The 66,323-nt window shown below is 36.9% G+C and overlaps 6 protein-coding genes across 6 annotated transcripts; 1 reads left to right on the forward strand and 5 right to left on the reverse strand.

Annotated features, from left to right (window-relative positions):
- Positions 1–1,751: 1,751 nt before the first annotated feature.
- LOC115412771 (trace amine-associated receptor 13c-like) lies at positions 1,752–3,171 on the reverse strand. Its single transcript, XM_030125426.1, has 2 exons — positions 3,002–3,171; positions 1,752–2,568 (listed from the first exon to the last, which is right to left on the reverse strand). Exons 1-2 carry the CDS (start codon positions 3,169–3,171, stop codon positions 1,752–1,754), a joined length of 987 nt encoding a protein of 328 aa, XP_029981286.1.
- Positions 3,172–6,303: 3,132 nt separating this feature from the next.
- Positions 6,304–7,715, reverse strand: LOC115412431 (trace amine-associated receptor 13c-like). Its single transcript, XM_030124954.1, has 2 exons — positions 7,540–7,715; positions 6,304–7,120 (listed from the first exon to the last, which is right to left on the reverse strand). The coding sequence occupies exons 1-2, from the start codon at positions 7,713–7,715 to the stop codon at positions 6,304–6,306; spliced, it is 993 nt and encodes a 330-aa protein (XP_029980814.1).
- A 2,741-nt stretch (positions 7,716–10,456) lies between these two features.
- LOC115412432 (trace amine-associated receptor 13c-like) lies at positions 10,457–11,882 on the reverse strand. The gene is made up of 2 exons (XM_030124955.1): positions 11,713–11,882; positions 10,457–11,273 (listed from the first exon to the last, which is right to left on the reverse strand). The coding sequence occupies exons 1-2, from the start codon at positions 11,880–11,882 to the stop codon at positions 10,457–10,459; spliced, it is 987 nt and encodes a 328-aa protein (XP_029980815.1).
- Positions 11,883–15,224: 3,342 nt separating this feature from the next.
- On the reverse strand, positions 15,225–16,296 carry LOC115412433 (trace amine-associated receptor 13c-like). The gene is made up of 2 exons (XM_030124956.1): positions 16,136–16,296; positions 15,225–16,041 (listed from the first exon to the last, which is right to left on the reverse strand). The coding sequence occupies exons 1-2, from the start codon at positions 16,294–16,296 to the stop codon at positions 15,225–15,227; spliced, it is 978 nt and encodes a 325-aa protein (XP_029980816.1).
- Positions 16,297–30,828: 14,532 nt separating this feature from the next.
- Positions 30,829–55,593, reverse strand: LOC115411859 (alpha-tectorin-like). Its single transcript, XM_030124085.1, has 19 exons — positions 55,482–55,593; positions 53,337–53,398; positions 53,102–53,199; positions 50,666–50,893; positions 50,476–50,559; positions 46,926–47,031; positions 46,726–46,855; positions 45,420–45,657; positions 43,675–43,831; positions 42,246–42,333; positions 42,078–42,140; positions 41,156–41,355; positions 39,560–39,697; positions 38,926–39,113; positions 37,823–37,977; positions 36,827–37,072; positions 34,536–34,698; positions 33,835–33,927; positions 30,829–32,468 (listed from the first exon to the last, which is right to left on the reverse strand). Exons 2-18 carry the CDS (start codon positions 53,380–53,382, stop codon positions 33,835–33,837), a joined length of 2,421 nt encoding a protein of 806 aa, XP_029979945.1. The 5' UTR covers positions 53,383–53,398; positions 55,482–55,593; the 3' UTR covers positions 30,829–32,468.
- Positions 55,594–61,168: 5,575 nt separating this feature from the next.
- Positions 61,169–62,265, forward strand: LOC115412672 (trace amine-associated receptor 8a-like). Its single transcript, XM_030125286.1, has 2 exons — positions 61,169–61,341; positions 61,449–62,265. The coding sequence occupies exons 1-2, from the start codon at positions 61,169–61,171 to the stop codon at positions 62,263–62,265; spliced, it is 990 nt and encodes a 329-aa protein (XP_029981146.1).
- The last annotated feature ends 4,058 nt before the right edge of the window (positions 62,266–66,323 follow it).

Consider the following 66,323-nt stretch of genomic DNA (forward strand, 5'->3'; position numbering starts at 1 on the left):
ACTGAAAACATATAATGAACAAATTATGGTGAATTATGTTTATAAAACCCACTACAGTTCACTGCTTGGAAATATTTCAAGCAGGCCTTTAGTAATATAATTTATGAAAGGATTAAATTAAAGATAGAACTAATTTGTCATAGCATGATTGTTGTGCTTCACTCATCTTGTGACAATTCTGAGTCCTTTTATTGGATGCATCACTACAAAAGATGTATCCACTGGTCCGTCTCATTTGTATCTAAAATGGGAAGTCACTGGAAGAGTTAACAGAATCACATAATATATTATATAATTTGGTAGGATATTCACCAGGATACAAGGAAGAACTGTAAAGATCTTGGTTTCCAGAGATCAAGAATGAAATATATCAGGACCATCTTGACTGTTTTTTTTTTTTCTTTTCTTTTTTCTAACAGATTTTACCTGTTAGAACAGGGATGTCAAACTCATGTTAGCTCTGGGGCCACATACAGTCAAATATAATTTCAAGTGAGTCGAACCAGTAAAATAAAAACATAATAACCTTTAAGCAATGTCAACTCCAAATGTTTCTCTTTTTTTTAGAGTGAAAAAAATACATCATGAACATGTTTAGGCCTACATGCTTAAACAATCCTTTTAAAAATGTGAATAACATGAACAACTTGAAATTTCCAAAGAAAAATCTGTGCAATTTTATCAACATTATGTCTCAGCTTCTCATTTACACATGTACATTACAACTTACAGATCACAGTGGGCCTACAAAAGTACAAAACATGTAGTAACAGACAGAATACTATTAAAATTATGTTAAGACAAGATTGTGTTAAGACATGTCAGGGTGTTTATATTTGTTTAGGTTATTCACATTTTTATAGTAAAGATAGTTTTAAATGTAAATATTTTCATGTATTTTTTTTTCTATTTTACATTAAAACAAAAAGTTTGGAGTTGTCATTATTTATAGGTTATTACGATAATATTTGAGATCACATTGATCTGTATGGGGCCCCTGAACTAGAAGTAGTTAGGGTTAGGGTTAGGTAGGTTTGACACCACTGTGTTAGAAGTATTTGATTAGACGTTAATCACCAAAATAGAGCCTGTTGTGATGTCCTATGTCACATTTTGGGCCATAGCTGCTTGTAACAGACAGAACAAATAATGATGAAAGGCTAATAGGTGCATCAGTTTGAACTTAGTATTTTTTTTTCAACTTTAAGTAAGAAATAGAACTTCTAATTTTCAACCTGTAACCTCTCAATCTTAATTGATGAACACCATTTAACTAAGTCTCATCTGATGTGATGAAAAGGTTGTTGATGTGGTGAAGTGAGGCCTCAGCCTCCACATGTAGCTGATGTACTTCAGTTGTAAATACTATGGGGAGACCATTACGAAGGAAATTCATGCTCTTTGAACCTGAACATAACAGCAGAAAAGGATGCATGTTTTATTTATTTATTTATTGGTCTGGTATTTATTGGTATCCCAGCATAACAAAATCCTTCATTATTTGTGAAATAATGAAGTGAATATGTATGGGAGCTCAGTTTAATTCAAGACAGAGTTGGTATCATGATAAGATGCAGTTACGATGTAATAAAAAATTACGTTTTTTAAGGTTTTTAAAGGTTTATTGTTATACATGTAGTGTAACTGTAAACTCTTTTAAAGTCTTTTTAATTTCAACAGACATACAACTAATTAATTCAGTGTGTTACACAAAGAATGGCTTCCAATTATAGAGACTGAATGATGTCTCTCTATAGTATATTGGCCTCACGGGAGTCAGGCTGCAGTATCTGAAGTGTCACAATCAGTTTTACAGACTTTCTGAACCAGGGATAACAAAAAGCATAGATGACAGGATTTAGACAAGAGTTAAAATACATCAGCCAAATTTCAACAATTCCAGATGAAGAGGTCAGTGAGTTGCTTTCAGCTGCAACAGTGAAACAATAATATGGACAAGAAGATAAAATAAACACAACCACAAGAATACCAAGTGTCTTGGCTGCTTTTATCTCAGATTTCTGTGCAGTTACAGTTGGATGCTGCTGTGTGACTGATGTAACATGGGATCTCATGGCACGAGCCTGAGACACAGCCACCACAAATACTCTCATGTATAAAACTGTGATGATAATAAAGGGGGCAAAAAATGTGGCAATAAGGTCGACAAGTCCTTCAGCAAAATTAATGATAACAAGACATTCTCCATAACAGGAACTATACCTGCCTGGTTGTTTGAGTAAATCTCTCAGTATCCAACTGGCATGAAGAGCAGAAAATATCCAACACAGATAAATGCTGAACTGAACTCTTTTCATAGTGACTTTTGTAGGATACAACAGGGGGTCACAAATAGCCACATAGCGGTCAATTGATATGAGAACCATGTTTCCTACTGACACACTGACAACAAGAAAACCCCAAAAATAATACATCGCACACACAATGTCACCCAGAATCCAACATCCACTGGTTTGAAAAATCTGGAAGAGCATCTGAGGAAAACCCATAAGTAAGTCTGCAACAGCCAGAGAGAGGAGGAGGAGGTTGGTGGTGGTGTGGAGCTGCCTGAAATGGGAAAACAGTAGCATTCAACCCAATGTTAGACAACAGCATTGATAACATGAGTAACAAGTATTATTAACTAGGACCAGAAATGGTCAGACACTACATAAAAACATGACATGTAATGTAAACACAATGAAAAGACATTCACAAATAAGTGATATGCAGAGATTGAAGCCCTGTGAAAACACACATTATCCATGAGCTGTATGTATCTACTGAAGAAATGATGAAAACATGAAGAGGAAAAGATCACGAGTTCTCAGTATCTTAGTTATCTTAATTCATCATACAGGTATGAAACGAATTAAACTGAAAGTCTGACTGTCTAGTACTGTCATCAGAAATATTAACTGTTACTTTGTCCTAAAACTTTTCTTTTCTTTGTTTTTTCAATAATACATTGTATAGGCCATACAGAGAAGTTTATCTCTGCCTGAAATGGTAGATAGAGATGATGACCAGCAGGTTCAGAACCACAGTGATCAGAGCAATGGAGGAGAGCAGGGTGTAGATGATCGCAGCCTCCAACTGAGAGCGACTCATCTTCCTACAGGAGTTGTTTAATGATGGAAAGCAGAGCTCGGGTTCATCTAAGGCTTCCATCATCAGAGAGAGACGAGAGGAGAATAACCTCTTCAAAGCATTGGTTGGATCTTTTGTCTCCACCCAAAATAAAATTCTAAGAAATTCATGCGTCATATCCTGGTTCAGTGTCCAGAAGCCACTCCCAGGGATAGTCTACATACTGTTCACATACTGATGTGATTAATCAACTGTTGAAAAAGCGAAAAAAAAAAAATAAAAAAAAAATGAATGTATGTAAAATTTTCTGTTTACTAAATCTGTCTACTGTGAATAGAAATTTAACAATTTGTGGACAATTTCTAAGTAAGTCTTATCTCACTAAATTGGGCACATGGACACGCAGCGACTAGTAGTGAGTGAGAGCTTGGTGTCCTGTGTTTGTCTTTTTTAAGTGTTTTTATGTGTTCTTATGGTTTACTTTTTTGGTTGAGTGATGCTTTTAAAGTGCTCTAAGTTCCACTAATGGAGAGATATGGCCATCGATTCCTTTTATTTTGTCATGTTTGGACTTTTACTTTGCTGGCTTGTTACCCATGAGGTGAGAGGGGCTGTGAGCCAGCTGAGGACTGCTTACACCTGTGAGGAGCTGACTCAACTGAACTTATCAGATGGTGGTACAGACCTCACCCCACAGTTACTGGATTTCATATGGAGAGATTTTAACAGAACGAGGGCCAAGAGGAAGAGAAAAAGAGGGAAACGCAGAGGAGTCGAACTACGTCTGAGGAGACAGCAGCTCAGCCGGACCAACTCCAGGGGAACGCCAGGTTCCAGAAGGACTTCAGGGACTGTTGTGTGATGGCCTTCACCGAGACGTGGCTGATGGAGCAGGACCAAGACACCAACCTATCAGTCGACGGATTTGGAGCTCCATTTCATTTGAATCGGGACTTGGAAGTAACGGGGAAAACCCAGGGAGGTGGAGTGTGTTTGTATGTGAAAAAATGTTACTGTAGCGCTGTGACTGTCAGAGCGGATCTGCACGCCAGACGTAGAACTTTTATCCATGTCACTGCACCCGTTCTACCTCCCCCATGAGTTTCCCAAACTTTTTATTACTACAGTCTACATTCACCCCAGGGCTCACCCCCCCCTCTGCCTGCAGCACCATCGCAGAGGCAGCGCAGAGGCTGCAGTCCCTCTCCCGACGCCCCGAACTTTATAATGGGGGATTTTAACCACGTCTCTCTTAAACAACCCTGAAAAACTTTTACCAGTATGCATCCTGTTCAACCAGACAGGATAAAATATTGGACCTTTGTTATGGGTCAGTGAGGGATGCTCATAAATCCCTCCCTCTTCCTCCTTTGGGATCTGCTGACCATAACTGTGTGCATCTCCTGCCCACCTGTAAGACTGTTTTAAAACGAGAGAACGAGAACAATGGCTGAGGCCACATCGAAGTGTCACTGCTGTGTGGCTCAATGTACATCAAATAAACAAAGGCAACTTTTTTCCAGCTTTCATGGTTTTCCTTCAGATTTAGTTGAGAAGAAGAAATGGGTCATCACAATTCATTGAGATGAGGGGCCGAACTTCAGAATCCAATCAGGAAGTATGTTTGTTTGTAGCCAGCGTTTCTGGGAAACATCAGCGGTGTTGTGAAGGGAATCAAGAGGTTAAAAGTAGGGAAAACACCAGAATCCTGCACCGGGTACCCGATGGGTAACCTGGAAAAACATTCGATGTACATTGAGGCACACAGCAGTGACACTTTGATGTGACCTCAGCCATTGTTGACAAGTAAACTGGCAGAAGCGATGCACAAACTGAGGCGTTTCAAACCGTTTCTGGGCCATGTGTGAAAAACCCCCATTGTACTTTATAGTTGACTGTAGTCATGGTTTAACATTTGTGCAGTAATAGCCTACTCAGTGAGAGTGGGACATGGCGTAAATAAGTCTTTGTAGAGGTGAACAGTGGTGAACAGGAAGGTTGCAACAGTACAGATTATCCACAGTTGGGTACGTATTGTGGTTCTTGGGTCCCAGTTCGGGCTCGAGGGCCAGCTGGGGCCGAACGCGGTGCCCGAGCTGTGCGCCAAGCCCCAGGGCTCAAACGGGGCTGGGTGTGGTGTGCGGTTCCACTGAGTCTGAGTCCAGGCATTGCCGTGGTTTCATTATTAATGGCTTAGTAACATATAAACAATGTGTTAATTAATGCTGAGTAGTGCATATGTACTGATAACTCATTACATTATTTAACTTTTATTAATGCTTAATAATTTATTAACTAATTTTGCATAGTAAACATTAATTAACAGTTTATTAATACATTAACAAAAATATTACCTAAGGCTAAGTAATACATAATAATGATTGATAATGTATGATTAAACAGTTAATTAATGCTTAATAATGGACTAACATGAATTAAGGGATGCTTATTGTAAAGTGTTACAATAGTGTCTACTAATTGAATGCATCTTTTAAACAAAGAATAAGTGTTACTGTGGTTCACTGCACATCTATTCCCCTCTCCTTGTAACCCTTCCATTGTTGCCATCTGATGGCATTGGGAGGAATCTCCCCCATGCTTTCTCTCTGTGCTCTATCTGGCTTATATCTTTCTGATCACATTATTTTTTTTACTGTTAAATGACACAAAGGTGTAACACTGAACATAATATCTGCTCTCTGAAGCTGAATATAGCAGGAGCACAACATGTGTTTTTCATCTTATTTGGTTAAATGTCAGGACATTTACAATAAACCTGTAAATATGAGCAAATCCACATCACACGCATTAATTTTGCTATGTATGTCTTTATTTTCAACAAACATGGAGAAAATCCATCTGCAGTTACTTTTACAATATATACCTTTAATATTTGTTCACAAAGTTGTACAAAGAATGAATTCCCAGTTACAGTGATGGAACAATCTATGTCTACAGTATGTTGGCCTCATGGGAACCAGGCACCAGTATCTGAAGTGTAACAATGAATTTAATAGACTTTCTGACGCTGGGATAACGAGACAGGAGTTAAAATATATCAGCCAAAGTTAAACAACTGCAGATGATGACCTCTTCATCTGGAGCTGTTGAACTTTCTTTTAAAGTATTTTTTAATTTCAACAGACGTGCAACAAATCTATTCACCATGATATACAAAGAATAGCTTCCAGTACCAGAGAATGAATGATGTCTCTATAGTATACTGACCTCACGGGAGTCAGGCTGCAGTATCTGAAGTGTCACAATCAGTTTCACAGACTTTCTGAACCAGGGATAACAAAAAGCATAGATGATGGGGTTTAGACAAGAGTTAAAAGATAGAAGCCAAATTTCAACAACTCCAGAAGATGAGTCAAATAAGTTGCTTTCAGCTGCAATAGTGAAACAATAATATGGACTGGAGAACAGCAGAAAAACAACCACAAGAATACCAAGTGTCTTGGCTGCTTTTATCTCAGATTTCTGTGCAGTTACAGTTGGATGCTGCTGTGTGACTGATGTAACATGGGATCTTATGGCACGAGCCTGAGACACAGCCACCACAAATACTCTCATGTATAAAACTGTGATGATAATAAAGGGGGCAAAAAATGTGGCAATAAGGTCAACAACTCCTTCAGCAAAATTAATGATAACTAGACAGTCTCCATAACAGGAACTATGCCTGCCTGGTTGTTTGAGTATATCCCTCAGTATCCAACTGGCATGAAGAGCAGAAAATATCCAACACAGATAAATGCTGAACTGAACTCTTTTCATAGTGACTTTTGTAGGATACAACATGGGGTCACAAATAGCCACATAGCGGTCAATTGATATGAGAACCATGTTTCCTACTGACACACTGACAACAATAAAACCACAAAAGTAATATATCACACACACAATGTCACCCAGAATCCAACATCCACTGGTTTGGAAAATCTGGAAGAGCATCTGAGGAAATCCCATAAGGAAGTCTGCAACAGCCAGAGAGAGGAGGAGGAGGTTGGTGGTGGTGTGGAGCTGCCTGAAATGGGAAAACAGTAGCATTCAACCCAATGTTAAACAACAGCATTTTTAACATGAGTATTAGGTATTATTAACTAGGACCAGAAATGTTCAGACACTACATAAAAACATTACATGTAATGTAAACACATTCGCAGGTAACCGATACGCTTTGATTGAAACCCTATGAAAACATGTTTTGCCCTTGAGTCCTGTGTATCTACTGAAGAAATGGTAAGAACATGACGAGGAAAATATGAATTGTAAGCTTTCTCAATATCCATCATCGTAATTCAGAATGCTGGTGTTAAAGAAGTTAAAACATTGCCTAACATTGACCGTTTAATGCTGTCAGCACAGATAGTAACTGGTGTTTTGCCCTAAACGTTTTTTTCTTTTAATAATGAAAACACATATTACAGAGACGTTTATCTTTACCTGAAATGGGAGATGGAGATGATGACCACCAGGTTCAGAATCACAGTCATCAGAGCAGTGGAGGAGAGCAGGGTGTAGATGACTGCAGCCTCCAACTGAGAGCGACTCATTGTCCTACAGGAGTTGTTTAATGATGGAAAGCAGAGCTTAGAGGAAGCCACCTCTAAGGCTTCCATCATCAGAGAGAGAAACAAAGAGAATAAACAACAAGGAGCATTGGTTGTTTATTTTATATCCCCCCAAAATAATATTCAAAGTAATTCTTACATCATATTCTGGTTCAGTGTTCAGAAGCCACTCCCTGGATTCGACATGGTCTACACACTGATCACATACTGATTTGATTGGACTCTATTTTTCTTTCAAAATTGTTTATCTACTATCTATGTACCATAAAAAGACATTAGTTATGAAAAAATAATTTTGGCTAAAACTAGAAATGATAGACTTAATTCTTTTAACTATTGATTCTGAACAGCTCATGTTTCAGTACCTTTTTAGCTTTTTCTTGACTATTGTACTACATGAATAGAGTCACTTCATGTCTGTACTTGAATCTATGAAAAACCTGTCAGTAATGCTTATCTCATGGTATTTCTTACCTCCTATGGCATCTGTCTTTAGTTTATAGACCGCTGTGTTGAAGCCTTGAGATTGGCATTTTTTCCATCACGACAATGGCTGTAATTCCTGAAGTGTATACACAATACTTTTGTTAAACCCCATGAATTTAAGCTTAAAATCCACACTTCAACCACATCTGGACTGTTTCATCTCACATCCACTGTGGCAGTGTCAGAAGAGAAAATACCAAATTTGTGCTACCGTCCAAGTACTTATGGACCTGACTTACAGGGTTAACAAAAGTCAGTGACATTGGGAATGCAGAGGTGGTGGGGGTCTCCATGTTAAATTCTGTTTAGAGCCCTATAAAGGACCCAGAGAGCCCTGATGAAACCATTAGAATATATTAATAATGGTGTGTCATTTATAGAAGCAGAAGGAAAATACAATCCTCAATTTAGTGTTAGCAAACTAAACATTAACATAACATCACTCCTTTATGAAGAAGAAGCTACTGTTTAAAGGAACCATGCCATCCTCTGGACTGAAGGTATACAATACAGCACAGTCCAACTGAACACACACAATGAACAGACTTTGGTGAATTATGTTCATAAAATCCACTACAGTTCACTGCTTGGAAATATTTCATGCTAGCCTTTGATAAGATAATTTCTGAAAGGATTAAATTAAAGACAGACTAATTTGTCATAGCATGGTTATCACACTTCACTCATATTGTGACAATTCTGAGTCCTCTTATTGAATGCATCACTACAAGAAGATATACCCACTGGTCAGTCCCAACTAGGGCATTAATGACTTAAGATTTTTTCAGATCGATTTGTCAAGAAGAAAACCACTCAGAGAGCACAGACCTCCACCAAGACAGATCCCCCCCCCCCCCCATCACCACCAAAATTTAATTATTTCTTCCTTGTGCCAGTATCAACATTTCCTGAAAATTTCATGAAAATCCGTCCATAACTTCTTGAGTTATCTTGCTAACTAACCAACAAACACACACGCATGCAAACACACAAAGCAAAGTGATCACAGTACCTCCTGGCGGAGGTAATAAAGTCGTTGTCGAGTCGACTAGTCGTATGATGACATCATCACATTGACATTGGAGGAACAACACAGACACACAGCTGTTCAACAATGAGCAACTTGTACTATTGTTCACTGTAACATTAATGTACAGTAAAGTGCAGAATAAAAAACTTGCAAGACATGAGCAATAGCAGTCCTTCTCAGACATTTAACCAAACCATTGGTTGTGCTTGTATGGTTCACAGAACATTACTTAGACCATAGTTTTTCTAGATCACAGTCACAGTTTTTAGTAATTCTACTCTGAGTTGTCTTCTTCCTTCAGTCTTGCTCTTGCACTAGTGACACGTGGGTCAGGGTTTTTGTTTTTGTTTTCAACCCGCTTTTGTGGAATTATTTGACCTGCCCTACAAATAAAGTGACATTTTTTGGACCAGCACCAACCCTACCTGGGTCCGCTGATCCTCACATCACTACCTTGCGCTCCATGTTTTCATGTAGAAAGATGAGAGTATCAACAGGCACTGAATGAAGGCTCATGCTCTGTCGGGTGATATAAGGGAGAGAGTGAATAACACACGAATAGTCGACTCCTCCAAAGTAATGTTGACTTGTGCCACAGACATTGACACATCAACAAACCGACTTTTCTGTTGATGCCCTAGTCCCAACTGTATCTAAAATGGAAAAATCACCGGAAGAGTTAACAGAATCACATAAGATGTCACATAATTTGGTAAGATATAGAATTGGGAAATATTGATTTTTGCATTTTTTATGAAGTTTTGAAATTTTAAAGACCCCTGTTGGTTTATAATGGGACACAGTTCAAAGTGCTATAACTTCAAATCAGTTGAAGATATTGATATAATTACCATTTGCAATAGATAGCAAGTCACATATGGGCTTTCATTTGGTGCCATGACCCCTGACCTTGAAAGGTCAAACGAATGCCAATAAGTGTCTTTAAATATACCGTTGGACTACAGGACCCTTGGTCCTACTTTTTTTTGGTAATGTATCCCAGCATAACAATATCTTTCACTACTTGTAAAATGATGAAGTGAATATCTGTGGAGTCCCAGTTTATTTCAGGACGGAGTTGGTATCATGATAAGATACAGTTTTGATTTAATAAAAATACATAGATACATAATAAAAATACAAGGTTTATTGTTTTACACGTAGAGTAACTAAACTCTTTTAAAGTCTTTTTAAATTTCAACAGACATACAACAAATTAATTCAGTGTGTTACACAAAGAATGACTTCCAGTTATAGAGACTGAATGATGTCTCTATAGTATATTGGCCTCACGGGAGTCAGGCTGCAGTATCTGAAGTGTCACAATAAGTTTTACAGACTTTCTGAACCAGGGATAACAAAAAGCATAGATGACAGGGTTCAGACAAGAGTTAAAATATACAAGCCAAATTTCAACAACTCCAGATGAAGAGTCAAATAAGTTGCTTTCAGCTGCAACAGTGAAACAATAATAAGGACAAGAACACAAAATAAACACAACCACAAGAATACCAAGTGTCTTGGCTGCTTTTATCTCAGATTTCTGTGCAGTTACAGTTGGATGCTGCTGTGCGACTGATGTAACATGGGATCTCATGGCACGAGCCTGAGACACAGCCACCACAAATACTCTCATGTATAAAACTGTGATGATAATAAAGGGGGCAAAAAATGTGGCAATAAGGTCGACAAGTCCTTCAGCAAAATTAATGATAACTAGACAGTCTCCATAACAGGAACTATACCTGCCTGGTTGTTTGAGTAAATCTCTCAGTATCCAACTGGCATGAAGAGCAGAAAATATCCAACACAGATAAATGCTGAACTGAACTCTTTTCATAGTGACTTTTGTAGGATACAACAGGGGGTCACAAATAGCCACATAGCGGTCAATTGATATGAGAACCATGTTTCCTACTGACACACTGACAACAAGAAAACCACAAAAGTAATACATAGTACATGTGATGTCACCAAGGATCCAACATCCACTGGTTTGGAAAATCTGGAAAAGCATCTGAGGAAAACCCACAAGAAGGTCTGCAACAGCCAGAGAGAGGAGGAGGAGGTTGGTGGTGGTGTGGAGCTGCCTGAAATGGGAAAACAGTAGCATTCAACCCAATGTTAGACAACAGCATTTATAACATGAGTAACAAGTATTATTAACTAGGACCAGAAATGGTCAGACACTACATAAAAACATGACATGTAATGTAAACACCATGAAAACACATTCACAAATAAGTGATATGCAGAGATTGTAGCCCTGTGAAAACACACATTATCCATGAGCTGTATGTATCTACTGAAGAAATGATAAAAACACAAAGAGGAAAAGATCATGAATCATAAAAGTTCTCAATATCTTAGTTATCTTAATTCATCATACAGGTATGAAACGAATTAAACTGTAAGTCTGACTGTCTAGTACTGTCATCAGAAATATTAACTGTTACTTTGCCCTAAACCTTTTCTTTGTTTTTTCAATAATACATATTGTATAGGCCATACAGAGAAGTTTATCTCTGCCTGAAATGGGAGATAGAGATGATGACCAGCAGATTCAGAACCACAGTGATCAGAGCAATGGAGGAGAGCAGGGTGTAGATGATTGCGGCCTCCAGCTGAGAGCGACTCATCTTCCTACAGGAGTTGTTTAATGATGGAAAGCAGAGCTCGGGTTCGTCTAAAGCTTCCATCATCAGAGAGACGAGAGGAGAATAAACTCCTAGGAGCGTTGGTTGGATCTTTTATCTCCACCCAAAATAATATTCAAAGCCACAAATTCATTTGTCATATTCTGGTTCAGTGTCCAGAAGCCACTCCCAGGACTGAACATGGTCTACATACTGATCACAAATAGTCGCATATTGGACCGGACACTGTTTTCCTTTCCAAATTGTTTCCAAGATAAACTGTTGAAAAAGTAAACAAAACCACCAGTATCACTATTGCCTGTTTAATTTTACATCTATCTACTGTAAAAAAATAAAAATAAAAAAAAAATTACCAATGAAAAAGAAGAACTAGAACAAAATATGATAGATTAAATTCTTGTAACTATTGATTCTGGTGCTTTTCCTTGACCATTGTGCTACATGACTAGAGTAACTTCATCTCTGTACTTCAATTCAGTAATTCTGACTTCATGATTGAAGTATAAAGCTTTGTTGACGTTCAGACTTCAACCACATTTTACTATTTTAATCCCAATCCACCATGGTAGTGTTCAGAAGAAAAAATGTAAAATGTGTGTTACTGTGCAAATACTCATGGACCTGGCTTGTATAGTTGGTAATGGTCAGTATTACTGTCTGTGCAGAGGCGGTTGGGGTCTCAGTGTTAAATTCTGCTTAGGGCCCCAAAGAGGAAGAGGAAGAACATCTAAATTTGAACCAGACCAGTCTCTGAAGCTTAACCACGATTTAAGAAGGTCTCATTGAGAATGAGATGAGGCCTAGATCTCAAAAACTAAAAACTCTTTTAAAGTCTTTTTTAATTAATCTACCATATTACACAAAGAAACACTTCCAGTTACTGAGATTGAATGATGTCTTTCTACAGAATGTTGTTCTCACAGGAGTCAGGCTGCAGTATCTGAATTTTTTTTATTTTGATATGTCAATTTCAGAGATCAGCACATTATGATGTATCACAATCAATATAACACATTGCACACTAACACTCTAGACACAGTTTGACCCATCCATCCATCCATCCATCCATCCATCCATCCATCCATCCATCCATCCATTCATTCCAGTGAAGCTGACCTTTGACCCTTTTGTCATAAAACTTTATCTCATCATAATTTAATCTTATTCCACATGCATAAGTATGAAACCATGACCTAATCTAAGTGAATGCTTGCATTATAGAGGCATATGTAATAAATATTTGATCTGACTGCCCAGTCATTTCATACTGACATCAGGTGTGTTGAATAGGTGCACTGTTCAGGTGAACTCTGTCTATTTGATCTTGTATGATGACTGAGCACAGCAATATCTGTCAGCAACACGAGGGAGTCATGTGTCACTATGCCCCGAATGACCCCAGACAGACAGGGGGATGAGGTGAGTGCACAGTGAGAGTTTAGGTCAGTGGGGTGTGAGGAGATAAATAGTAGACGGACATGGTAGAAAGCAAATGCGAACATGGACTCTCACCTTATGGCCTGGTTTCTGATAAGCTATTAAAATATGATGCACACTGACAATTTTTATTTCTAAAGATCTCTTAAATACAATCAACATATTCAGTAAAATATTTGATGCATCTGCCGAATGTCCCAATCCTGGTATGAAGTCAATTCAGTAATTTAAGTTATGGTATATGCTCTGGCACCCCTACAACTCCCTTGAAAAATATGCAGTTCAGATACAAAATTAAATAATATAATATAATATAATATAATATAATATAATATAATATAATAGTTTATTTGTAAATAAAACAGAAGAATGATAACTTACAGGGCATGTCAGTCTTTATTCATTAAATAATTTTCCACTTATATGATAAATATTGCATATATTAGCATCAGGCATCCTGTCTGTTTATTAAAGTGACCCTTGGACAAAACAGTTTCATTTGAGGAGTATGGCCTTATCAGTCCTCCTCCCCAGCACCAGGATCAGCTCAATCGGTCATGTATCAGTTTTGTTTTCCTATTGTGTATTTCACATCAGAACACCATGGACACCAACACAATTTCATTCAAACTGGGATTTGTTGATTAATGCAAATTGTCTATTTTATAAAATGTAATCTTCAAAGAAAATAGGCTATAGCTAAGGCACATGTTTCTGCACAAAATAACACATATACAGTTGTGTGCAAAAGTCCTAGGCTGATATTAGGTTTGCTGGTTTAGTAAAGAAAAAACAGCTTCTATAGTGTGACCTCCCTTTTGTATTAACATGTCTTTAACCCTTTTATTCAGACAATATGAAATTTCTTTCATTATTTTTCTGATGTTTTATACCAGGTTTCATTCAACACGTTAGATGTTTCTAACTGTTTGTGCTGCTTCTAGTCATGGGGTCAGGGGTCACACTCAATAGTGACTTTAACCTTTAGAACACATTTAGTTCAGTTTTTCTGTGTCTTTTAAGGCTGTGTACTGTACATATTTCCTGTATTTTCTTGTCGTATCTGAAGAAAAGAGAAAGAGAAATAACTATGTATGTTCATTTAAACCCTGCAAAAACAACAAAGCTAAAGGCAGCCTGAGACATTTGCACAGTACTGTATATTTATTCATTGATGTATGCCTTATTCATTAATAATACCAGCCCACTCTTTTGATTTCATTAGATTTTTGTCGCTTGTGATATGTTTGTATGATGACAATAGATTTAATAAAGGTACTTTCATTGTGTGCAGTATATGGTTTCAGATGAGCATTTTGGACGCACTAGGTTTAACAAACAGTAGAAGAGAGGTAAGCTTTTAAAAGGAAAAGACACTTTATATAAGCATTAACATATAGCATATAATTATTATTATTATTATTTTTTTTTTTTTTGCACAGGCTACATAATAGAGTATAGCTGCTGTTCCATGACAGAAAAATACAAAATATTAGTATGAAAGGAAAGCAGTGCTGTCCTTGAATTTGATATGATAAAATATACTATATTTACTGTATGTACAATATATTTTTTGTGTTAATTAATGGTTTGAAATATAGCCTTCCTGATCTATGAGAAAACATTTCAGAAAAAGAAAGCAGATACATACCACAAAACTTGCATAGCACCTGGAAGAATTATTCTGGACAAATATTTTACAGAGGCCCGAGTTAAGTACAGGTTACTTTCAGGTTAATTAGATTGACATATACTCCCTGGGAATATGAAGTTATATTATTATACTCTGTAAGGAATCTGTATTTGGTTAAAACAATGGACAGGAGCATGAAATCCAAATTTTATATCTAAAGTATTATACAAAATACACAGGGTTTGTGAGTGGATTAATACTACAATAAAAGTTGGTTTAATGTACATATACGCAGTAAGGCTTCCACCTGTCATCTACAGTATATTGGCATTACTGGAGCCAGGCTTCAATATCTGAAGAGTAAGAATGAGTTTCATAGATTTCCTGAACCAGGGGTAAAAAAAGGCATAGATCACAGGGTTTAGACATGAGTTAAAGTGGGCCAACCAGATCTCAACATCTATAGATGAAGCATCAATAGATGTGTCTTCACCTGTCAGAGAGGGGTAGTAATATGGACAGAAACAACACAAAAACACAATTACAACAATACCAAGAGTCCTGGCCGCTTTCAACTCTGTTTTCTTCACTGTGGGAGCCTGATCATGGTTTCGGACAGATGCAATCTGAGACCGCATCGCATGAGCCTGAGTCACCGCTACCACAAATACTCTTAAATACAGAACTATGATGATTAAAATAGGAAGAATAAAGGTGCATACTAGATCAATTGCTCCTGATATGTAATTAATTACAACAACACACTCTCCAGAGCAGGAGTTAGACATGCCTGGATTTTCAAGGTGGTCATATAAAATAGCAATCCTATATAAAATTGCAGCAATCCAACACAGTAAAATACAGACCTCCACTCTTTTCTGAGTGACTTTAGTGTGATAGGTCATCGGGTTACATATGGCCATGTAACGGTCAATTGATATGAGCACCATGTTTGCTACTGAAGCAGAAGTAATAACATAGTCAATAACATAATAAAAACTGCATACAATATCACCAAGAAACCAACAACTCTCTATGTAGATTATTTCAACTGGCATCAGTAGAAGACCCACCAAAAGATCTGAGACAGCCAGAGAGAGGAGCAGCAGGTTTGTGGGAGTATGAAGCTTCCTAGAAAAAAAAAGTACAACATCAGTACATATCTCGCTGTACATACAAATATACATTTCCACAGTTTTGGTGAAGTATCAGAAGGTGTAAATGCCTGAAATGGGAGATGGAAATGATGACCAGCGTATTAAGAGTCACAGTGATGATAGAAATGGCTGACAACAGAACATAAATCAGCATGGCCTCAGTGTGAGGATGGGTAGGTTTCTTGCAGGAGGAGTTTAGATTTGGATAGCAGAGTACATCTCCTTCCATCATGACAGAGGAGGAGTCTGAGAGCTTCTACAGCTTTGGGCTAAAGAACTCTACCACCCCTCTTATATCCACTCTTCTTCTTCCTCCTCCCCTCAAATGTATTGTATTTTTCATGTTTTTTTTTTTCAGTGTCTTACACCCCCACAGGCGTGAGCTAGCTTCCCCTTTTTCTTTGAGTGGAATTTTTGACCCATTCACTAGAATAAAACATTGCAGTGGGAAGTTTCTGCACATAATGTGTAATGTCATCATTTTGATTTTTTTTACATAAAATTCTCGATTGTTTTTTTTATCTCAAATAAAATGGAATCCCAATCAAAGCAAGTACATTATTCACATAATAGTCAGAGAACCAAGTATAATTGCACATGGCACGCTAAGGGCCGGATCTACTGAGATCCCAATTTGCATGTACTAATTTGCTTGCGCAAGTTAGAATTTTGCGTATGGGGTGGAACCCCGGTTTGTAGGTGATTTACCAAGATTGCTTGCGCAAATTACAAGAGGTGCAAAGTCTCAGAGACCGCCCTATTTAAATGAGGGTTTTGTGTGTGCTACTGGAGACAATACGCTGGAAAAACCGCTATGGGATCCACCAGCACTAATGGTAACAGTGCGCTGAATGACCCAGACGCACCAAGTGTAACATTGAGTTGAGTGGAGTTATAGAAGGTATTGCATGACTAATTCCTTCATTCATTTTTAGTTTACCGGCCGACAGGCCGTAAGCTACTGTCATCATGCAGTGTCCGTCATCATCGTCTGTCGTCCGTTACAAAAATTTCAATCGTCTTCTTCTCCGAAACTACAATTCCGATTGACTTCAAACTTGGCATACAGCTTGTTTATGATGATGTCAACAAAAGTTAGTGAAATTATTTGGATCCAGATCTGATTCTGGATTTGGTGTGACTTTGAAAAATGTCCCCATTATAAGCGATAGGAAGTGGATCGATGCAATAACTCAGTAAATATAAATGATACCAAGTGTAAATTTCTCCAGTCCAGCCCTGATGGGGAGATGACCAAAACTTAATGTCCACATGCTGATCAGGATCTTCTTCTGGATCCGGGAACTTACGGAAAATTTAACATGGGCTTTTAAGGGGAAAAAATTTCAATCGTCTTCTTCTCCAAAACTCCAGTTCTGATTGACTTCAAACTTGGTATACAGCTTCTGTATGATGATGTCAACACAAGGTATTGAAATTATTTCAATCCAGATCTGATTCTGGATTTGGTGCGACTTTGAAAAATTTTCCCATTATAAGAGTTAGGAAGTGGATTGATCCAGTAAATCAGTAAGTATCAATGATATCAAGTTGGAATTTGAATTTTTTACAGATCTGATTGGAATATGACGAAAACATGGGTTGTTTCTGTAATATAATAAATACACAGAACTGGGTGATACTAAATGGCATCTGGATACATTTCCCAAAGCTTTTAATTTGGCCGGTAAGCTACAGGGCCATTGGTCCTATTTTTCATTTTAAAGGTGTGTGTGTATGTCTGTGTGTGTGTGTGTATGGGGGGGGGGGGGGGGGGGGGGGGGGGTAGTTGAATTGAATGACTGTCAGTCGCACATAATTTTGTCACACTGTAGCCTAATGTCGGTGTGTATTTTTAATTACAATCATCAGGAGTGGAAAAGAGTTCCGTAAAGTGTGTGTGTGTGTGGGTCGGGGGGGATGGGCGCATACTAGGGATGGGAAGATTATCCGATACGTATTGATACACCAACACGCGTGCACGATCCGAGTGCACTGGTAGAGAAGCTGCGAGTGAATGAAAAGTTTGGAATGATATCACGATGCATTGGTTATTGAATGTTTGTATCGATAAAATTCGATCCGTTCAATAGAATGTATTTTTTACTAGCATTTAAAAGTGTTACTATTTATTTGGGTAAAGTTTTTCTTTCCTTCAGACCCACATTAATGTGCACCGTGGATTCGTGGATATGTACACTGCACACTAACATTCTGAGCTCCATGGACGGACTGTGGCACAAGCGCCGCAGATGAATACTGTAAAGACTGTAACTGAATCTGACAAACATAGAAAGAAGGGGACGACATGTGGTTTCTGAACGTGTACTTCTTACTATATCAACTGTATTGAATACTGCTGTACATACCGGAGATATTTCCTTAAACAGTTACATACATATCCAACAGCGCATCCCAGAATACCTTGTGCAGGTGTCTCTTAAAGTGACAGAAACTTTTTCTGTTTTACCTACACTACAAATACATTACATTACAAATTGATTTGGCGAGGGAGCAAGAAGTTGAGTGTTAGAAACATACAGAGAAACAACTTTGGAAACAAAGTCCTAACTTTTTCACCTGAGTGAATGTGAGGCACGTGTTCTGAAACTGAACTAAAGCCACTTTGTAAAAAGTCATGGTCTTATTTGATGAATAAATAATCAAGCTCATTGAATTGCACTGCATATATATATATATATATGTATATATATATATATATATGTATAAGATTATTATTATTATTGTTTTTTTTTACCAGAATGAATGTGTTCAATTAGAATGTGCTTAATTGCTCTGTATCATGATTTGGGTGTGAATCGCATCGCATTGCATCACATCGTGAGATGCCATACACATATCTTTAATATATTGGATCAGAGACACTGTATCGAGATGTGTATAATATCGGCCTTACAACTAAGATTCCCAACCCTAGCGCATACATCTCAAGTATTTTTTCTTCCGTCACTCCAAAAATGTTCACATGAGGGTGAAAAATGCATTCTCTGCATCTTGTTTCATCATTTCGATGTCTCTTAACCACTTCCATGTGTGCGCAATTACACATCCAACCCGTTTGCACCTCCTTTTGAGATGTGGTAAATATAGACGCAATTTCTATGAGCAAAATTGCTTTTGGGTTGGATAAATCACTTTGCGTGTGCTAAATTAATATATTTACATTTTCACCTCCCAGCACACACACAACTGTGTGTAAATGCCCCATATTGCATATTCATTGTTTCAAACGTACTAACTGGATGCAGACGCGCTATTTTGCACCTTTGAAAGACGCAGCCCTTAGTACACACTATTAGTAAATCAGTTTGTACATTTTTTTGCGTGTGCAGTGAGTTTGCACACATTTTAATACATGCAAACCTTTAGTAGATCCGGCCCTAGGTGTATAGTCTCTATGGTTAGACTGAGGCACTGGAGGCAACTGGCTAGAAAGAGATAAAAAACATGTACTTAAATCAGGCATCTTTCTGTATGTGAACACCAATGCTACCAAAATATGATATACCATGTGTTTAAAAGTAGCCAAAATCAATGACATCTTTAAAAATAATAGTATTTACAAGAGAGTATGGTGGCTCGACATAGTGACAGCACTGGCCCTCATTTATACATTTGTGGAACAGATTATTAGAACACCCTTTTTTTTTTCAATTTCTTGTTCATTTTAATGCCTGGTACAGCTAAAGGTACATTTGTTTGGACAAATATAATGACAACAACAATAATAGCTCATAAGAGTTTAATTTCAGAGCTGATATCTGTCCATTTTCCATGGTTTTCTTGATAACCAAAATCACTTCAGTTCTTACATCAATAGCTATGGCATTGTACTGACAAAAACAGTGCTTTTAGGCATTCCATGTTTTCTTTTCTGTCTGTTCTAGTCACATGATACACACAGGAGTTAGTACTTGATTGCATAACCATTGTTTTTGATGACTTTTGATGGTCTAATAATTTTTTTCCGTGACTGTATGTGCATATGAGCAAACATACAACCAAAATTGGGTATGGTTATTTAGATGCAAATTTTGGCATGTATGAGTCGTCGTGTGGAGGCTATGCTCAAATATCACAACAGGTCTCAGCTCATCTACAAAAGATTGGAATCAGTGTGGATATGGGATGCAGCAGAGTCAACTGAAGTCTTAGATGTGCATGGTATGCAGAGGTATCAAAAGTATTCACATTCATTCCTCAGGTCGAAGTATAGGTACTAGGGTTTAAACAGACTTCTGTAGAAGTTAAAGTATCAACTCAAGCTTTTTATTCAAATAAAAGTGTAAAAGTACTGGTTACAAAACTACTACTAAAGTATAAAAGTAAATGTAAGGGGGAAAAAATGCCATTATGACAAAAGCTTAGGGGCCTATAGTGCACTACCCCACCTTCCCAAAAAACATTTTTCTAAAGGCCATAATGACTATAATATATTATAAAATATTAATGTTGAAACATTTAGGATGCACTAGGCTACCTGTTTCAGCCGCATGTATGCCCATTGAAAATGATTGCATTTTATTACAATGCAAATGTATTAAAGAACCATATATGTGAACTACTGAGTATTAACATGTGTTTCATTGAGCGGAAGATACGAGGACTAGTTGCCTATAAGTACCGTAATGGTGTAAAAACTCAAACTTCAGAGGCATGTTATCAATAACCTTTATTGGAATGGAAATGTACATTCAAACTTAGCTGCAGGAATCTGTGAGGGCAACAGATGGAAGATAACATGAAAACTTGACAAGAAAATTAACGTACCCAGGGCAGGCTTAGTAACAGTGACCCTTGTATGGTTGTCTATATGCAGTAAAGTGGTTGGGATATTTCACTTGAGTTCTCTCGAGTCTCTGCCACGGACATCTTTATACTAGGTTACATATATACATTATACTGCCAAAATTATTGGCTCACCCATCCAAATAATCAGAATCAGGTGTTCCAATCACTTCCATGGTCACAGGTGTATAAAATCAAGCACCTAGGCATGCAGACTGCTTTACAAACATTTGTGAAAGAATGGGTCGCTCTCAGGAGCTCAGTGAATTCCAGCGTGGAACTGTGATAGGATGCCACCTGTGCAACAAATCCAGTCGTGAAATTTCCTGGCTCCTAAATATTCCACAGTCAACTGTCAGCTGTATTATAAGAAAGTGGAAGTGTTTGGGAATGAAAGCAACTCAGCCACGAAGTGGTAGGCCAAGTAAACTGACGGAGCGGGGTCAGCGGATGCTGAGGCGCATAGTGCGAAGAGGTCGCCAACTTTCTGCAGAGTCAATCGCTACAGACCTCCAAACTTCATGTGGCCTTCAGATTAGCTCCAGAACAGTGTGCAGAGAGCTTCATGGAATGGGTTTCCGTGGCCGAGCAGCTGCATCCAAGCCATACATCACCAAGTGCAATGCAAAGCACCGGATACAGTGGTGTAAAGCACGCCGCCACTGGACTCTAGAGCAGTGGAGGCGCCTTCTCTGGAGTGACCAATTGCGCTTCTCCATCTGGCAATCTGATGGACGGGTCTGGGTTTGACGGTTGCCAGGAGAACGATACTTGTCGGACCGCATTGTGCCAAGTGTAAAGTTTGGTGGAGGGGGGATTATGGTGTGGGGTTGTTTTTCAGGAGCTGGGCTTGGCCCCTTAGTTCCAGTGAAAGGAACTGGGAATGCTTCAGCAGACCAAGACATTTTGGACAATTCCATGCTCCCAACTTTGTGGGAACAGTTTGGAGCTGGCCCCTTCCTCTTCCAACATGACTGTGCACCAGTGCACAAAGCAAGGTCCATAAAGACATGGATGACAGAGTCTGGTGTGGATGAACTGGACTGGCCTGCACAGAGTCCTGACCTCAACCCCATAGAACACCTTTGGGATGAATTAGAGCGGAGACTGAGAGCCAGGCCTTCTGTCCAACATCAGTGTGTGACCTCACAAATGCGCTTCTGGAAGAATGGTCAAAAATTCCCATGAACACACTCCTAAACCTTGTGGACAGCCTTCCCAGAAGAGTTGAAGCTGTTAGAGCTGCAAAGGGTGGACCCACGTCATATTGAACCCCATAGAGTAGGAATGGGATGTCACTTAAATTCATATGCGAGTCAAGGCAGGTGAGCAAATACTTTTGGCAATATAGTGTACATATGTGCAGGTATGATGGATCACATACAAACCAATAGGGTGTTGGAATGATATATGTTTGTACTTCTCATCCAACCACAATCAAATTCACAAATTCAAATTCTGGATGATGCGATTTATCTGTGTGTGTGTGTGTATATATATATATATATATATATATATATATATATATACAGGGTGGGGAAGCAAAATTTACAATGAACATTTAGTTGTTTTTTTCTCAGCAGGCACTACGTCAATTGTTTTGAAACCAAACATATATTGATGTCATAATCATACCTAACACTATTATCCATACCTTTTCAGAAACTTTTGCCCATATGAGTAATCAGGAAAGCAAACGTCAAAGAGTGTGTGATTTGCTGAATGCACTCGTCACACCAAAGGAGGTTTCAAAAATAGTTGGAGTGTCCATAAAGACTGTTTATAATGGAAAGAAGAGAATGACTATGAGCAAAACTATTACGAGAAAGTCTGGAAGATACTATTAAAGAAGAATGGGAGAAGTTGTCATCCGAATATTTGAGGAACACTTGCGCAAGTTTTAGGAAGCGTGTGAAGGCAGTTATTGAGAAAGAAGGAGGACACATAGAATAAAAACATTTTCTATTATGTCAATTTTCTTGTGGCAAATAAATTCTCATGACTTTCAATAAACTCATTGGTCATACACTGTCTTTCAATCCCTGCCTCAAAATATTGTAAATTTTTCTTCCCCACCCTGTGTGTGTATATATATATATATATATATATATGTATTTTTTTTTTATCTGAAATGACAATGAATGATGGTATGAAAACAAGCCCAAATGAAATAGGAATAACAAGGCTGTTTTTAAAATGTAAGGAGTAGTAAGTACAGATAATTGCGTGAAAATGTAAGGACTAGAAATAAAAAGTTGGCTGAAAAATAATTTCTGCAGTATAGTTTAGATAACCAAACTTTCTACTGAAGTAAGGTAACAAAGTATTTGTACTTTTTTACCTTACCATTGACGCATCTGATAGTCTGTAGTATACGAAGTCATGTGACCATCACCTAACAGTATGTTTATGATAAAGTATTGTATCATGAGAATATACAGACCTTTTGCAAAATTCTAAACGTTTGAAAAGTGTGACCAAGAACTAAGCAGGGTTACTAGTTTTTTAAGATAAGCAGACTTTTTTCTAAACAACCAGGGGAAGTGTGTGACACAATTTAGGCCTGTTGGGTTAAAGGGTACCTGTAGTGAATTTTCATTGTTATCTGTCTCAGAAGATCAGGTATCATGCTAGTGGTTCTATCCAGTAACTTTTGTCATAGCCTGTTGTCAAGTATGCACGAGTACTAAGTCACTGCTTCGTCAGTCAGGCATGGTCAGCGACACGTTGATTCATTCACGGGCCGTTCCAGCACCGGTAGTGACGAAAACTCATTGTTTTGTCCGATTACCTGGACTGAACCATTCGACTGCTTTGAACTGAAACACGTACACAATGTGCTGTTTGTAATGCACGCCTTTACTGACATACAAGTGAATATACCCACATAAATAATAGAGCTTGTGTTCTCCCTTGTTGTAAAATATTTGGCAGAGTTATAAATCTGTAGAGTTTCTTCTGGGCAGCAAACTGGTTTAGGAAGCAGAGCATGCCATCCACAACCTGCAGGGTCAGTGCTTCGATCCACGATTCCTCCTTTTAATACCAAATATTAAATAAAACTATTAAAAACTACTAAAAAAAAAATGCAGTCGGTTTAACATAAAACTGGACAAAGAGGGACTAGCAGCTGTTGTCATAGTTGAAATAAAGTTTTCATTAGATTTGTAAAAATGCCACGTAAAAATTTCACATTTTATTGTTTCAGAAAAGTGAAAATTCATGTAGATTAGGGTCAGTTTTTGCTCTCATCAGCGGAATGGAAGGCTTTTAAATTTCCTACCACAGAAAATAATGGGTTATTCTTTTTTTTTCTTTTTTTTTTACTATTAGGGTCAATATTCATGATGTATGTGCTTAAGGTAAGTGCTAGATAGACAGAAAAACAGATAGATAGATAGATAGATAGATAGATAGATAGATAGATAGATAGATAGATAGATAGATAGATAGATAGATAGATAGATAGATAGATAGATAGATAGATAGATAGATAGATAGATAGATAGATAGATAGATAGATAGATGTGTGGTATTTTACAAAGACCACAACAGTCATGATAATATCTGGGGAAAAAAGAGCTATTTGTTGACAACGATTGCATCATTTGATCTTGGGATGCTGCATCATGTCAGAGCTTGTTTTTCAACACCTCTGATTGCAGTGAGGTCATCTTCTGACACGACAGCAGGAAGGTGTGAAAGTAGTGACAACACAGTCATTGGAAGCAGCTAATAGGCAACACTGTCAAGAGCTGTTCAGAGCCCTGAGACAAATTAAATGTGTTAGGTCTCAGTGTGTGTCGCTGCGTGCTTGGTTGTGTTGTGTGTTGGCTGTGAAATAATGAACAGTACACAAATGTTTCCAAAGATGACGAAAAGGTGCGATGTCTACTTAGCAGTGTAATCATACCAAGCAGGTATTAGTCTCCTCATCACCCCCCCACCACTGAGCCCTCTCATGAACTGTGTGTAGTGTTTGTTTGTAGTTGTTGTTACAAAAAAGAAGATGCCACATCAAATAATATTTTGATGTGGCATTTTTAGTGAACTAATGAATACTTCTCATCAGTGAAAAATCCTTCATACCACTAGATTTTCATCCTTCTTCTGAACACACAATTCAACTCCGACCCAACACTGTCAAAGTCTGTTCAGACATCAATATATGTGGATGAAATGGACAAAATCTAAAACACATCATTTAATCAGTGAAACACAACCTCTCCAATCTTCCATTTTATTGAAATCCCCATTTCAGCGAGAAAATAAAGCCCAAATAAAAAGGCTAAATATAAAGCTAGTGAACCCTGATATCATTCTATGCTGTTACACAGAAGTGAAGCCACTTTTCGAAGCTTCCAAGCTGTTGGTAAAGGGGTCCATCTGAAATCCCATCCTGTGCTACCTTTACAATATCACTAGTCGCTTTTCCATTGACCCTCAAACTGCGCAAATATAACTTGCATATAAAAGTTTACTTAAAGGAAAAATGACAATTTTGCCAAAACTTTCATTTTTCAATTAAACATTTTTTCCACTGGCAAGTGGTGGTTTTTCGGGCATAGCGAAAGTGGTATATCACACAAAACTGCAATGGAAAGACCTTTTTCCGCAACTAGTCATGTGAATACAAAAAACCCCAAATGTTGATGGATGTTATAACAAGCGAAGAGGAAGAGTTTTAAAAGAAACATGGTCCGATATGTGTGGACACACCAGGAAGCTCAATCATTGTTAAATTTAGTACCTTAGTCAAGGGCATTGACAGTTAAAATGTGCACCTATTTTTGGGGGAAACCATTTGGACCCCAGGGCAGACAGAACAGGCAAACTCAAAATGAAACCACATCCATATTATGTGACCAGTGGGGTGGTATCACTCATGGAAATTTTTGCAAATCCTTCCAATAACAGCCTGTTTGTTGTGGATGTAGTTAACAGTAGCAGGACATAGACAGATCTTGAACGTCGTATTTCAAGAAGTCTTACCAAGATCATTTTCACTTGTTTGAAATAAGAAAAAAAAAATCTGCCAATGGAACAAGTGAAAATGATCTTGGTAAGATTTCTTGAAACAAGATTTTCAAGATGTATTGTCTAAAAATAAGTTCTTATATCTCACTGAAAAGTTACTCTTTAAGTGATTATGTCTTATTTTAAGTGCGATGAGATCTGCTGACTAGAAATGAGAAAAATACACTTGGTAAGATTTTGATTTTTTTGCAGTGTGGGATGTGACAGAGAAGACTTCACACAGCAGGCATCCCCATCATCAATACAACATCTTGGCCTAAAATGTAACCTGGATGAGGTACCCTGGTGGTGGGTTTGATGCTGACCTGAGGCCCTTGGCTGTGTTTCATTCCCATAGTGTCTCTTCCATCTCACTTCCTCCACTTACTCTATCAAATAAAAGAAAAATACTCTAAAACAATGAACCATTAAAAAAACCAAAACCCTGGCCTTTCACTCCATCGGCAGTTAAAATGTGTTCAATTTATCAACTATCAATATTCACATAATAGCAGTGGACAGAAGTGCATAATATTATAATATTTGCATTTTGCTAATTGCTGAATGGAACTACCTGTAGAGAGGGAACAACTTTAGTAAATATTTCAGTGCTGTTGAAGCAAACATGAACTCTAGTATTATTTTTGCACTATAAGTAAAAAAATAAAAATAAAAAATCAGCTGAAAAGGACTAATGCTTGAAAAAGTGATTACCTCTGCCAGGAGGTATTGTGATCACTTTGCTTTGTGTATTTGTTCGTTTGTGTGTTTGTTTGTTTGCGACTTTACGGGAAAACTATTACAAACATCTTTACCAAATTTTGCCCACAGATAGGCCTAGGACCTGGGACACACCCATTACATTTTGGGCCAAGTAGGCCAAAGTTCAAGGTCACAGCAAAGTCACAAAATCTCAAAATTTCCTATCTCTCATCATTGAGCAATTTTCTAAAATTCATAAAAATTCAAAAAGACTCTGATTAGCCTCCAATTTGATACACCCGTAGCTTATAACAATATCTTGTTACCTTATGTTTTTGCAAGGGTTTGTTTGTTTGCTTGTTTGTTGGTTAGTTAGCAAGGTAACTCAAAAACTTCAGGACGGATTTTCATTAAATTTTCAGGAAATGTTGATACTGGCACAAGGAACAAATGATTGAATTTTGGTGGTGATTGGGGTGGAGGGGCAGATCTGCCTTGGCAGAGGTCTGTGCTCTCCAAGTGCTTTTCTAGTTCATGCTGTTATCCATATTTTGATTTTGGAAAAAAAGTCCCTTATTAGATAATCAGTTGATTAAATATTTGTTATCAGTGCATCTGACACTGTGTTTGTACAGATAGTTTTGCTATGATAACATGTTTGTTTTCCAGAGGGAGGAGTACGTTGTTGTGCACTGCACAGCTTCAAAGACACAACAATAGGAGCGTGTTTAACATTTTAAAGATTTATTTTGCTTATTATCTCTTCACTGAGCAGAGTTGAATAATGTCAGATACTTATGCGTTTGTGCTCAAGGGCAAATGTTTAACTGAATGACTTGTGACTTAAGCTGGGAAGTGAGAAGCAAAGTACAAGAGCAATTAAACTTATGATTCTTTGTGCACTGTTTACAAGTGTGATGTGTGTACATTAGATTATCCTTACACACTTCCTCAAGAGGCTTCCTTTTGGTCAGGCGACAATTCAGAATTAAGAAAAAATAAATAAAGATTTGAAGTCTTCATAAATTCATAAATTCTGAAATGGAAAGGAGTAATAAAAGTTTTTAATTAGTTCTTTGAAATAAATAACTTTTTTTGTAGAAAAACACTGTAAGTCATTAATGAAGCTAATATTTAGTGGCTCCTAAAATGTTCTGAATCTGTACCAGAGCACCTGAAGCTCTCTGCTATGTGATGACAATGTCAGAGGAGTTCTTGTCTTTTGTCTACATCCTGTGCATTGTCTGTCAGGGCTTATAGTTCATCAAGCTGTTGTGTGCTGATAACTTGTCAGCAAGGTGTGTTGTTCATGAGAAAAAATAGCAGGAGAGCCTGTAGTACAAGATGTAATTGCTAAATATAGCCTGTTTTAGCTGTTTCACCTGTCAGTTATTCATCAAACTATAATTTTGCACCAACAGAAAGAACATAAATTATCTTTTGACAAAGTGCATATTGTGAAGTTTTAAAAAGACTTGATCCTCATGAGAACCTTTCCCAGTACGTACCCACTTGTGCCGTACACACAAGGAGATAACGTCCTGACGTGTGCACAGATTATCTATTATTAAATGTGTTTCACTGTTGTGGCCTTGACAGTGGAGATTCTATGTCTCATGCATTCAGTCAGTCTCTTTTGAAAACTAACAGATTTTTTTACTAATTTATCCCATTTATGTTGGTGTTTGGGTCCCCATAATAATAATCCAAACTGAAAAAGGTTCAAATTCTACTTCTCCTGCTCTGAGCCAATGTTTTACATACCAAGAACAGGGCACTTGCAGCCATTATAAGGCCTAAGCACAGCACCCGAGCTATTTTGGGCACCCTCTAAAGCCCTATTCACAGACAAAGAATATTACCTGTGGACCCCTAATGTGTAATAACTGCAGGGGTCGTCTATCATCTTAATCCTTTGTAAATCTGCCATGTCTGTGATTTGTACATTAAAAAAAAATCCACTGCAAATTAGCAACTTTTTCTCTGCAAACACAAGTCCTATTATAATATTAGTCCCCTGGGAACTGGCATCTCTGTGATTTGGAGTGATTTGCCACAGTTTTTGTTGATGCAGTGCATTCATTTAGCCTATTTCCTGGTTGAGGACTATGGAGGCTACACTATTGATGATACATTAAAGTTGTAAAAGTGTTCTGGGTAGAATACAGGAGGCTCATGTCGATATATAGTGTGGATATTTCCTTCAAAAAAAAACAAAAAACAAAGCAAAGTAAACTTAAAGCAGCATCTCAAAAGATGAGATGGATGCATTTAAAGCAGCTAATCTTTTAAACTATCTTTATTAATACTGTGACTAAGTTGGACTCCACTTACACTGAGTTTCCTTTGGTTTTATTAGAAGCACAGTATCTATTAATGTGAACTGTTTTCAGTCCTTCAGCAAAGTGAAAGTTAATGAAAACAATGGGTCATGTTTTGAGTTATTCCACATATGATCAGAGACAAAGTCATCATGTATTTGCATAAAATGGTTATATTTTTATATTAAACCATAAAGACCCAAACAGCTACTGGAAACCAAAAACCTCTACTGATCTAAAATGTTTAATACATGTTGATCCACTAATTCTATCAATACATGTAAATAATTGGTGTAAAATGCAGTTTGTCATCTTTTCATGGTCATCAGATATGACCTATTTGGACGTTCAGAGGCTCCGTAGTGGACGTGGAAACACTGTCATCTTCTACAACATATATTCACCAGTAAAACCCATGGAGTTGGATCAATGACAGTGGATGGAGAGCACTGGGTTTATGTTCAGTTAATGATAGATTTGACTGAAAAAGTCACTTTTTCCTTCAGTTTTCGCTGTTTTTGACATGATAACCCTCAACTTTAATCTGAGCGATAGATAGATAGATAGATAGATAGATAGATAGATAGATAGATAGATAGATAGATAGATAGATAGATAGATAGATAGATAGATAGATAGATAGATAGATAGATAGATAGATAGATAGATAGATAGATAGATAGATAGATGTGTGGTATTTTACAAAGACCACAACAGTCATGATAATATCTGGGGAAAAAAGAGCTATTTGTTGACAACGATTGCATCATTTGATCTTGGGATGCTGCATCATGTCAGAGCTTGTTTTTCAACACCTCTGATTGCAGTGAGGTCATCTTCTGACACGACAGCAGGAAGGTGTGAAAGTAGTGACAACACAGTCATTGGAAGCAGCTAATAGGCAACACTGTCAAGAGCTGTTCAGAGCCCTGAGACAAATTAAATGTGTTAGGTCTCAGTGTGTGTCGCTGCGTGCTTGGTTGTGTTGTGTGTTGGCTGTGAAATAATGAACAGTACACAAATGTTTCCAAAGATGACGAAAAGGTGCGATGTCTACTTAGCAGTGTAATCATACCAAGCAGGTATTAGTCTCCTCATCACCCCCCCACCACTGAGCCCTCTCATGAACTGTGTGTAGTGTTTGTTTGTAGTTGTTGTTACAAAAAAGAAGATGCCACATCAAATAATATTTTGATGTGGCATTTTTAGTGAACTAATGAATACTTCTCATCAGTGAAAAATCCTTCATACCACTAGATTTTCATCCTTCTTCTGAACACACAATTCAACTCCGACCCAACGCTGTCAAAGTCTGTTCAGACATCAATATATGTGGATGAAATGGACAAAATCTAAAACACATCATTTAATCAGTGAAACACAACCTCTCCAATCTTCCATTTTATTGAAATCCCCATTTCAGCGAGAAAATAAAGCCCAAATAAAAAGGCTAAATATAAAGGTAGTGAACCCTGATATCATTCTATGCTGTTACACAGAAGTGAAGCCACTTTTCGAAGCTTCCAAGCTGTTGGTAAAGGGGTCCATCTGAAATCCCATCCTGTGCTACCTTTACAATATCACTAGTCGCTTTTCCATTGACCTTCAAATTGCGCGAATATAACTTGCATATGAAAATTTACCTAAGGGAAAAACGACAATTTTGCCAAAACTTTCGTTTTTCAATTAAACATTTTTTCCACTAGCAAGAGGTGGTTTTTCGGGCATAGCGCAAGTGGTATATCACACAAAACTGCAATGGAAAGACCTTTTTCCGCAACTTGTCATGTGAGTGAAGAAAAAACAGATGTTGACAGATGTTATAACAGGCAAAGAGGAAGAGTTTTAAAAGAAACATGGTACAGTATGTGTGGACACACCAGGAAACTGAATCATTTTTAAATTTAGTACAGGATAGAAGGGTAAAATACAGTAATAATGAATATATCTGTAAATCAACACAATATTTACATTCGTGGCCATGTTTATGTAATGACTTCTTGTGTCACCTCACGATAATAAATAAACAAATCACCGCATTTGCGATTTAATGGAACAACTGACATTACGCATTTCTGTTTTTTTTTTTGACGTTTAGTAAATATCGGTAAAGTTTTGCACAGATGTCCAATGGAAAGGCAACTATTGAGTATACTTTTGTGTATTGCAGTCATGAACTGTTTGCATTTATATAATATTATAGATTACCAGCTATTGGGCTCTGTTTGCCTTCTGTCATTGTCAGTTGTTGCCATGACTGCATTGCATTATGGGATATTCATGCTGGTGAAGTGTCCAGAACTTGCATACTTGAATACTTACCTAAAAGTTGCAATGCACATACTATAGCAATGGTTAAGGTCCAAGGTTAAGTCCCTTTATTATCCTCATAAGGAATTTCTATCTCCACATTTTACTCATTCTAATATACATAGCAGATACCATTAGCATTAGAGGCACATTAGGAGCAGTGAGTTTTCATTGATGCTGCACAGAGACCAACCCCAGGTTTTCATCAGTACTTTGGTTAAGGGCATTGACACAATTAAAATGTGCACCTATTTTTCTGGGAAACCATTTGGAACCCAGGGCAGACAGAACAGGCAAACTCAACATGAAACCACATCCATATCATGTGACCAGTGGGGTGGTATCACTCATGGAAATATTTGCAAATTCTTCCAATAACAGCCTGTTTGTTGTGGATGTAGTTAACAGTAGCAGGACAACATGTGGAATTTAAATGCACAAAGGATGCAACCAGAACATAACTGCCATGACTTTGTATTCTTTGAGTGGACAGCTTGTAGTTAGAGCTGATGTTTTCCTCTGAAAATTATCATGTGACAAAAACAAATCAAGACATCAGGATATGTAGGCTCTGATAAGACCCAGTCAGATAAAAAATGTGGGTGTTTGTGTCATTGCTTCGTCATGACAACACGATCTTTAGTTCCTTAACTTAAAGAAGAGGCTCAGCTCTGTGTCTGAATGTATCTGTGAAGATACTGGAGTGTGGACTATAGGTGTAAATGTAGCGGAAAAAGACCATCTAACATATTAGTGTGGACATAACCCGATTATCACATTACATGGAAGATCTGTGTTGTGCATGACCCAGTGATTATGACTATTATGCATCTTTAACTATCATAATGATAATATACTGTCCCGTACATACTGTACAAATTACTGTTCTATATATATTCTTTATGTATGTTTGTATATTTAGAGCTTTATATTTTTCTTTTTCTGTTGTATTAATAATTTCTTTCTTGCTACTTTTTATTATACTTGAATGAAGCAACTGTAACACCCAATAATTTTCCCCTAGGATTAATAAAGTATTCTGATTCTGATTATTCAATGTGGTAAAATCAGTACATCTGGTATACAACAAAGTAAACCTCACAGTCTCAGAGAAAGCAACTGCATAAAACCCAAAGTAGCACTAAAAAGATGATGGACGATGGAAGATGATGCTCCCTGGCTCAAACAGGAATTATTCTTGGTCTTGAGCTCTTTCATCTGGTGATGTCACCATGGAAAGAACCTAAGAAGATAAACAGAGTTTATATGATGTCTTTCAGCAAGTACTGGAATACATGCAACTGGAACAGATAATATGAGTAAGTATATTTACTGATAGTCATAATTTAAATATGCAGTAATGATGATACAGTTACACATTCTAAAAAATGAATTAATTAACTTACCGTTATTTAAGGGATTACCTCTTACCTCTACTTGCAGAAATTTAAGGCATTGCTATTTACCCATAAGCCCCTGATTTAAGAGCACTGTCCACACATGGCATTGGAGGAAGCAGTTGAGTGTGGGCGTAGCATGTTTGATTGGACATTAATTTTATGTTATGGTTAATTATGTTCTGTGGTCTGTTTCACTAATTTCATAGTTTCCATAGATTACTGGAACTGGTCCATATATTGACCCCACTAATGTTGCTTTCCATGGACTTTAATGGGTGAAATTTTACATCTACATCAAGGCATATATAAAGATGTGTGTTAGACAATTTCACAATATCAGCATAATTAGTTAATTTGTTACCCAAAACAGGAAATGGATACAATTTTGCTTCTAGTATTGATGTGTCGGGTCGCAAACGAAATAGCTCTGAGAGCCGGCTCTTTGACGTGAACGACGGGAGCCGGCTCCTGATTGGGAGCCACTTTGTCCCGTTCATTCGTTTGTCCGTTTGTCCATCCGATGGACGGACAACTAAATAGCATAGCATAGAATAGCATAACATAGAATACAATACAATAGTATAGCATAGAATAACATAGCATAGAATACAATACAATACAATAGCACAGAATAGCATAGCATTGAGTACAACATCATAGCATAGTATAACATAAAATACAATACAATAGAATAGCATAGCATCGAACACAATACAATAGCACAGAATAGAATAGAATAGAATAATAAGCCTTGGAAATCTGTCTAGCAGCTGTCTCTGTTTAGCAGCAGATTCTTAAAGTGCAAGAGGAAAGCCTGTATATAAAACTATCACGCAAAAATTACGCTGAAAATATATACTGAAAAACACTGACAGTACACAAAACTACATAGAAATACTAGAATACACAAAAGACACTGAGTGGATTTCTAAGTGGATTTAGTTGGTGTATTCCCTTTCCCCTGTCAGTTTATCTTTGCTCATCTATGACCCTCGTTCTAACCTTTTCCCCAGTGTTTTTGTGAGTGTTAGTGTATGACCGTTAACATAGATGCAGGAAAAGCATCCACATATTCAATCGGTCACTACGCGTACCACACACGACTGCAGGTGGCTTATTCTTGTCACATACATACATATATGCAGATGTCAGTACACTGAGGTTTTAGCACCATTTTTAGTACATTTTTGTGAGCAGAGTTGTACTTACCTAGCTAGTCCAGGCCATGGTGATCAGTTGGTGGTGATCACTCAGATAGTTTGGCATGGCAGATCTGCGCCTCCTGTTAGCCCTCTGGCAAATCTGGATGGCCATTAGGAGACAGAGGTCAAATTTAGGATCAGCAAAGGCTTTTAAGGTCCAACAACAGGTCCATCAGACTTAAGGAAATCTTTTTTTTTTCTCCACAAGAATGTATTTTAAGTATGCTCTGACATCAGCCATTCTAACACTTCAGAATGCCATGGTCTAGTGTGAATTCTTAAAAGTCCTTTGTGAGTCACCCAAATATTTAATAACAACTCTTATAAACACAAGAGAGAATTTTCCTGTGTATTTGATATCTAAGAACAGTTCTGTGTCTACATAGGTTTGCCACAATGCAAGGCAAGTGAATAATTTATCCATATATGCAACAGTTTGACTTTATTATCTGTATCCTGGCTGATTATAATAACATTTGTCTTTCCTTTTGCCCAATAATGGCCATCTTTCCTTTTAACTGTTATACCTACATCCCAGATCAAAAATAGTGACAAATAATCCATACTTTGATCTGGTTTTGTAGTCAAGGTCACCTCAACTAAGACCAAGAGTAAAATATTATACAGGTTAAATGTGTGTTTCTTCTAATCTAACAGTGGGAAAGTCATGTACTGTCTTTATGTGTTTGATACTGGAACCAGACTTACTGGGGCACATGAATTGGTCTGTTTGATGCACAGCTCAAGTCTGCAGTGCAGGTAGACATCACTAGTTTTCCCAGAGAACTGGAATGTGTTGAAGGAGAAGTAGGTGGCCGTGCCCATTCCGTTGCTCTCCACATTTATTGTCCGGTCTTCTGGGTTAGGGCAGCTGATAAAAGATGATACAAGACAGTGATTCTCAACTGGTGGGTCACGATCGAAATGTGGGTCACAAACCTGTTTTCAGTGGGTCGCAGGCCGTTGCTTGGGCAAAAAATAATGTTTAGAAACAAATCCTGTGCTTTATTTTTTATGGAGCAGCGCACCGTCCATTCATACTCCCCAACAGTAGGTGGCAGTAATGCGCTGTAATGCTCATTATCACCAGACATTTCACAGCATAAAAGAAAACCCTAATGTTTCTACTCATATCATGACGAAACTCAGGTATGACAACAACTAAATCGGATATGGTTTTACCTACATTGAGGACAAAAACCTCGTGTTTAACGCTTCAATAAGTGACTTAATGTACTTTTAATTTTTAAGTGACTACACTTTTTAGTTTTGGTTAAAATGTACCTAATTTCGTGTTAAAAGAGTGATATTTTGCTTTTTATTAGCTTACCAGCCGACAGGCCGTAAGCTATTGTCGTCATGCGGCATCTGTCGGTGTCGTCTGTCGTCCATTAGAAAACTTTCAATCGTCTTCTTCTCTGAAACTACAATTCCAATTGACTTCAAACTTGGTATACAGCTTCTTTATGATGATGTCAGCTAAAGTTAGTGAAATTATTTGGATCCGGATCTGATTCTGGATTTGGTGCAACTTTGAAAAATTTCCCCATTATAAGAGATAGGAAGTGGATCGATGCAATAACTCAGTAAATATAAATGATATCCAGTGTAAATTTCTACAGTCCAGCCCTGATGGGGAGATGACCAAAACATAATGGCCACATGCTGATCAGGATCTTCTTCTGGATCTGGGAACTTACAGAAAATTTAACATGGACTCTCATGGGGAAAAAAAATCAATTGTCTTCTTCTCCGAAACTACAGTTCTGTTTGACTTCAAACTTGGTATACAGCTTCTTTATGATGATGTCACCACAAAAGTATTGAAATTATTTCAATCCAGATCTGTTTCTGGATTTGGTGCAACTTTGAAAAAGTTTCCCATTATAACAGCTAGGAAGTGGATTGATCCAGTAAATCAGTAAGTATCAATGATATCAAGTTTGGAATTTGAATTTTTTACAGATTTGATTGGAATATGACCAAAACATGGGCTATTTCTGTAATATAAAAAATACACGGAACTGGGTGATAGTAAATAGCATATGGATACATTTCCCAAAGCTTTTAATTTGGCCAGTAGGCTACAGGGCCATTGGTCCTATTTTTTTTAAATGGAATTATGCATTTTAAAACATTTCCCTGTGGTCTGCATAAACTGTAAATGCTATGCTTGGGTCTGAATTCTTCATTAATTCAACTCCACAGGTCCATCTTCAACTCTATTTCTGAGTAATGACACCAGAACGGTCATTTTGAGCACTGGCCCTTTAAATGCAAGTGAGCCACTTCACGCCCCACCCCCTCCAGGTTGTTAACCGTGCTGCTCTGTCCCCTTCAGCCACTTGTGTTCGTTAATACAACCAACAGCTGAACATTTTAGGTAATCTGCTCGAAGTTTGGACATATTTTCAGAATGGACTACAACTGCTGCTGCTGATAAACAAATATGGCATACTCAGAGAAATGTTCGTCGGAAGTCTTGACCTTATATGTGCAAATGTCATGACGTAACTAGTTATAGACATAACAAATTAAGCAGGAATTAAAACGAGTTGTAGAAATCCACTTGATTTTTGCCAAAATGTATATAAAGATAGCGTTGCAACACCTGGAGGGTTCAAATTCCAACTTTTTGAACTATTAGGGTCCAAATACACAAATCCAAAGACTAATAAAAGTGGGTTTAGCAAAATATGACCCCTTTAAAGGGAATATTTCCCTCTTTAGCATCACCACCTGCTGGTCATTTTGGTTTATCATTAAACTTGTCTTCTCTGTTGGTATACTGTGATACTCTGTATTACCTCAGGTACAAAACACAACATGTTTTCATTAAATTAATTTGAGATGTATAACTTTTATCAATTTGGGTTTGGCTTGTCTTTGAAGGGTGATAGTGGGTCCTGAAGCCAGACCAGTTGAGAACCACTGATATAAGACATAACAGCCAAAGTCAGAAGTTTTGATCATCATGGTCACCTCTGTGCGACACTCACCCTTTTATGACGAGGTCGTATCTCAGGCTTCCATTGGGCAGAGGCTGATCGGTCGCCCAGCAGGAATCAGTGACTAAAGCGACCTGCTTTTCATCCAGTCCTTCTGCCATGATCACCACCCAGATTTTCTGATCCAGCTCAATGTCTGTGCGTGAGTCAATAGGTTGCATGTGGTCAGGATCAGCAAAGGCGTTCATGGTCAGATTGTACATCCACTGTCCGTATAGAATCTCCTTGGTCAGAGAGCTGCAAACACAGACTCACTTTAGTCATCTTCCTCACTCTCTTCAGTCAATGCACTTCAGTTCAATTCAATTCAAGACCTTTATTTGTCCTCGGGAGGCAATTATTTCTGCTGCAGTAGCAATTAAACAGCAACAATTTGACAACAACAATTAGCAATGATGAAACAAAGTGAGACACAAGAGGACAATCACATTTTTTTTAAAAAATGCGCCGTATTCGGCACAAAACAGGTTCATTCACATCACGTAGAAGACGAATAACAGTCCTCAAAAAAACATGAATGTAGGCTGTAAATTTCATGACAATAAGTCCAAAAGTAAAACAAATGATGTAGTGAATTCATTTGTCTAATTGTGTAAATTTTTTTGATTTTAACTAATGCATCAAATGAAAAATTGTAAATCAAACTTAGTGCTTTCTTTCTTTTTCAGCAAGAATTTTAACCTACCCTTGAAGGTTTATTTTATTATTTACATTTTTTAATAGATAATATACATTTCTTTCAAGTGCTTCTTTTTGTTAATATATAGTAATTAACTTTTTAATATACACAGAAATATATAGTGTACAGTGTATACATGTATTTTTAAATATTCTTCCATCTTGACTTCATGTATACACAAAAAATGCACTGTATTTAATGTTGTCTATAATGCCCAGCCCTATCCAAAAGTAAAGGCCTGTCCCTCAACAGTAATAAATGTGAGTTTTATGATTTTGGTTACTCTATGCTGTTTACCCATAACACACCTGTGTTTGAGTCTGATGGCCATGCTCTTGATGTCAGGCTGGTGGTAAAAGCATGAGAAGTCAATGTACACAGGGTCGTGGCGAGTTATAACGCCAAACATGGAGCTGTTCCTTGTCTTGATGGTGTTTTTGTAGATAATTTCAGAGTTGTTTGCCTACAGGGTCACATGGATACAGACACTGTTATGAAATAATTTTTAGATTTCTCTTATTCACGTAAATTTTCTATTTCAGGCTCTAACAATCGCTGATCCCCATCCAACAACACATGCATCTAAACTCTAAAACATATTTTTGTAGCTGTAAAGTAAATGACTCAGATATTAATGCTGATGTAAATATGTGTAAAACAAAAAAGCAAAATTACAAAAACTTCACTTTTTTTTTTTTGTTTTACAAAAATTGCTTGCCCAGTTGCATCACTGAAGGACTTTCATGACCCACAAAGGTCAAATTACCCCCTGTAGTGTGGATTATGTTGTTGTTGTTGTAATCTGGGATTTGTTGGTCTACATTACATGTGAACGGTCTGACAGAAGGTCTTTAAATTTGGTGCAAACATTCACTTCAACTCAAGGATGAAATGACAAAATTTTGGTGGTCAAAGGTCAGGATCATGTGACTTCATATCTGTCCATTCTATTCGACGTGGTATCTCAGGAAAGCCTTGAACATTCATTTGGATTCAAGGATGAGCTGACTAGAATTTGGTGGTGAAATTTCAAGGGGTCAGAATGCACTTTTGGTCATCACTCAAGAATTCATACATGTTATGAAGAAAATGTTTTACAAATATGCAATGGGATGATATGATGATCTCATGGCATTTTAGATCCAAAAGTCAACCTCACTCCATCTGATTCCTCAGAAATTTCTTGATGGATCTTTACCACATTTGGTATGAATGTTTATTTGGATTCAAAGACGATTCAGGAAAGGTAACTCAAGATGCAAGTTAAGATGTAAAGGATAGTAGATGTACCTGACTGAACATAATGTGATTTTAGTTTTAGGTGCACTATGCAAATAAGGTGCAGATAAAATAAAATAAATCTGCTTTTCAGGTAAAGCTGAGATTAAATGCATTAACTTGAGGTACCCACCATGACCACAGTACCACAGCTGTGGGTGGGGTTAAATCTGAACGTCACCATGTGGGTCTCGTTGTCCATTTTACCCATGCAGTTCTGGTCATTGAGGTGCAGGACAGAGTAGTCTATGCCATTTTCTTCCAGCAGGCAGCCAGCCAGGGTTAGCGTCGCTGACTTGTGTTCACAGACCGTTGGCTCACCTGAACATCCATCAAAAATTGTGATTTAGAGACTTTTGACCACATACTGACAAATGCAATATTCAGATTCAAATAATTTATCTATTTGATTTTTTCACATTAGGTCAAGGTTATTGCATGCAGAAATTAATTTCCCTGAGGACCCTGCCAAAGGAATCAGTGAAGTTCTATCTAATCTAATCTAATCAAATGAGAAGTTAATTATAAACACTATATGTATACAGCAAATAAAGTAAAAAAAAAAAAAAAAAAGTGAACGATACTGTTAAAAGATAAGAATTGTGATTTTTATAAAGTAATGGGAGAAGAACAAGTTAACTTGGTGCTGATCTCACATCTTTTTGTGTTTTTATTGTTCATTTTTAATATACCTTTAAATTTCTGATCAAATAGCAGTTTACAAAACTGTTCTTGAACTGAGCACTCCTGTGTCGTAGCTGACATACCGAAACTGTCTGTCGTTCTGTACTTGGAGGCAAAAATTGCCCTGCAAAGGCATCGACGTTCCCCTCCATATCTCCTCTCACCACAGAACTCATGAGCGCTGCAATACCTGTCCTGGCACAGAGCCTTAGGGACACGAGCTGCCAACACATAGAGAAAAATGAATTATTAGAAAAGAAGGGATAGTATATACTCGACTTAAAGTAAACTGTATGTATTCAAAGCCCTCACTGTTAGTTAAAGACTTTTGAATATTCTGTTTAATGTACTTTACTTATTCTCAAGGGGAGTTCAGTTTTCAATGTAACATATTCTGTGTGAGAATCATATGCAGTAGTGGAAAAGTTTAAATTGTACACAATCTCAAAAATTATCATGAAATATTTGAGGAAAAATCTTGTGTGGCTGCATTAGACAGATGCAAAAAAAAAAAAAGCAAATTATATGTTTTTTTTCATTGTCAAAAAAAAAAAAAAAAAAAACATAGAATGACAGTTGACAGTTTCAGCATATCATGTCCTGGATGTGTTTATTATCTTGCTGAAACACAGAGTTTTGACCTTGACGGAACAGTGCATGTGCAGAAGGAATCCTATGACGAATGCCCCAGAATGTCACAGTGCTTCAATGACTTAATAGTGATTCTTAATGCAATAATTGGGTGCTTCTATGAAACTGGGTTTATTTTGGTACCTGGCACTTTGCCAGCTTTTTTAGACCCAACAATAAAAGAGAAATTTAGACATATATCCCCCCAGGATGTACCTAATGATGACCTCAGATAAATGCAAAAAAATATACTCTTGCTCTGAGCCATCCCAAAATTAATGAATGTTTAATCAAATGTTGGGGCCAAAATTGGGACAGGAAACACTACCTAGGTGTCAGTGGAAAACATGGCTTGAAATGGTGTTATATACCACTATAAATAAAGACACTGTGTTACATTTGATGATCCAAGTGGTTTTTCTAATCCAGATGTGGGTTTTTCATGAATCTCAGTCTCATTCTAGGTTTCGTGTGTAACCCATCGTGTCCACTCACGTTACACGCTGAACCTGCCCATTTAACACAAATCAATTTTGAGTGACTTTTCAACAGCGGTCATTTTTGTGAAAAACTCTGCCTTGCATAATTAGTTTGATTCCCAAAATGTACCTGTGAGAGAATAAAAAGATATTTAAAAAAAAATAGCAGCATGTAATTTTTGTGTCCTTTTTACTGTGTTACATGATTTTTGTATGAAAATTATATAAAAATGTGTTTTATCTGAAAAATAGTTTCTCTTTTATCTCAGTAAATATTTATTTTTAAAACAGACCCAACGTGCTTCCAAACATGCTTCATAACATTAGTCTACATCTAGTTTGAATTTTTAGCCCCTCTGTCCAGTTTTTAGGGACCAGTTTCATAGAAGCACCCATATCACAAATACATGGGGTGTCCAAAAACTTTTTTCCACCACTGTATATTTAATTAATCTAACCTGGAAATACTCTAGTTAAGTACCTCAAATACCAAAAAAAAAAGCACTTCATTCAAGCACTGGCCTCATCTAGTCTGATGCTACATATAAGCAGAAAGTGTGAAACTCTTACAACATCTAGTTTTTGACCTCCATCCTTCCACAGTAATGTTGTACTGGCTGCAGGCTCTGGCATAGGCCTCCAGGAACTGGCACTTCAGACCGTCTACTGCAGGGTATTTATGCAACGTGCGATTGCAGGCAGACATGAAGGACTCTGGGTTGACATGCATTTTGCAAGCAGTGAAAGGAGCCTGATCCAAGACATTGCACCTGTTTAAGACAAGCATGGAAAATGATAGTCTACTCAGCGACATGAACTAGAAAGGACCGCAAAGGATCATTCAAGTCAGTTCAGTGAACTCTATAGGACTGAGCATATACAATTTATCTTTTATTAATCCATAAAGACCCAGTCATACTTTTGTGGCTGTGCCTAAATGACTTTTTCTCTTTATTCAACCTTTCTTCAATTATATGTCACTATTTATGATATATTATGATCTGCATTTTGTGTTTTTCCAGTGAAAATCAGTTATTTTCTGAAAAAAAAAAAAAAAAAAAAACTGATCATGTAAATGTTCATAAAAGTTCAGATTAAAGTTGAGGGTTATTATATGAAAAACAGAGAAAACTGAGGAAATAGTGACTTTTCTCCACACAATATATCATTAACTGATCATAAAAGAAGTGTGTCCATCCACTGTAACTGATCCAACTCCATGAGTTTTACTGGTGAATCAATGTTGTAGAAGATGACGGTGTTTCCACGTTCACTACGGAGCCTCTGAACGTCCAAATGGGTCATATTTGATGACCATGTAAAGGTGACAAAGTGCATTTTATACCAATTATTTATATGTATTGATAAGATTATGGATCAACAGGTATTAATCATTTTACATTAGTAGATGAATTTGTTTCCAGTGGCTGTTTGGGTCTTTATGGGTTAAAAGTATTATTATCAGTCTGTGTGAAGGTGTGTCTGTGTTTACCATTCATTTATGTCAATGAAGTTGATTGAACTGTCAGCCTCGTCATCATACTGTGTGTCACAGCTATGGAGTAAACAGCAGAAAATCAACAATTACCTCCAGTTACAATATATATATGATATATAAATGCAGTTATGGATATTGTGTTATGTGTGTGATATGACTTACCCACTGGCACTGTATTTAGAGACCTTCTCTTGAACCATAGTTGTTGCTGAGCTGCCACATAAACCATGTACTGGTGTTCCACTTGGTCCTGGTTGTTGTAAAGAAAACATACAACACACACATCACTCTGTTTAATTACAGCTGAATAGGAGGGAGAGGAGTTGAAATTTTGCAATCATTGAACTCATAAAGACATTCCAGACACGACACATGATCATGGATTCACATATAGAAAATAACACAACAGCTCTGTAAAAAAATTAATCCAGTAAAAATGAATAAACCTGTATCTCCATCTACTTCATGAGACTTTTCCCACTCTTCCAATAGTTCGTTTTGAAGATACAGTATATGCAGTGATGGCTTAGCCTCAACTTTCACACAAAAGCTGCAAAAGTCGCGAGTTATATTTAGATTTGCTCTCAAATGTTTGTCATAGATCTTGTTAAACTGAAAATTTTGGTGAGTTCAGGGAAATGGTTAATTTGGGAATATCCTGTGTCAAACTGAATAACAGTGACAATTATAGGGCTGGGTAAAAAAATCGATTTGATCGATCTTAGATCGACTTCGTTTTAATTCTGCGTAATCGATTAATAGTGGATGAGATCGATTTTTCAGAGCAGGACCGGGAATACGCAGAAGCGCAGCTGGCTCCATCTTGCGGACCTCCTCCCAGCTTCAAACTCGAACCCGCAGTGTGAAGGAACTGGCCGCCAGGAGGTTCTTTGAGGCGAGTCGCAGAAGCTTGTCGTTCTTGGAATAATAACTTGGATCCATACTATCACCTATGGCTGAGTATGGAGTTAGAGGAATAGTAAAGAGACAATGTTCGACTGCTACGCTAATATCAATATTGATACCAGTATTGATAAGTTGCATGACTGCTGTAGTCAAATAATCAGGTGACAACTCAAAATTTGTAGTTTGATATCACTAAATTAATCTGAATCAATCAATTAATACTCAATCGAATCAATATTGGATCGAATCGAATTGTGATTAATCGATTCAGAACCTTATGAATCAAAATCGAATCGATTATGGAAATTGGCCATGATACCCAGCCCTAGTGATGATAAGATAAGATAAGATAAGATAAAGAACTTTATTTATAAAGCACTTAAAAACTTTACAGTTGGCCAAAGTGCTGCAAATGAATCATAAAACAAGGGAAAAAAAATAACTAAAACAGTGATAACACAAGATGCAAAGTGGGCGAAGTACAACAAAATACACCCAAAACAAAGACAAATTCAAATCTGGTAAAAACAACATAGGAAATCTTAAAAAAAAAAAACCCCATCTCACTCACTGATTAAAAGCCAATGAGAAAAAGTGTGTTTTTATCAGATAAGATAAGATTCCATGCATTGGTTGTGACTGCCTACAGGTCTCCCTTGTTTCTACTAGTTGTATTTGTCCGTACCTGTTATGTGGATTTGTGCAGTGTAGCCATTAAAATGGACAGAAACAGTGTGGTTCGAGGTTGTTATTTTGGCAGTAACTCCTGTCGGATCCTTAGAGAACATCACACCATGGACAGACTGAGTGTTGGTGCGCAGTAACAGCTCTTGGTCATCCACCTGAAATAAAACTGACATCTAAACTGGTGTGCACACGATCCAACAGGATTATTTGAGGTGTATTTTCCTTTACTGTCACTTCCCTGTACACCAAAATGTTTAGACAACAAACCCTTATTTTCTCTGATCAAAACCCAAATTTCAAGTAATCCTGAAACTGAAAATCATCTAATTAAAATTAAATTTTAAATATTTAACAGGTATGTGTTGTCTATTACTGCCTTTTTCACTGGACTGCATTTTGTTTCCTCAGGTTTGTTTATAGATTTTAAATCTTTGTAAGTCATAAACTTGATCAGAGTTACTCAACTATATAAAGCTGTATATCTGACTAACATCAGTGACCCATGTGAATTCTTTATGTAACTTTGCATTATCCATACATTTGCAGACGGCCTGATCACAATCAAGGTGTACAAGTATATTTGCATCAGTTATTAATCAGTATTGCAAAAAGATGCCCCCAAAACCATTCCCAAAATGTTTCTTTGGCCATCTTATTTCTAGATCTTGCAATCCTCCAAATTTGAAGAAAATCAGATAAAAACTGACAAAATGGTGACCCAATGAGCGTGAAAACGTGCACAATTTTATTGTTATAAGAGAGCAAAATTATTGTACCTAATGTTTTGTAACACAATAAATAATTACTATTCAAGTCCTGTGTCTTTTTTTATTTCAAAATACACACATCACATTGCTTTTCATTTATTGATCATTTTTGTTGAACAGCTGTTTGATTACCAATTCTTATTTTCAGTATTAAGACAATCAACCATTTTTTTATGAAAACCCTTATTTTACAGCCCTGTAATTGTAATAATAGAATGGGAACCTGTTATTTAAGTATTATTATGACTAAATATGCACAACTAGACAGATTTTGGTATGCTCCCTGGCTGCAGAAAATTTGGTAACAATGTGGCAAACAGATGTTTACGTCGAACCGCATGTTTTCAATGGTGCGTTGCTCACCAAAATTCATGTAGTGTCCGTACACCAACATACCCTCATCAGTAATATCGCATATATGCCTTACAGATATATTGTTATAACTTATTCACAAATGTTTATTTCCTCCTGTACCAGGAAGATTTAGTTACAGATCTAACAGAGATGCGACCATGTGGTGAGCCAGATTTCCATTCCAATCTTGTAGAGTCCGTACACCAAGTAGTGTCCGTACACCATATCAAAATATGTGGGTCTAATTTTATTGTTTCTGTCAATATATGGAATTTTTCAGCACACATGCTTTGGACATGACATCTATGCAATAAACAATGCATGATTATCCTGAGTGCTGAAACATTTGTATTTCTTTGTAGGCATTAAATATGGAGGCTATTAGGCTGGAGTGTCCGTACACCCAATAATTTCTGATTTGACAGGGGTACAAGCCTGCAAAATTTTTAGTAGACACCATAATACAAAAATATTTTGGACTTTAAAAGAGAAATATCAGACAAATAAAATGGCCTGTCTGATTTTTTGATAGAGCATTATTATTTTTTATCTATATGTGCACCCTTTCTGGTACCCTTGATTGTGATCAGGCTGAGAGTAACTGTTGCTGAAGGTATCTTACCTTCACTCTTCCACCTTGTTCCAGAAAAATCTTGGCATTGCTCAGGTGAATTATAACACGGTCCAAAAAACTGACATCTCTGCGCCGTCTTTCCTGAAAAACCCCCAGAACCTGAAAACCTGGGATGGATGCGTGTTTCATTAGCGTGTACCCACACCGGTCTGGGACGGTGTGAATGTGTCCCATGACATCAATTATAGTGGGACCGGTCACTGTGCACATGGCGTCCATGATGCAGCTGATGGAGGCGCAACAGGACAGAAAAAAAGAAAAGAAAGACAGAGAATAAAGGTACATAAATACAGGTACATTCTGAATGCACTGATGATGTGGTGATGATACACCACTATGAATAAAGGTTGTGCATGTTACTCATATAAAAGTATATAAGTATCAAAATGTTTTTTGTAGTTTCATAGTATTTTTATGTCTTGATTGTACTCAAAGCACATTACAATATGTAATTCACCGATTTACACACAAACACACTTTTACACACCAGTCAAACTTTCACTGTCAAAGCATTTTTGCCCTAAAAATATCTTGCTTTTTATTGCTGTAAATGTTTGATTTAGGGTAGTTTCATCCACAGCAAAGCATCGTATTCTACAAAAACATCCTTCATTTGAGACCCAAGTATTACAAAAAAGTCACCTTTTCATGAGCTCAGATAATCTGCTTTGTTTTCATCTTTGTAATACTCTTTTTTTACATTAAAATCCAAAAAGGTTCTTAAAGAGTATATTTATCTTCACTTAATTCTTCAGTTCACCACAATTATTCAAAGTCAGAGACACAGTTATAATTGGACAGTAAGGGGATGGAAAAATGTAATCTGAAATGTAACTAAAGCTTTTAGACTATTTATAATATTGTGAAGGAAAATATATAAATTGACCAATGAGAAACAGTACAGTAGAGGAAGTGGCATAAAATGGATTACATTACTTATAAAGTCAAATGTATACTTTAGCATAGTACTTATATTCCACTAATGTTTCTAAATATTGTAATTTTATCTGTACAAATTTGATTGAGTATATCAATGTAATTCTAAACAGCTAACACCAAAAAGGTCAAAGGTCAGATGTTTCTCCTTAAATGGTCTTATTATGATATACTTTGTCATGTTCTGTCAGAATTGTTCACTTATAATTCCATATAAGTCATACTCTGTCATAAGTGTGGGGAGATGTATATATATAAAACAAACCTTTGTTTTGTTGCTGAATATGAGAAAATACCTGTTGAAATAATAATTGTTCTGTGTATGGATGTAACTGATGTGAAATGGGACAAAATGTACCTGCCGTTGCCCTTGCAACGTTCCATTGGACCGCAATCACTGACAACTGTAGCCACGCCAAACGCATCACAGGTTACATTGGAGCAGATGTTTGGATCCCATACTGTTGTATTAATCTTGTAAACACCTCCTAGGAGTCATGAGGTGTTAATAGATTTGCACTAGAGACCTGAATTCACACTCCAGAAAAGATTTACTACCTTTGTGTCTGCATCCACTCACGTCTGTGATGATTCCATTCATTGTCTCTGAAGTTTGGAATATCTGTCTAGAAACAGAACGACCACTGACCACTTCAACTGTCTCCTAGAAATACAGGCAGACAAAAAGAGAGGACAAAAAAAATGTTTCAAATCATAAATGTTAACCCTTTATCGGGCAAGTCACTGTTTTTGGTAATTTCCGCATACATTTCAAGACAGTGACTGCATCAGTTACAGTGAGGACAGTGAGGCAACAATCTCAGGTCCGATGTGGTCTACAGGGTCTGTAAGGTCCACCTCTGCATGAACAGTGAGTGGACCTACTTTGTTAGGTACCATGAAGTAATGGTACTAATGTAAGGAATGATGTTCAAAGGGATCATGTGGATGTGGACAGGGGTCTGGATCAGCACACATGTTGGTCTAATGTTTTTAAATACAGGTTCCTTTCACATTACAGGTGTTTTTCTTGTACTTCTTATATATACTTGATTTTCTAAATCAATTTATGTTTTTTTTTTTCCACATACAGGAAAGGAACCAAATACGGTAACTTCAATTACCTTGATTTTCTACATGACTACAAATTTTTGAAATAGTTTTCTGAAAGTAATAAAGTCTTGTTAGGTCCTCCAATAACACACTGGGTACGGTTACATGATGTTTTTTAAATCCGATTTATTTTTCCAGAAGAAATTAATTTGGAACTAAAGCATTTTCTCTTCTGTTTACATGGAAATGTTAAATCCAAATAAAGGTTTACATGAGGTATTAATGAAGTAGATATGTGAGCAAAAGGGTTTGCGCTGCAGTGCTCACGTTGCCTTGTTCTTGCAGCCCTTCTGTTAGCTTAGGTTAGCATAGTCACAGGTAGCCAGTTTTTTAAAGGTGATTTGTTGTCTTTTGTAAGTGATTTTCTGAAATCCGATTCTCCCTAATTATTTCTTTAAATCTGCGACTTACTGCACTCATACAATCTTGGGACTGTTGTGTTGATGGAAGTTGGAAAATCTTTTTGTTGGAAGGGATGCATGCACTAAAAAATTAGCTTTGCTTTAGTGTTTTAGCTTTGCATTAGTTTTTATTTCCCAAGATTTTATTAGTGCAGTAAGTCACATCACCATGATTTGAGCCTCAATTTGTGGTTATATTGACCCCACCGGACTAAAGTAATGATTAGGGAGAATTGAATTTTACAAAATCACTCATAAAATATTCCGAATCATCTATAAAAGCCTGGCTACGTCTGACCATGAGAATGAAGCGATTATGCTAAACTAGGCTAAGCTAACGGAAGGGCTGCAAGAACAAGGCAATCGGTGCACTGCAGTGCAAACTGTTTTGCCCACTTATCGAACTAGTTAGTGCACGACAAATGAATTAATAAAAAACAGGTGGTGAACTCTTCCTTCAGGGTTTTCCAGGCTGGTAGATCCCATCAAAATAGCCCACTGGAGCGGTTTGGGTTGACAATACTGCATTGCATATTCTTCCACCAGCGCAGAATGTGTGCGTCATCGTGACAGGACAAGACAACGAGCATGCGCAGAATGGAAGGAATAAAGTCCAAACGGAATAAAGGGTTTACATGTCCGAGGAATAATTTAGTTCGGAATTAAAAGGGGATTAAACCAGTGACTTTATTTGGGTTTAAATTTAAAGGTCCCGTATTATGCAAATCTCACTTTGTGAAAGTTTTCTTATAGTAGTGTGTGTTGCAGTAGCCTCATTATGAGGTTCGAATTTGAAAACTGTCTGTTTCCTCCCTGCCTTGCTACACCACATTTAGTGAAAATGCCTGCTCAAACGGCCGAGTTTGAGTTGGGTCCGCTTATGACGACATAAGCGGATTTAACTCCTCCCCCTGACTGTGCCCCCACCCTGGCAAAGCGAGCCCCGCCCTGGCAAAGTACTTCTTGGACAACAAACAAGGGGAAGGCGAGACACGCAAGTTGTGGTGTTGTTGGCTGCACACACCAACACGAAAGTTTATTTTTGCTCCCCACTTCCGAGCCTCTCCGAAAAAAGTGGCTGGATTATATCTTTGATGGTCATGTACCAAACAACATTCCCAAACGCTTGTATGTGTGTGTCCGGCATTTCACGGACGAGTGTTTTTCGAACATGGGCCCATACAGCTCCGGCTTAGCACAAAGACTCCGAATCAAGAAGGACACAGTAACAACGCTTCGTGACCCAAGTACAAGTGTGGGAGATGTAAGTTCTTATCATTTTTTTTTTGTATCTTTACTGCATAACCCTACATTACGGATAAGCTTGTGTTTGTTGATGTGTACGTCTAACGTTAGCATGGCAGCTAACATAGCTCGGTTACTGCTGCTAACGTTTGCATCCCCGTTAACATGCAAGAGCTGATAATATCGAGAGACATTCAACAGAACTACTTTGAACACAGGCCTTTTGTGGTTGGCATCAGTATAGTTAGCATCAAGCTTGTTAGTAGCTGCCTGCATTAGTGGCGGCAGGCGTCTTTCCGTGTCAGGTCCACGAACCCGACACAACACCGCCGTTTTCCGTCGGGGCTCAATCACGCCTCAAGGCAAAGAAAGCCAGTGTTTGGAAAGACGTTCTGTCTGAGACATGTGTATTGTAGACGAGAGAGCCATGGCTTCACAGTCAACATTAGCGCGTAGTACCGCTAGCGGAAGCCGCGTCCTCTCCCAGAGAGGGGAGGGGAAGTGGGCGTGGACAGATGCGTTCATTTGCATACCCGGAAGCAGGCCCAGAAACAGCCTGTCCTGAGGAGGGCCAGTGAGAGTGACTTTTTCGACCGCTGAAACTCTGAAAAAAGGATGATTTTGGGGCGAACAAACTTAAATACTATGTTTTTGGGCTTCTGAGACCTATATGACGTGACTGAAAAATAGCATAATACGGGACCTTTAATCCCAAGTATTCTTTTTCAACTGGAATAAGGTGTTTACCTGGTCATCTTAAATAGGATCTAACGTTTAATCAGATTAAACCAGGAATAAAAGCTGTCATGTAAGCGCACGGACTAAGGTTGAAAATTTGAATTTTGGAGTATTTCTGTAAGTACCCTATAAAGGGTTAAGGCAGTGTTTTTCAACCTTGGGGTCGCAACCCCACGTGGAGTCACCTGGAGTTCAAATGGGGTCACCTGAAATTTCTAGAAATTGATCAAAAAACAATAAAAATAATTACTAATAAAAAAAAAAAATAATTCAGTATATATTTCATTAAAATTAAAACACCACACACTTTTCCTAATTGACCCGATCATGTGACTGCATGCGTTACTACACTTCAACCTGCCCGGACACAGTCGCAGTCAGAAAAACAGATGGAACTGAGAATAGAAAGATTTCTTCACCCGCCTGGTCCCGTAAGACATCTCCAACAGAAGAATGTCTCTGTTTTGAATGTCTGGAGTCACCAGAAATTTGTGATGTTAAAATGGGGTCACGAGCCAAAAAAAGGTTGGGAACCAGTGGGTTAAGGCATGAAAACCATGGTGGGGGTTTTACCCTTCAAATCCTTCTTGTGTGTCTTCTGTTGTACTTACAACATTCCCACTTGTGTACCCAGAATATGTCTTGATTGCCAGAATTGCTTGTCTCCCAAAGTTGCCCAGTTCAACTTGTTTAATCTGACAACAGTAAAAAAATAAAATAAAATAAAATAAAAAAACCACCATAATGAACTTTAGAAAAGTCTTTAACATGAGAATCACACATTAAACTGAAAACGCTCACTTGAGATTGTTGACTGTCCTTTAAAGGTATTAAGTTGACACATTTCCCAGCAGTTTGGAGGTTCGGTAGAAGTCTGTGAACCCCAGATCCTGTTGGAATCTCTCTTGTGAGCACTGACAGGCCTCCTCTGTCTGCTGTCCCTTTAGACATCAAGATACAGTCGTTCTTCATCCCAAGTCTGTTGAAGCCCTTGAAGCACACTCTGAACTTGTCTGAGTCAAAGTCCACCTGGATAAATCACATAAGAACACAACAACAAACAACAGCTTCAGTTTAACTGTTTACCACTGGCATTTGGCTGAAATATTTAAAGTGAATTTACTGTGCAATCAAGCATTAGAGCAAGTATATTCCTCTTAAAATAAGAATTTAAGCATTCTATAATCCTCAGATAATATTATCTTATTTTAACCGTTTCATGCATAGTGGTCACTACAGTGGACAGCTATTCTACAGCTGTTCTCTTGTATATTCATTGATTTTGTTCTTTTCGTTTTTTTTTTTGTTTTTTTTTTTTTTTTTTACACATATCTTTGTTAAAGTTTTAAGACACTACATATCTTTTCTGACATGAATTGGTAACATTATGTAGGTCTCTCCTGATCATAAACCCCCAGAATTACAAGCCCTCCCCATAGTTTTCACACAATTTATCAGTAAATACATGTTTCTGTGCATCAAAAATTAAACGTGTGGTGTCCAGCCAAGTGGACATTTTTGCAACTCCATGAAAAATAGGTTAGTAAGAATTTTTTTTTTTTTCATTATTATTTTTTTTTATGTATTTTTTAATTTTTTTCTTTTTTTTTTTCTTTTATCTATTTATTTGTATTTATTTTTCAGAAGAAAATTTTCAGTTGCATTGTTTTTTTCATGCCTAAAGAGGAATAAAAACACTCAGGAAAAAATTTTGATTAAGGTTCTCATAATTTGTGTATGAAAGGGTTAAGAAAACTTGAGTGCAATTTTCTTATCGCACTGCAGATAATTTTACTTGAAATGGAACGTTTAACCCAATAATGAGTTTAATTTTTGTTATTTTTGCACAGGCCTTTTTTGCAGTGTACAAGCAGAAAGGGAAACATCGTCAAGTCTTGTGAATCCTTATTCACTGAAAAAATTTGCACACTCTTGGCCAAAACGTTTGGGAATTACATAAATGGATTCTTTGCTTAAATGTGATTTATTTGTCATTACATTGAAACATATATAATGCTTCTAATTGTTCTTCAGTGTCAGGAACATATGAAAACTTAAGCTGCAAATAATAAAAAAAAAAGTTGTGCTACTAAATCGCATCTTAAACCCCTTTAGCCCTATCAGCCCGCCTGCAGGCCGAAAAATTATATTAATATTCATCTACTATAAAAATATAATAAATCAGGACATTGGATGTTTTTTTCAACTTTTGCTCAAAGTTTAGACCCTACTGTTAATAAAAGTACATCAAAAGTGTATTTTAGTGCAAACTTTAATGTTAAAACATGATTTTTAATCTTTCTTGGGTGAAATATACGCTATTAAAAATCTCCGACACGAACAATTAATTTATGCATATCATCATTAATCCAGCCGAAAAAAAACAGGCGAGGATAAAAAATTGTAATTTCTCTTTTAGTTTGTTACAGTTTACTCAGGCATAGTAATAGATACAATATTTTAGACAATGGGAATAGATTCTGTGAGGTCTCTAAATGTCCATAGACACCAAGAACATCCATATGAACCTTATTATTATAAGTATTATAAGTAATTCTTCATTTACTTTGGGTATGTCTTTTTAGGTGTTTTTTCCCCTGAAAATATGGTCAGGGTTAAACAGGTTAAAGGTGCAAATAATATGCAGTACTAGTAGCTTGTGGCTAGAACATTTTTGCACATTTTTATTCTGATCTTGATTGTAAATGTTGTATTTGTTTAATCATAATTAATAATTTCATGTTTTTGAATAATTTAGTTAAAAGTTAAATGTTAAAAGGTAATTTCATGTGTTTATATTGGAAAACAGTAATCCTGTTTTACATAGTTAATATATTGGTGCTGTGTCTGGCTTGGAACCAGTGTTTGTTACGTTGCGCTGCTACGGCAGAACTGAATGAAACCTCTACATTGAAAAACATGGCTTAAGGTGTATGAAGGAACTCTCGCTCGTGACAAGCGGCCAACGAGGTATTTTTTCTTTTATTTGAAACTAACTTTGTTTACATTTACACGTTTACGCTTTCAACTATGTCATGTATAGTTATTAATGTAAGCATATATGTTTCTGTTGCTGTATGTATGTGTATCAGTTCTCACGGCATGAAAGACAGGAGAGTGAAATAAATGCTGGTTTTAAAGGAACCGATCCATGTCTGTCGTGACAAGAGCTACACTGATATTCCATCCCACATATAATAGGACAGTGGTAATAGTTGTGTCTCTTGTATTACTCACATATAATGTCTCATATTTCTGTCCATAATAGGTGATAGGACATGTGGAGATGTCGATCTCTCCAGAGTTGGTAAATGTCTGGTTGTCAGCAGCTGTACCTGAAAGGGGAGAGATGTTTCTTTTGAGATACCTGCATTTACATTCCAAATGGTGAGAGTTGATATGTTCATGTTTAGAAGGTGTTTTGTTGCTGAGGCTACTTTGGTCTATCTGATCCCCAGTATGAGCATCTTACCTGCCAGCAGACTGAGTGCAGCCACGTACAGAGTGAAGAAGAGCATGTTGGAGGCCAGACAGCTGAAAACACAGTCAAATACAATTTAGATAAGTTGTGGCTTTTCCATTGACCCTCAAATTGCGCAAATATAACTTGCGCATAAAAATTTGCCTAATGGAAAAACGACAATTTCCCCAAAAGTCTAATTTTTCGATTAAAAGTTTTTGGCTGGCAAGAGGTGATTTTTCGGGTGTAGCGCAAATAGTATATTATGCAAAACTGCAATGGAAAGACCTTTTTTTGCAACTGGAGTGAGGTGAATTAAAAAAAAAACGATGTTGGCGCATGTTACGACAAGCGAAGAAGAAGAAACACGTCGCGGCATGTGTGGACACACCAGGAAACCCAATCATTTTTTAATTTACGAGGGCCGTTCAATAAGTTCATGGCCTCACCCAGAACAGAACAACACAGACTGATAATTTATATTTTATTTTTCAACATAATCTCCATTTACAGCAATGCACTTGGTCCATCGATGTTCAAGCATCACTATCCCATCACGAAAGAATGTAACATCCTGTATTATAACAACCAGTATTTCTGGGTGAGGCCATGAACTTATTGAACAGCCCTCGTAGTACGAGATAGAGGGGTAATACATAATAATAATAATGAATATATCTGTAAATTAACACCATATTTATGTTTGTTGCCATGTTTATGGAATGACTTCTTGTGTTGTCTCGCGATAATAAATAAAGAAATCATCGCATTTGTGATTTAATGAAAAAAACAACATTACGGATATCTGTTTTTTCAATATTTAGTAAATATCAGTAAAGTTTTGCGCAGATGTCCAATGGAAAAGCGACAAATGAGTGACTGAACTAACACTTAATGATACTATTGCAGAATATACAAGTATAAGAAGTACTGATTCAAATTTAAAAAAAAGAAAAAAAAAAGTATAGGCTCTAAAATCTACTAGTATTAAAGTATTAAAAGTAGGTCTTTGAATGATACATAAGAAACATATAAGTGTAGAACAAAATGTATATTTTCCTGGGTCTTATGTGCAAATCAGATCAAACAGTTTATAATTCCAGAAAATCTGAAAACATTTATGACACATTTTTTTCCGCAGTCCGCTCTCCCTATCATATTGTTTTCATTTTATTAGCTTTGTCCTTCATAATATGCACCTGTGCACACATTAAGGATTGTCTTTTCAATACGCTGTTGTCTCGTCCGTCTAGGTATCAGCATGTCTTTAACCCATAAAGACCCAGTGTGACTTTGGTAGCAGATCCCAAATGAATTTTTCTTTCTATTTAACCTTTCTTAAGTGATTTATCACTATTTATTGTAATATTATCCTCTGTATTTTGCAGATTTTCTGTAGAAATCAAATATTTCCTTATATTAAATTTACTGATCATGCACATGTTCATAAAAGCTCAGATTAAAGTTGAGGGTTATTATATCAGAAACAGACAAAACTGACATAAAGCTGACTTTTTTAGCACTGATATCAATAACGGAACATAAACCAAGTGTCTCCATCCACTGTCATTGATTCAACTCCATGGGTTTTACTGGTGAATCAATGTTGTAGATGACAGTGTTTCGACGGTAACTACGGAGCCTCTGAACGTCCAAATGGGTCATATCTGATGACCGTGTAAAGATGACTAACTACATTTTACACCAATTATTTACATGTATTGATAGGATTAATGGACCAGAAGTTATTATAAATGTTATATTGGGAGATGATTTTGGTTGCCAGTGCTTGTTTGGGTCGTTATGGGTGTGAGTGAAAATAATCGATTATTACCTTTAATGCATTAAAACTAAATTAACACATCTGTATCAAAGATATAGGGAGTTCAAAGTATATGTGCTTCTGTTAAAATGTAAGGAGTATAATCAAAAATGTCAGAAAAAGAAACCATTAACATATATCTGAAATCTGCAAAGCACAGTAATGGATTATTTGTGTGTAAAGGAGCCCTAACTTCATTCACTTCAGTTTAACACAAATAAGACATTCATATGAGAGACTGAGATCTTGGACCACTAACTAAATCTCTACCCATTTGTCATTAATCTACAGTCAGGTAACATCTACTGCAAAGTCAAAAATGTTTTTTTTCTTACCTAGATCTTGGTAACTGTTGGACAGGGTAGCCCAGCAGTTAAGCTGCAAATGACTGTGCAGACAAGAAGCAGGTGTTCAAGCCGTCTTACTTTCTGTTGTTACATCTGTTGTGTTGCTCTGTTGCAGAAGAACAACTGCTCTGAGTTTGATGAAAACTTTTTTCTAGAGCACTCCCACTTTTGTCTTCATACTCACCTTAATCTCAGAGTCATAGATTCTCACAGACTTTTGACCTGTTGTGTTCTCAGACTGGCTTTTGTCACAGAGAATTCCAGTCTACAAATACCCTGTAATTAACTGAGAGTTACAGACTTAATCTGACAATAATCAGTCATGAGTACTTTATCTGCTATTGGAATATGTGATTATTCATGTCATTTCGCTTTCATTGAATTTACATTTGTATGTCTGTCATTACTGCCCCATTTACAGACCATTAAATCCAGCAGACGTACAGGGGTTGGACAAAATAATGGAAACACCTTCACCTCAAGATGATAATGCCCCAATCCATACAGCTAGAATTGTTTAAGAATGGCATGAGGAACATTCTAATGAAGTTGAGCATCTCGTATGGCCGGCACAGTCCCCAGACCTCAACATTATTGAGCATTTATGGTCAGTTTTAGAGATTCAAGTAAGACGTCGATTTCCACCACCATCGTCTCTAAAAGAGTTGGAGGGTATTCTAACTGAAGAATGGCTTAAAATTCCTTTGGAAACAATTCACAAGTTGTATGAATCAATACCTCGGAGAATTGAGGCTGTAATTGCCGCAAAAGGCGGACCTACACCATATTAAATTATATTTTGTTGATTTTTTTAAGGTGTTTCCATTATTTTGTCCAACCCCTGTATGAACAGAGGACTGTAGGGCCTTGGTTAAGCAAAAAAAAGCACAGTCAATGCATAGTTGTTACAGACAAGAATGTCAGAATCTAAAATCCATCTAAAATCTAAAATCCATCAGTTGGTTCATTTTTGCACAGTCTGCATACACTTCCATTTCTGTATCTCCTTTTAAGATGTCTTTATAGACATGCGTGTTTTCCCATTTTCGTCACACACTGAGCTACATGTCTGGCTAATTATTTTGTAGACAAAGAATAGATGTGAGGACAAAACCTAAAACGTACAGAAAATATAAACATTAACTAACCTACAAAAAAAATACATTACATTACATTACATAGATTAATTTCTTTAAACTTTGTAATTATCAAATGGTTTTCTAGTTCCGCCCTGGAAACAAACTCGCTTGTGTTTTTCAGTTTAGTAAATATTATATCATAGTATTGAGTGTGTTCTTATGTATGTGGGTAGGGGTGGTAAATAGACAAGATTTTAGAGCATGGTTTCTGGAAGTGGGTGGGATATTGGAATATGTTAAAACTGACTGTAAAATTTTTTATTGGTTTTTGTCACCGCTTACATCGTTTTCTGTAACACAACTTTATGTAACATCAGTCTGCCTGGGGGTCTCATGTAGGAATTAACAGATTTTCTAAAACCTGGCACAAGCATCTTGAGTATTTTGAAGGTTAATGTACTACTCTACACTGTGCAAATTCCAAATTACTTATTGCAAAAAAGTGACCTGGGATTGGATGGATGGATGGATACTACTAAAAGCACTGTCTTCAACTACAGGTAGGATATTCTGTGCATATGGAAGTGACCATATTAGGGCAAAAGGGGTGGAGCTTCAGGAGTGGGAGGGGTCAGAGTCATCTTCGAGGGGTTCTAATGCTACACACTAACTTACCGACTTGATAATATGATGAACTTCATCAAAAATTATATCATACAGGGTGGGGAAGCAAAATTTACAATGAACATTTAGTTGTTTTTTCTCAGCAGGCACTACGTCAATTGTTTTGAAACCAAACATATATTGATGTCATAATCATACCTAACACTATTATCCATACCTTTTCAGAAACTTTTGCCCATATGAGTAATCAGGAAAGCAAACGTCAAAGAGTGTGTGATTTGCTGAATGCACTCGTCACACCAAAGGAGATTTCAAAAATAGTTGGAGTGTCCATAAAGACTGTTTATAATGTAAAGAAGAGAATGACTATGAGCAAAACTATTACGAGGAAGTCTGGAAGTGGAGGAAGCAACAAAAAACGTACCAAAGCTTTTATTAAAGCTCTCAAATCCAAAATCCTAAAGGATCCAACCAAATCCATGAGAAAAATGGCAATTGAACTTGAGGTAGACAACAAGACCGTTAGAAATGCAGTAAAATATGATTTGAAGTTAAAATCTTACACAAGAACACCGAAACACTTGTTGACAACAGCAACAAATCCAACTTTAGCAATTTTTGGGAATCATGTTTATGGCTGCCTTCTAGCCCAGATCTAAACCCTCTGGATTCTGCTACTTGGGGCGTTTTAGAACATGCTACCAATAGAACATCACACAGCAATGTCGACTTTCTTAAAGATACTATTAAAGAAGAATGGGAGAAGTTGTTAACCGAATATTTGAGGAACACTTGCGCAAGTTTCAGGAAGCGTGTGAAGGCAGTTATTGAGAAAGGAGGAGGACACATAGAATAAAAACATTTTCTATTATGTCAATTTTCTTGTGGCAAATAAATTCTCATGACTTTCAATAAACTAATTGGTCATACACTGTCTTTCAATCCCTGCCTCAAAATATTGTAAATTTTGCTTCCCCACCCTGTAAAGTCATTAAATATTAAAATTTAAAGAAAGTGATTATCTGATAACTTTCATACAGATCTGTCAATCATAACCCAGACCTGAGAGCTAATTAATGAGAGAAAAAAAAATTAAAGAACCAAATCACTTATCATGGGTTAATAATATAGTATAATAATACTGATGTAGGACTAGAAGTCTATGGGAGTCAAGCCTTTTTAGAGCCACCATATAGTGGCTATCAGTTGAATTACACTTTAATTTAATCCCATTTTAGAGCCAAAGTCCCTCCCTCTTTACCAATACAAATCAAATACCAACAAACTGTTGAAAGTTCGGACAGAAAATCATAATTTTTTTCCCATGCTGATCCTCATATAGAAAATGAGGCATCATGTAACAGATGGTTTATCAGCATGTACTGGATATACAGTATAAGTAATGCTCTGATAAAATAATTAACTTCTTACCCTGCAAAGGAAATGCACTGAGATTAAGAGTTGTCTGTTGGTGAGTAACACACAGCTACAGTATAATGAACAAATAAATAAGGGTGGAGCTACTAGAACCTTGCATTAGTCACAATTAATAAAACAACAAAGATACAGTTTGGCTGCAGAGATGATGTCGTATTGTCATAGTAGTTGTGCTAAGATTTTAAAAACACCTACGGCGTGATCTATAACTGGTTGGACATGTTTTTAAGTCGCAGAAGAGAAAAGGAAAGAAAACAAAAGCACAAATGCAAATCAAGAGCGGTTCAGTCTGGAATGCAACAGGGTAGGAATGTATGTGACAGTTCTATAATCGATTTGGATGCTAATAAGTTTTAGCTCCAGGTGAATACTCAGAAATAGAACTAGGTGTGGGAGGCAGAAAATAGATGTGATGCTTAAGAATTACACAATATGTCACGCAAAAGGACACATGGACGCACAGCCAAGCAAAAATAACACGACTTCTATGTTTGTTCTGTGTTTCTATTCACACACAGACGCTGGTGTCTCTGTGAACCCACGTGAGCTCTGACTTGTTTTACACTAAAAAATTACTTCTGCCACAGTGGAAAACATGGTCTTCATTGGGGGTTGACACAACAGTGGATTTTTAGTCCCAACCTATTTCCATGTGGTTTTAAATTTTTTATTAGAGGGTTTTCTTTAACCAATAAAGACCCAAAGCTTCTTTTATGGCAGTTCCTAAATGTTTTTCACTCAGTTTGACCATTCTTAAGTGATTTATCACTATTTATAGTAATATTATCCTTTTTTTTTTGCATTTTTTCAGTGAAAATCAGGTATTTTCCTATGTTTAATTTACAGATCATATACTTTAATCATCATGCTAAGATTACATTTGATGGTTATTATATCAAAAACAGTGTGAGTGCGGTGTAGAACTCACTAGACGTGAACTTCGGAGTTCTTGGGTCTGGAATCCAACTTTTCTGTTTCTTGTCTTTACTTAAAACTTAAATTTATACAAACAAAAGATGAATTCCTAAATTACACAACGGTCAAAAGACTGTGATGCTTCTGGGATCCAGGCTTCCGGTTCCGCTTCTCTTTCTTTACATTTTTATAATCTTAACAGCCAATAGGATTGCATCACACAATGATGTCAAGACTGATGCTATTATTACTCAACATTCACATAATATACATAAATTATTAATAAAAAATCAAATATAAATATAAATATGAATTTTTAACTGAGGCACAAAAAATGGCTCTAACAGAGAAAGCGTAAGAAAAACTGACTTTATCAGCAAAATATATTAACTGTACGTAAAAACAAGCATCTCCAACCGCTGTCATTGATCCAACTCTTTTTCTGTCTTACTTTCTGATAGAGGATGATTCCACTGGTATCGTTCCCAACAGCGACCATCTTGCAGTCAGTGGCATACTGCAACACAAGGAAAAGACACAATTATAGATCATTTGCGTCACTGCTGTTTGTTCATTTATTCTTCAAAACTGTTTTAATCTCACCAAATGTTTGCATTCCAGCAACTCCTTCTGCCGCTGCTATCATTTCTTTATCCAAATTTTAAACCAGAGCCCAATTTAGTGCAAGTTTTTATTCAGATTACCAATCATCATGTATGTCCTTACTCTAATTAGTAGTGTATCGGGTGCTTGCTCTTTATCCAAATAAAAATTCCAGACTTTTTCCAGATTATTTTTCCACAAGACCTTGACTTTATGTACTTTTATACTTGCATGCCTACTTTTTTGGTTGAGATTGTACCTGTTGTATGTGGTACACAAATTCATTTCAACCCTTAAGGACCCTGTGTGACTTCTGTGGCAGTTTCCAGATTCATTTTTCTCTCTATATAACCTTTCCTATGTGATTTATCAGCGTTCATCATAATCTTACCTTCTGATTTTAGCATTTTTTTCTGGTGAAAATCATCTATTTTCCTATGTTTCATTGACTGATCATGTAGATGTTCATAAAAGCTCACAGTCAAGTCAAAGGTTATTGTATCAAAACAGACAAAACTGAAGAAAAAGTGACTTTTAGAGTAAAATATATCATTAACCGAACATAAACCCAGTGTCTCCATCCACTGTCATTTATCAAACTCCATGGGTTTTACTGGTGAATCAATGTTGTAGAAGATGATGGTGTTTCCACTTGCACTATGGAGCCTCTAAACGTCCAAATATCTGATGACCATGAAAAGATGACAAACTGCATTTTACGTGAATTAATTCAACGTACTAATAGGTTTAGTAGTTCAGAAGTTATTAAACATTTTAGATCAGTAAGTGCTTTTGGTCGCCAGTGGCTGTTTGGGTCTTTATGGGTTAAGAACAATATGAAGAAAAAAGAAAGAAGACTGCTGCAAAATTAAAGTAGGGAGTTTGAGTCAGTGTTACTAAAAGAAGATCACCATAGAAGAAGTTTGAGGACACATGGGAAATCAGTGGGTACTTTAAAAAAGAACGGCCATAGAGCTACTGGTGAGCAGCAGCTTCTGTCACTTCCTCCATGTGATGATGGAGACAGTTGAAGTAACTGCCCTGTGCTTCCCACAGCTCCTAAACACTTCTTGTGAAAAGACTGTTCGTCCTCTCTTTGACACTTCACTCATTTACATGGTGCTGTCGTCAATCACTGTACTTACTACAGCTCTCAACCTCCTGGTTATTGTCTCTGTCTCCCACTACAAGTAATGACATATTTAATGCAGCTAAATCAAAAGTCTATAACTGCACAAAAGAAAATGCTTTATTTCACAAATATTACTGTTTTCTACTGTTGCTTTTCTCTCTCTAGGCAACTTCAAACCCCCACTAACCTCCTCCTCCTCTCTCTGGCTGTCTCAGATTACTTGGTGGGTCTTGTCATGTCCTTTCAGATTGTCCTCATAGACGGATGCTGGTTTCTTGGTGACCTCATGTGCAGTTTGCATGTTTTTATAGATTACCTTGTTACTTCCTCCTCAATAGGAACGATGGTTCTCATATCAGTTGACCGTTACGTGGCCATATGTGACCCTCTGCATTACTCCTCCAAAATTACTGAACAAAGAGTTAAATTCTGTGTCGGCCTGTGTTGGCTTTGCTCTGTACTCTACAATAGTCTGTTGTTGAAGGATAACTTAGAAGAACCAGGTCTATATAACTCCTGCATTGGAGAGTGTGTAGTTGTTATTAATTATGTTGTTGGACTCGTTGATGTTGTTTTGTCTTTTCTTGGTCCTGTTACTGTTATTATTTTTCTGTACATGAGGGTATTTGTGGTGGCATTGTCTCAGGCCCGTGCCATGCGATCCCACATTACATCTGTCCAAATCCAGGCTTCAGTGAGTGTAACTGTGAAAAAATCTGAGCTGAAAGCAGCCAGGACTCTGGGTGTTGTTGTACTTGTGTTTCTAATATGTCTCTGTCCTTATTACTTTGTTGTCATCACAGGCCAGGACACTTTACTTAATACTTCTTCTGCAGGATTCGTTATATGTCTTTTCTATTTTAACTCCTGTCTAAACCCTGTGATCTATGCCTTTTTTTACCCCTGGTTTAGAAAATGTCTTAAACTCATTGTCACACTACAGATACTGCAGCCGGGTTCCAGTGAGGCCAAGATACTGTAGATAGAGTCACTTAAAATCTGTGCATCTTTACTGAACCCATAATGACCCAGTGCTACTTTTGTGGCAGATCCCAAATAAATTTTTCTCTCTATTTAACCTTTCTTAAATGATTTATCACTATTCATTGTAATAATATCCTATATTTTGCATTTTTTTCAGTGAAAATCACGTATTTTCCTATATTTAATTCATTGATTATGTAGATCGTCCAGCTCTTAAACTCTACTCAAGGGAGGAGAAGTTTAAGTTTAAGTAACAGTAGTTAATACAAACACGCCTCATGTTCCTGGACTGTACAACACAGACACTGTTGACAATGCACACTGTTCTTATTGCACTATATCCTTTGCACAAACTCTCTTAACACAACAGTCTCCTTTGCACTGAGTCTTTGTGGAAATTTCAAATTGTGTTTTCACTATTGTTGTAGTACTGTTGTAATACTAGTACTGTTGTTTAGTACTTTACTATTGTGTAGTACTTAGTGTCTACCATATAACTTGTTTTTAACTTGTTTTTAATGCTGCTGGAACCTGTACATTTCCCACTGGGATGAAGAATCTATCTATCTATCTATCTATCTATCTATCTATCTATCTATCTATCTATCTATCTATCTATCTATCTATCTATCTATCTATCTATCTATCTATCTATCTATCATCTATCTATCTATCTATCTATCTATCTATCTATCTATCTATCTATCTATCTATCTACCTATCTACCTCCATCCATCCATCCATCCATCCAAAACAGAGAAAACTGAAGGAAAAAGTGACTTTTTCAGTGAAATCTATCATTAACTGAGAATAAATCCAGTGTCTCCATCCACTGTTTTTGATCCAACTCCATGGGTTTTTTCTGGTGAATCAATGTTGTAGAAGATGACAGTGTTTCCACATTCACTACGGAGCCTCTGAACGTCCAAATGGGTCATATCTGATGACCATGATAAGATGGCAAACTATTTTACACCAATTATTTACATGGATTGATAGGATTAGTGGATCAACATGTATTAAACATTTTAGATCAGTAGAGGTTTTTGGTTTCCAGTAGCTGTTTCGGACTTTAAGGTTTAATATAAAAATATAACTATTTTATGCAAATACATGATGACTTTGTCTCTGATCATATGTGGAATAACTCAAAACATGACCCATTGTTTTCATTAACTTTCACGTTGCTGAAGGACTGAAAACAATTTACATTAATAGATACTGTGCTTCTAATAAAACAAAAGGAAACTCAGTGTAAGTGGAGTCCAACTTAGTCACAGTATGAATAAAGATAGTTTAAAAGATTAGCTGCTTTAAATGCATCCATCTCATCTTTTGAGATGCTGCTTTAAGTTTACTTTGCTTTGTTTTTTTTAGGAAATATCCACACTATATATCGACATGAGCCTCCTGTATTCCACCCAGAACACTTTTACAACTTTAATGTATCATCAATAGTGTAGCCTCCATAGTCCTCAACCAGGAAATAGGCTAAATGAATGCACTGCATCAACAAAAACTGTGGCAAATCACTCCAAATCACAGAGATGCCAGTTCCCAGGGGACTAATATTATAATAGGACTTGTGTTTGCAGAGAAAAAGTTGCTAATTTGGAGTGGATTTTTTTTTTTTTAATGTACAAATCACAAACATGGCAGATTTACAAAGGATTAAGATGATAGACGACCCCTGCAGTTATTACACATTAGGGGTCCACAGGTAATATTCTTTGTCTGTGAATAGGGCTTTAGAGGGTGCCCAAAATAGCTCGGGTGCTGTGCTTAGGCCTTATAATGGCTGCAAGTGCCCTGTTCTTGGTATGTAAAACATTGGCTCAGAGCAGGAGAAGTAGAATTTGAACCTTTTTCAGTTTGGATTATTATTATGGGGACCCAAACACCAACATAAATGGGATAAATTAGTAAAAAAAAATTCTTGAAGTTTTCAAAAGAGACTAACTGAATGCATGAGACATAGAATCTCCACTGTCAAGGCCACAACAGTGAAACACATTTAATAATAGATAATCTGTGCACACGTCAGGACGTTATCTCCTCATGTGTATGGCACAAGTGGGTACGTACTGGGAAAGGTTCTCATGAGGATCAAGTCTTTTTAAAACTTCACAATATGCACTTTGTCAAAAGATAATTTATGTTCTTTCTGTTGGGGCGAAATTATAGTTTGATGAATAACTGACAGGTGAAACAGCTAAAACAGGCTATATTTAGCAATTACATCTTGTACTACAGGCTCTCCTGCTATTTTTTCTCATGAACAACACACCTTGCTGACAAGTTATCAGCACACAACAGCTTGATGAACTATAAGCCCTGACAGACAATGCACAGGATGTAGACAAAAGACAAGAACTCCTCTGACATTGTCATCACATAGCAGAGAGCTTCAGGTGCTCTGGTACAGATTCAGAACATTTTAGGAGCCACTAAATATTAGCTTCATTAATGACTTGCAGTGTTTTTCTACAAAAAAAAGTTATTTATTTCAAAGAACTAATTAAAAACTTTTAGAATTTAACTTAAGCCATTTTCCAAATTCCAAGTTCCACAATCTGTATCAATTTATATAGTTATTTTATATTAAACCTAAGACAAAGTTTGTTGGACAGAATATTTTTATGACTCCTTTCCATTTCAGAATTTATGAAGACTTCAAATCTTTATTTTATTTTTCTTAATTCTGAATTGTCGCCTGACCAAAAGGAAGCCTCTTGAGGAAGTGTGTAAGGATAATCTAATGTACACACATCACACTTGTAAACAGTGCACAAAGAATCATAAGTTTAATTGCTCTTGTACTTTGCTTCTCACTTCCCAGCTTAAGTCACAAGTCATTCAGTTAAACATTTGCCCTTGAGCACAAACGCATAAGTATCTGACATTATTCAACTCTGCTCAGTGAAGAGATAATAAGCAAAATAAATCTTTAAAATGTTAAACACGCTCCTATTATTGTGTCTTTGAAGCTGTGCAGTGCACAGCAACGTACTCCTCCCTCTGGAAAACAAACATGTTATCATAGCAAAACTATCTGTACAAACACAGTGTCAGATGCACTGATAACAAATATTTAATCAACTGATTATCTAATAAGGGACTTTTTTTTTCTCAAAACAAAATATGGATAACGACAAGAATCACTTTTTCGAGCATTAGTTCTTTTCTCTTGATTTTTAATTTATATTTTTTTACTTAATAGTGCAAAAATAATGCAAGAGTTCATGTTTGATTCAACAGCACTGAAATATTTACTAAAGTTGTTCCCTCTCTAGTTCCATTCAGCAATCAACAAAATGCAAGTATTATATAATATTATGCACTTCTGTCCACCACTATTATGTGAATATTGATACTTGATAAATTGAACACATTTTAACTGCCGATGGAGTGAAAGGCCAGGGTTTTGGTTTTTTTTAATGGTTCATTGTTTTAGAGTATTTTTCTTTTATTTGATAGAGTAAGTGGAGGAAGTGAGATGGAAGAGACACTATGGGAATGAAACACAGCCAAGGGCCTCAGGTCAGCATCAAACCCACCACCAGGGTACCTCATCCAGGTTACATTTTAGGCCAAGATGTTGTATTGATGATGGGGATGCCTGCTGTGTGAAGTCTTCTCTATCACATCCCACACTGCAAAAAATTAAAATCTTGTGCATTTTTCTCATTTCTAGTCAAAAGATCTCATCACACTTAAAATAAGACATAATCACCTAAAGAGTAACTTTTCAGTGAGATATAAGAACTTATTTTTAGACAATAGATCTTGAAAATTGTATTTCAAGAAGTCTTACCTTAGACTTATAGTCCTAATTAAAATCAAGTTCAAATAAAATGCAGGATATAATATCTGAGAGGGCATATCTTGATTGACCCGATCATGTGACCGCATGCGTTACTACGCTTCAACCTGCCCAGACACTGGAGACAAGACCGAACAGAGAATGGAAAGATTTTTTTGCCTGCCTGGCCCTGCTAAAACATCTCCAAGAGAAAAATGTCTCTGTTCTGAATGTCTGGGGTCACCAGAAATTTC

The sequence above is a fragment of the Sphaeramia orbicularis genome, chromosome 21, assembly GCF_902148855.1.
Source record: "Sphaeramia orbicularis chromosome 21, fSphaOr1.1, whole genome shotgun sequence".
NCBI lineage: Eukaryota > Metazoa > Chordata > Actinopteri > Kurtiformes > Apogonidae > Sphaeramia > Sphaeramia orbicularis.

Bases quoted from the DNA above. Each gene is read 5' to 3' on its own strand.
- LOC115412771 (XM_030125426.1), bottom strand. From the start codon at position 3,171: ATGGAAGCCTTAGATGAACCCGAGCTCTGCTTTCCATCATTAAACAAC. The intron at 2,569-3,001 runs GCAGAGATAAAC...TTCCCATTTCAG, and splicing joins ATCTCTATCTACCATTTCAG to GCAGCTCCACACCACCACCA.
- LOC115412431 (XM_030124954.1), bottom strand. From the start codon at position 7,715: ATGGAAGCCTTAGAGGTGGCTTCCTCTAAGCTCTGCTTTCCATCATTA. The intron at 7,121-7,539 runs GTAAAGATAAAC...TTCCCATTTCAG, and splicing joins ATCTCCATCTCCCATTTCAG to GCAGCTCCACACCACCACCA.
- LOC115412432 (XM_030124955.1), bottom strand. From the start codon at position 11,882: ATGGAAGCTTTAGACGAACCCGAGCTCTGCTTTCCATCATTAAACAAC. The intron at 11,274-11,712 runs GCAGAGATAAAC...TTCCCATTTCAG, and splicing joins ATCTCTATCTCCCATTTCAG to GCAGCTCCACACCACCACCA.
- LOC115412433 (XM_030124956.1), bottom strand. From the start codon at position 16,296: ATGGAAGGAGATGTACTCTGCTATCCAAATCTAAACTCCTCCTGCAAG. The intron at 16,042-16,135 runs GCATTTACACCT...TTTTTTTTCTAG, and splicing joins ATTTCCATCTCCCATTTCAG to GAAGCTTCATACTCCCACAA.
- LOC115411859 (XM_030124085.1), bottom strand. From the start codon at position 53,382: ATGCTCTTCTTCACTCTGTACGTGGCTGCACTCAGTCTGCTGGCAG. The intron at 53,200-53,336 runs GTAAGATGCTCA...CTCCCCTTTCAG, and splicing joins TGCACTCAGTCTGCTGGCAG to GTACAGCTGCTGACAACCAG. The intron at 45,658-46,725 runs GTACATTTTGTC...CGCCTCCATCAG, and splicing joins CGTTGCAAGGGCAACGGCAG to CTGCATCATGGACGCCATGT.
- LOC115412672 (XM_030125286.1), top strand. From the start codon at position 61,169: ATGGAGACAGTTGAAGTAACTGCCCTGTGCTTCCCACAGCTCCTAAAC. The intron at 61,342-61,448 runs GTAATGACATAT...TTCTCTCTCTAG, and splicing joins GTCTCTGTCTCCCACTACAA to GCAACTTCAAACCCCCACTA.